Genomic DNA, 72,089 nt, shown 5'->3' on the forward strand with positions numbered 1-72,089 from the left:
TCAGCAAAATGGTGTGGCCGAATGTATGAACAGAACACTCTTGGAGAGAGGAAGGTGTATGATCTCAAATACAGGGTTGACAAAGGACTTTTGGGCAGAGGCAATTAATATGGTCTGTTACATTGTCAACCGCGCTTCTTCTGCGGCACTTAACTTTAAAATTCCGGAGGAAGTTTGGTCAAGTACTCCTGCTGATTACTCTGATTTAAAAAATTTTGGGTGTCTAGCATACATGCAAATAAATGAAGGAAAATTAAATTCTCGAGCTAAAAAATATATTTTCCTTGGGTATGCTTCTGGGGTGAAAGGATACAGATTATGGTGTTCTGATCCCAAATCCCCAAAATTTGTAATCAGTAGAGATGTTACTTTTGATGAATTGTTTATGTTATCTTCTACAGAGGATTCTACTAGTTGTATAAATGATAGTGCGCAGAAGCAGGTGGAGCTTGAGATTGGTAGTTCAGATTCTTTTAAGTTGAACTCTTCTACTCAAAAAATGCCAGTAGATGGTCCCGAGTCTACTAACGCAGATGATCCAGAGGAAGAGCAATATTCCATAGCTAAGGATAGACCACGGAGAAATATTCGACCACCACAAAGATATGCAAATTTAGTTGCATATGCTTTGTCTGTTGCAGAAGAAACAAGTGAAGTTGGTGAGCCTACTTCCTACTCAGATGTAGTTTCTTGTGATAATTCCGCTAAGTGGTTGATCGCGATGAATGAAGAAATTGAATCTCTCCATCGGAATAGAACTTGGGATCTTGTGAAGCCACCTTCGGGTAAGAAAATTGTTGGAGGCAAATGGGATATCATTGCTGAGGGAAAGGTCCTTGGTCAGAAAATTTATACGAAGGACAATCCAACTGATATGCTTATGAAGCCTCTTCCGGTTTACAAGTTCAAGCAGTGCTTGGACTTGGTTGGTATTCATTGTTGGTGATTGGGGGCTTTTGTGAAGAAGGTGGAGCAAGTTTTGTTGGGACATGCCAAGGTGGAGATTTGTTAGTTTGGCAAGTCCCATAATCCCACATCGGAAAAATCAAGCTTATTATCTCCTATTGGAACTATAAATAAGGGTCTGGGCTTTGAAGTCAGAGGCACCACAAGAAAAACCTAAGTGTTTGCTTTGGGTTTAAGTCCACACTCAGTTAAATAGTTTAGGCTTATAGTTTGGGTTTTTTCTTGTTTAGTATTTTTGGGTGTTTTATGGCCTAGGAATATCTTCCTAAGGCATTTGTAATTGTCCCTTTTATAGTAGTGATTTGTTCTTCTTTCGTCCGTGGATGTAGGTCAAGGTTAATTGACCGAACCACTTGGTAAATATGGTGTTCTTGTCGCTTTTATTCTTTTCGCTTTATTATCTTTGTTGGTTGCCAAAATTACCCTTTGGTAAATTTCCTAGGGCTAGCTCTAACATCATAAGATATACGTGCACTCTCACACTGTACGTGATCATAATATATATATACAATCCTACACATGTCATAATATATAGAGACACTCCCATACTACACGTTATAATATATACGTGCACTAACATATCAGACATCATAATATATACGTACACTCTCATATCGCATATTATAAAACATACATATACTCTCACACTGCACATCATAGCATATACATGCATTGCACATCGTAACATATCTGTGCACTCTCACAACGAAAATATGTACACTCTTACATCACTCGTCATCATATATGCACGCGTACAATACATTTTCATCACAATTCATAGATTTTTATTCTTATAATATATATATATATATATATATATATATATATATATATATATATATATATATCTTATATCATTCAAAACATGCTTTCTAAAATATATTATGCATATAATAATTTATATGATCAGTATTTTATAATATATTAAACTTATACTTATCTAATTGAACTCAAAAGTGAAGATACCAAGAAAAGATCATATCCCTTAATGATTGAGTATGCTAGAGAGTGATACACTTATCAAATTGAGAGCGGATGCCTTAATTAAAAACCCTACCTCTTAAATTATCAATTTAAAATAATTTATTACAATAATCCATATAAAAAGTTTGATAAAATCCCACATAAAGTAAATTATACTTAACCTAAAAAATTTATCTAGAATCCACTATCAAATTTTCTAACAATTCACTCTATAATCAAATGAACTAACTATCACCAATCAAACCATCTTACAATTTTACAAAGAAATTGTACTTCAATATTCTAACTGACTAAATGATCCTGAATTATTATAAAATTTTATGGAAAACATATAAAACTAAGTATTGACCAAAATTTAACTTAAGATCGAATCATTTGGAGGCTAAACTACCCTCCTAATTCAACTACCAATATTTATTCTATTCTGCCGAAATTGAGTTGGGATTATCTGAACTTACAAACCTCTTGGTGGATAAAGATAGTATTTACTTAATTCAAAATCTTACCGAATCCTAATAAAACCTTTTAAAATGTATCAAAAGACTAGAACATAATTATATCCCTAAATGGATTAATTCAGCTTAAATAAAACTCCTTAAAAAATAGAGGATTTTGAGTACCTTAGATTAGGACAATCATAACTCTATGCACCGATCTCACATAAAGATAATACTAGAGGCCTTAGAATCATACAAAACATATCCAAAAATCAAAGATAAATTAGAAGCTTAGTTTACGCAAAAGCAACTAAAAAGATCATATTATAATCTATAAAATTAAAACACCAAGTATAGCAAGGGAATAATTGAGTTTTCCTTACCTCAATCTTCCTAGAAATGAGGTTTCCTAATCTCCATAAGAAAAGCTCAAAGAATGGCTAAAGAGGAAGTGAAATGATCAGGTTAGTAAAGAGGATGAGATCAAAATAATAGAGGTACTTAAAAGGTTGCCTTGACGCCTAAGGTTCAATTTAATTAGACCTCATTTCAAAATTTTCATTTCATTTCTTTTATTTTTTGCTTTTATTAATATAATTCTAATGTTCCAACAACTTCTATTGAGTTTAATTTGGTTTGATAAGATTGACATTTTTTATCTAAACTCGTTTTTAATCTCACTTACGTATCTCAACATTTAGTATAATTTTTTTTTAATTTGTATCTCCATTTAATTTTTAATTACTCTATCCATGCCTAAGTAGTTTATTATCCTCCATATACATAAGGTTTAAAACTTAAACTTTCTTACTTTAATCATGTTCATACTAATTCAAACCTTGAGATTCACTTAAGGTCAATTAAGATTCAACTGTTACTTGTAGTTAATATATACATATTTATTACCATAATCTAACATCATATTTAAATTCACTAGCATATTTTAGCTTAGATTAACTTAAACATGAACGCTTATGTATGCTCATTTAAAATTTCGTAAAACATTAAGAATGATATTTTTGAAAAACATATACTTCAATCTAAAAGCTAAAAATGATCATATCATTTATCATATTTATGGAACATAAACATCATAAATCATATCACTAAGTGAGAATAACGTATATATATTATTTATACTTCTATTGGTATGTTAGTTTTAGTTTGTGAAACTCGGATACTATATATTTTACTAGCCAATCACATTCCCAAAGGACATCAAAGTCCTAAAGGCCACACTTTTGTACTTTCTACTTCCAACGTTGAAGCTAAGATTATTCCATCTTGAAAGCTCCCAGATAAAATCCATACTATTCATGGACAATAATTATGACCTTTAATATCAAAGAGTCATTTGGCTTTGGGGGGGAAGAACGACAGAAACGCAAGAAAGGAAGGCAAGTAGACATGCAAAGCATTGCAAGAAACTTAAAACGGTTCCATGTCTCTAATTAATAGGAGAAAGATATGTTTTACTTCCACATTACATATCTCATTGCATTAATCTTATTATAGATGAAGAAAATCTAGGCCAACGGTTCCTCTTTTCTTTTTTCCTCAAAATGTGCACGAAGAAGATGAAACAAGTGATATCAGAACCTGAAGAACAGAAGCATGAAGGTTTCTTCACGCAATCTGAAAACAAAGAACAGAAAAAGACTGTGTAAATATCATATAGCTTTTGAACTGAACTACAACATATGAATCTGAATTCATAGTGAGAAACCATAATAATATTTTACCCCAAAGCGCTTCTTAGTCCTCATCAGCAGCTCCTGAGGATCACGTCGAGTATGTGTGTAGGCATCAATCTTATTCAATTCCTAAAACAACAAATAAATTGTTCAGCATATCTATAAGTAGGTGGTATAAAAGAGTTGGATTATACATACTTGTTTACATCCTAGTATGGGAGTACCAAATATGTTACAAAGCAAGAAGTCATATTCTCATGGGTCTTTTCATATTTCATGGCGCGTTAGACCTTCCTTTATCAAGAAAACCTAATTATCATAGGAGAGGAGACATATACCATCTAGTAGCTCTAATGTTATGATTCTGCATACACTTTTTTTTCTTTCCATGTAAAGATATAGTACATACATAGCAAGACTAGGTCAAATGGTAAAATTAATTCATCCAGGAGCACCAAAGACTACAAGTAGAGTTGGTATGTACTAAGAAAAGGCTTAACAGGGCACACAGTTTAAGGAAGATAGATCTCAAGTGACAAGCTTACCAGACAAGGGTAAGATAGGAATGAGAGGTTATACAAATGAAGAAAAACAAACTTAACTATGTAAAAGGAAACAGAAACCTGAGAATAATTGCTTGCAGATGTAGAATTTTACTGAAGATGGCTATAAATTTAATATTTGCAGTAATACAATTCAGTAAAGCATAGTATTAGTTTCTCTTTTGTACACCAACTAAATAAAAACTCTCAAATGAACATTGCAAACAGATAGTCTTCTAGTTTCATGTTAATTAAATCAGAAGTTTGATTTATTGCATGTAAAAGAATCTTCTTGTTACAGAATTGCAAAATGAACCAAGTAGTTGACCATAGGGAATTGTCACACCACCTCGAACAACTTGGTATGATGAGAAAGATCACACATTATAGAGCATTCAAAGATCAATATGAGCATGGAACTACCTCAATCCACAATGTCAGCTTAGGCCTTCCTTTGGTGATATCATAGTTCTTCACCTCCTCAAAGAAGGTCTGGAATCTTTCAATAAATGGAGCATAAGCAATATCAACCTAAATTACACAATAGGAAAAATATAAGATTAGAATAACAACAAGATCACCATATGAAAATGACAGAACTTAGTCATGACACACTACAAGTCTTGATGCAGAAATATCACCTCTACAATCTCAGAAAAGAAGCAAGCAAATAATGAAAATTTGCTCCCCAAATAAAGTATCACATATTACCAAACATAACAGTTAAAGCACCATGAAATGAATAACATGTTACACATGCCAATTACCGAAACTTGATATTATCACAAGTCTAATTCTCTCCATATGTTTATGTAGAACAATGTTTTGTGTTTTTTAAAGACATCAATCATGAACAGTTTTAGATTCTTAGTAACTAACTTAAAATTTAGCAAGCTGACGAAGTGCCTGAATTTTAGCACTAGTAAGTCAAGGAACCACATAAGAACATGTTTTGGAACTTAATTCTGTGACAATGTCAAGCATGCACACTACAAATTGGAGTTCTCAAAGTATAAAAAAATTATCGCTTTACATATATTTATTAAGATTTCCAGAAAGATAAATCAAACTTAAGTTTTATATGGATTCTTTTGGAACAATGAAATTACTAAACCAAAATTATGGAGGAAGTGAAAATAAAAATCAACAATACTCAAGTACAGATTTCCAAACTCTAGAAAGGTGGAAAATCAACCAAACAAGTAATGAGTTATGGAAAGTATCAACAAAGATAATAATTGACACTGATATTTAAATAGGCAGATTAGGGATTAAGACAGAACAATATGGTAATCAGATAATATTCTTTTACTACTACAATTTTTAGATGTTAGCAACAAATCAAATTGTACATTGTCAGTTATTCACCAAACATGTAGTTCAAAGCACACGGCTGAAAAACTTCAAGCTATGACATAGCCCATAATTGTAAATGGTAAAAGATATCAGCTGAGATATAAAACTCATTTACAGATTTAGCAACATGTAAAACATGCAAATCAGTAAAGATTAATATGTAGTCTGAGATTTTTCTTAACTTTCTTCCATTCTGATGATAAATAAACAACAGCAAGGCAATATAATACATAAAAAAATCGACTACATGCAGTTACTCACCAAACTAAATTGGCCAAGGAAAAATGGTCCATCGTCAAATTTTGATAGGGCATCTTCTAACTTGTCGAGGGCAGCACCTGATACAAAACAGGTCTTGTATAGATCAGTGGTTAAGCATTTAACTTTCTTTGCCCAAGTAGATGATAGAAGTTAGGGGATAGTTTTTATCTAACCAACATCATCATCAGCATCCGTATTAGAAGGCATTGCACTGTACATAGCTTTGTTAAAGGAATCATTGTAAGACAACAGCTCCTCTGCAAACTGCTGTTTTGCAGGGTCCTGTAATTTTCATGATGGAATATGAACAAGTTTGTAACATGATGTGGCATTCCTCTCATGACAAATATCAAGGAATCACTTACATCGGGCAGCAACGCTGGCCCTTCAAAATATTTGTCAATATACTTCACCAGATCAAGACTCTCTCCTTTCACCTTGTTATTATGCTCCAACGATGGCACCTTTTAAGCGACGATTCACCACCTTAATACTACTTCCACAAAACATATCACCAAATAACACCATAAAGTAATCAAACCTTATTTGCGGGATAAACCTTCTCCTTGTACCAAGCGGGCTTATTTTCCAGATCAATAGGAACCAATTTAATCTTTTCCTGTACTCCCTGCTCTTCAAGAACAAAAACTTGTCATGTATTTGGTATAACATCTTCCCAAAAATCTAATATTTATATATAATTAACTGAAAAGAGAGGGTCAAATTGACACTCCTAAGCTTCTCGCATCTATCCAAACAGTGAAAGAAACAGAAGATTACCTTATAATTCCTAGCAATCCAGGTGCGTTGCGCATATGGGCATACATAAGATATATACAACCTTCAAGAACAAATACGAAAAGAAAGCAAATCAAAAGCTTTGATCCGAACAACAACAGTTGCCTCAAATCGAACGGTGGATTGATCGATTGGCTACCTGGTGGTGCCGTCGAAGATCGCAGGTGGCTTCGAGGTCGAGTCGAGACTCGGAGGCAGTACCTCCTTCGCGAAACTGCATCAACATGACTCCATTGTTCAACAAAAACTTAATCGAATCAAGGGCATGAAGGAAATGCATAGGATTTCGATGCTCACCCAGCTGCAGCTGCCGCTGCTGCCGCCATCGGCAAAGGCTCTGAAGTATCAAGAACTTTGGTGGTAAAGCTCAACCTCGACCTCCCTCGATATGAGGACAGAGTGAGGTAAGTAGAGACTAGTAGGGATTAAGATCGAATGGTGAGGGTAATTTAGACTTTCTATCTCCTGTAATTGGAATTAATCGTAAAAATTATTAATATCTTGATTTGTTGATAGAGGAGTAAATAATTTTATTTTATCTGTTTGGGAGATGATTTTACGATTTTATTCTCCGAAGCTTATGGAGTCGTTTAAGAGAGAGCGAAGCGGTGACGAGAGAGATGTGGTGGAATTACCGGATCGGGTTTCTGTGGTGTGCTGCGCTTCCGTCGGCAACGTTTCGAATGAGATCCGCCACTCCCAGCGGCGTAACGGAGGCGAGGAATCTGCCCGATATGTCGTCCTGATTCATTCATAAATTCAAATATTTCAATAGAATCTTGGGCCGTATCAGAGTTTACTTCCGTCAGGAAACAGGCCGGTCTGATCAGAAAAAGGTCAAACTCAACTTAAGTAAAACGGGTTAATTATAGAGTAACTCTTTTCTACTTATTAGATAATTTAATGAGTTCTCGAATATCATTCTAGTTAATCAATTTTAATTTTTCTTTCATTGTATCATATCACTTTTTAGGATTATTATTTTTCATGACTTATGAAAATGATAAGAAATCTCTTTTGATTTCTATGTCATTGTTTTAAATATATCATATAATTATAAAAAATCATAAGTTTTCTTTTCCTTTGAGATCTTCTCAAAATTATCAAAATTATCGGTTGTTGTTATTCTACGAGATCATTAATGATGACATCAACATGTGAAGTTCATCAATATTATTTTATTATTTATCATCATTAATTCTTTTAATAATTTGAGAAACAACAATCTCTCAAATAGGAAATGATAAAGAAATATTAATATGTATATTCTTGATATCAAAATTAATTTTTTTAGATTTTTCACTCCCACTAATTTCATCATTTTTAGAAATCTTATATTATCATATTCAACTATTTTCGTACTATAATTAAGATAATAAAATTTTTATCTCTTGAATTTTTTGGATAATTAATAAAATATTTAAAAATAGTTCTTAGATCTTTTTTTTTTTCATATGAATTGAAGACTCTTATCTCTACAAGACAAACCCAAATATTCCTATTAGTCCATAGCTCAAATAGAGTTGATTGAATCGAAACCCTATTCAAGATATGTATAGTTATTCTAATAGCTTCACCTCACATAAACTCAAGTAAGGAGGAATAGTTCATCATGCTTCTAATATATTCATAAGAGTATGATTTTACTTTTAGTAATAATATTCTACTATGACATACCTGGTAAGACAGATTGAGTACAAATACCTCGCCTTCGCCTTCTTAAAAATCTAATAAAATGATCAATATTCTGATTGAAATTATCATATATATCATAAAATTTATCACCTCTATTAGATCTAATAATTTTGATTTTTTTATCTAATTATTTGTTGATCTCATTTATGCATACCTCAAGAGTACCAATAACTTGATACTTTTCATATATTAGATATATATAATCATATATGGATAAGTCATATATAAATATAATAAAACATCTTTCTCCATAGAAATATGAAATTTAAAGTAGTCAACATATATTATGAATAATCTCAAGGAAATCTTCACTTTTTATGGTATTTTACTTTGTATGTTTAGGCTATTTTCTCTTAATACAATCTATGTAAACATCAAAATCAATAAAATCTAAATTTTCTAAAATATTATCATTTACTAATCTTTCAATTCTTTCATTGGAGATATGCCCTAAACATCTCTGTCATAATATAAAAGATTTTTCGTTATTGAAATAATATTTTAATATAATATTTGATTGTAAGGTCACTAATGATTTTGTAAACTCAAAATTCAAATTAATTCTATACAAATCATCACATAGAATTCCAGAACTAACTTTTATTAAATCATAAAATATATTAACTTTACTATCAAAGATAATATCCTAACTCATCAATTCTAGATAGAGAAATTAAATTTTTAGAAATAGTATGAATATATTATGTCTATCAAATGCCTCGTCTCTAAGTACAGGCTCTAAGTTCTCATTGCTATCCCTTTTGTTTTGAGATAATTTTTTATAATAAAAAATATTTTATATTATTAGTAAAATGAGTTAAAGCAGCAAATTTAATCTATCAAGTATTAGAAGGAACCTCTATAATATTTGATTTAAAATATATAAAAGTCAAGTTTATATTTTTCTTTTTAAGTTAAGTCTTGCGATTAATGCAATCTCTTTTCACATATCCTTTCTTGTTTCAAAACAAGTACTCTACTATCAAGTTTTTCTTTTTATAAGTTTATATAGTAATAAAAAAATTAGTAATTTATACTTCAACTTTATTTTATTATTACTCATTGAGTATTATCCAAAATATCATGAGTCTTTCCTATTTTAATTTTAATTCTTAAAAACATATACTAGTTAGACCATTTAAGTTTTATTTATCTTTAATTTTATTATAGTGAATTTTAAATGAGCTAAACTAAGAATTAAATATATGAGAAAGGACTTAATTACATTTATGTCCAATGTTTGAGTTTATAACTTTATTAGTTATATATATAATCCTGAATTTCTCAAATACTATTATACTAAATTTAGTCGGTTCTTTCATTAATATATCAGATAATGACTTATCAATAAAATAAGATTAATCATTAAATATTCTACTACGCTAGTTATAAACCGTAATGAAGCCTAAATATTATTAATAATTATATAATATTGAGTATTTTAGACTTTTTCAATCATTTATATCAATTATTTATTCCATAGAACTTTTAGTAGTTATGTCTATGATCCTTTTAACTAGTTTGATCAAACTTTAACACATCCAATATAAATTATATATGCTCAGCCTATTTATAATAATTTAATTCAAAAAATATAGGAATATTTATAAGAATACAATGAAGTATCATTTTAATAAAATAATATTAATACTTTGAGTATTTTAGTAAATATTAAATTATTGATACCATCTTTATTTCACCTTTTATTTTATTTCTAGTGTTCATATAAAATTATTTATATAGGACAAGTATCATTCTTATAGAATAGTATTGCTATCTTTGAGTATACAATCCTAAACTATAAGTGTATCTAAAACTATATCATTCCATCCCTATCACACAATTATTGGAAATAGATTCTTTTTAAGTATCTTAATTATATATGTCATTATGAATATTATTTTCTTAATATTGTTAAGAACTAATTCTTTAGTGTAGTTTCATAAGTTATTGATCTATGTCACTTTAATGATTGCAAGACATACAATAATATAAAATAAAATTTAAAATATTATATAAATAATAAAAATATTTATTATAATTTAAATCTTATAAATCTACCATCGTATGCCACTTTCACAACTACCAATTAGATAAAACTTAGAAATATAAGTTACAAATAATATTAACTAAGTACCATTTAATCTAAATTATGTTGAAGTAATTGAATAATAATAAAATAATAATCATAATAATTATTGAATATTAATTAGCATAAAGAAAAATGCATATGATAATTATAATTATGATAAAAATAAATAATATTCTTATATAAAAAATAAATATTATTTCATAATTATAAACATATTTTTATGAATAACCAAAAAAATATCTAAGAATAATAATTATATTTTTAATTATCACATACAAAATTTTATTATTATATCATATTAGAGAACTGTAAAAAAGATATGATTTATATTTTTTAAAAATTCTGTATGGAATCCTAAATTAGACCAATCAATCATATTTAATTGGGCAAGTCTAGAATTAGGCTACCCAAATTAGGTTTATAAATTTAGTCCAACCATCCACCTAATTATGGTCATCAAAATTAAATTTGATTAAAGTAAAAAATTAATCAAAAATTAAATTTTTTGAATTCAATTAAAACTTGATTAATCAAATATAAATCTAGCCAAGCAATTAAAATATAATCATGATCAAGTCTATTCAAAATATTTGATTAAAATAAATCAAATTAGTTAATTTTATAATTGAGGATACAAGTCAAAAAAATTTAATATCTAAGGAGCAAAACTATAATTTTTCTTAGGATATATAATGAAAATATATAGTTTCTAAAGGGTGGCATAAATTGAAATTAAAAGGATTTATAAGGGTAATACTATAATTTTAAAAATAAAACCATAATTCTTTTCTTCCTTTTCCATGGTCATTCCGCAAGGCATGTGGCCATCACAGTGTGCGATTGTTGATTATGGCCACCACTTGTGCGCTACTTGTGACTATTACTTTAAGTGATAACTATTCTTACACTATCTATTGGTGGTCTCACCATCCTTGTGATACCATGCCCACATGTTGTTGTGCACACACATCACTCGATGACTCCTCATAGTCATCGCAGCATGTAGTTATGCCTACGCCTCCGCTTACACAACCGTTAGCCTTTGGTGTCTAGCACAATGGTCGTAGGCGGTGTGCAAGCGACGATTATCCTTACACTATCGATTGATGACCACAACAGTTCTCGTGCTATACTAACCATTGTGCCCATGCACGATTGTGCACACACGCCACCCAACGAACCCTCACGATCATTGTGGCATGCAATTGTGCCCACGCTTTTGCTTGCATAGTCATAGCCAGCAAATGCCACTATAGTGACATTATTATAGTCACCATAGGTAGTGACACTATTGCAGCTACCTATGACCAAGACATGCTACCCGTAGTAAAGTTGTCATGACCAAGACAACCGTGCATATGGTTACTATTAACCTTTGCACCCCAAGACACTTCCACTACATATGCAGCCATTGTTTGTGATTAGGCTAGTGATCATCGAAGGTTATTGCCCTCAATAATACTATCGCTAATAGCAAGCCGTCGATAGTGGTCCATCAAAACCTTACATCCAAGCAACAAAATAGTCAACATAGGAAAGCATATCGACAAGATAGATGGATTGTTCAAGCATCATAAATCAAAATTAGATAATATTTTTTCACAAGCAAAGATGCTAACAAACATATCTAAATACAAAATAGATATGATATATTTTTACGATCTAAAGTATTTGATTTCAAAACATGACTTTGATACCAATTATAAGTATACAAATCATGATTATGCTATTGTTATAGGAAAAACTTTAATGCCAAAAATTAAAATTAAATAATGATAGATCAAATTTATAATGCATATTTTTTGATGTAATTAAGATAATCTTTATTTGATCTATACATGTATTATTTTTGGATCTGAAAACTGTGCTGTTGTATAAAGAGAACTAGACTTTTTTCTCTTCATATTTTTCATATGAATGCTATGAGCGATGAATTAGGAACTAAGAGAGATTAAAAATAAATATATAATTTTAATAACTAATTGGCTTATCTCTAGGAGATCTTAGTTCCTAAGGGAGATTAAAAATAGATATGTAATTTTAATAACTAGTTGGCTTATCTCTAGGAGGTCTTTATCTTTTTATACGTAAGAGTAGGGATATATGATGGTAATTAAAAGATTTTATAATTAAAATTTAATCAAATTTATAATATATTTTATTTAATTAAATAGAACCGTATGCATATTTTTAGCTATCATGCTTTTCTCTTTGGTCATCATATATTTAGCTGAGAATTAACTTTCCAATTATTAACCTTCTTTTAGTGCATAAATTATTTGAGGACCGAATGGCCCGGGCAGAGAGGTGCTTGCTTTTGGTTGACACGTTAGATATTTGTTAGCCTTTCCCTGAGATTAGAAGTCTGTAATTTCTCTTATTTCTTTGTCATTTATTAGGTTTGGACTTAGGGTGCACAATGGAACTGATGAGGAAGCAAAGAAGAAGCAGGCTCGGTCGGAACGATTCGTACTGAGCTCAAAGCTGGATACTGCAGACATGGAGAGGAAAAAGGCAAGAGCAATCAGGTGACTGATCATTTTCTTTTGGTGGTGATATAAGAAAAGCATATCTTTTTAGTGTAATTTATTTTAAAAGAAAAGTTTAGTGGCCACATCTTCGTTTTAATGATGCCCAAGAACTTGAGGTTTATCCTTTGAGGAAGCAATCTGAAGATCTGGAGCTGGATGTTGCGTCTCTCTGGTTTTTGTTCCGGAAACCAATGAAAAATGAAAGTTCATTTCCAGAAACAATCTTATGTTTTCATGAACCAAACACACACACACACACACACACACAACACCATCAAATGTGATCCATTGCTTGGTTTCCAAGATCAAATGTATTATCTGGGATCAGTGGTAGCTAATGTGATTAGGTGTCTTAATGTATTATCTGGATCAATGGTAGGTAATGCGATTAGGAAATTCTACTGGCAGACATGCTACATAATTTATTCCTAATCTCATTATTATTCCAGAGACAGCCTTGGGATGCATGTTTCTTTTGTGCTCTTCACAAAGTTTTAAACAAGTTTTAGTGTTAATGATCTGTGTCTTTAGGGTTGAAATATTTGTTATTCCTAGCAGAAACACAAGTGTTTTGCTAAAATAGAATTTTATACCTGAAAAAAAAATATAGGATCTCAGAGATGAATAAAGATATAGGATAATTCAACATCAGATGTGCCCTGGGTTGGGTTGGATGAGCAGTCCAAGATAGATTGCCATCTTTTTACAATGATCAGAATTTCTACAACAAAAACAATGCTAACCCAACATTGCCAATGAATAAAGAGTTGAGATCAAGCAGACAATAATTGAGGGAAATACTAGTCATATTAAAGGATAGCAAGAAAAAAAATACAAACACTTCATTCTACAAGATTTAAAAGAATACAAACAGTGTAACTTTCTACATTTTAATACCATGTAAACAAAAGAACGGCAAAAAAGTGCATGCTGTTTGCACGTTTACTTGGATACAATGAATCATAATCATATATATCCATAAAAAAGAGAATACATTTTACTAATCGGACAACAATAAGCCAACCAAAAGAGACGCCGATGATGAGCTCTAATCTGTGACAAAGCATATCTACTTCCATCTACTTTTTCAATGGATGGTACATACAACCTTTAGCTCATGAAAGGGTATCAACTGATTTCACTTCAACCTCCTCAACTGATCACTTTCAGATCCCCACCTCAGTTTCTTTTCGCCATCTCTTCTCGCTCGATGAGGAGTGCTGGTTGCTGTAAGCCTATAGGTGTTTGGTCTCTGTTGGTTCTCGGGTTTGTTAGGTTGTGAAGACAGGTAAGAAAGAGCTGTAACAACATCAGCCATCAGAGGCCTCATTGAAGGCTGCTCTTGAACACACATTGCAGCAACAGCAAGTGCCTGGTATAAGCCCCTTGGAGGATACTGGCCCTGAAAAACTGGATCAGCAATCTGTCGAAATTTCATCCTGTCGTTGAGCATTGGTCGCGCCTGTAACCAAACAGCATATTAACTAGCATTACTACATCAAATAATCCAAGCAAAAAAATAACTAGATCAGAAGGAAGAGTTGAGCATTTTTCCCTTGAATAACAACAAGGCTTTTTTTTCCCTTCATCTCTTAAGCCTCAAGCAAAGAACCTAGAAAACAGAAGTTAAAGGAAAAGGCAACACTCAATGATCAGAAATGAGAGTAAACAGAAGACTGACTTCTATTTCAGGAACAAATTTGGTCCGAACTAGATATCTCAAGTCAGCTGTGATCTAGATACCTGACTGGCTCAATATTGCCTAGATCAAGTATGTTTAGAAGCAAACTTCAATCTGTCTCAAAAAGTACTGACAGAAGTTGTGCCTATAGGAATGCTAGTTGGTGTTGGGAGTCTAGTCGAGTCTACATAGGGGAGAATTGGTAGCCCATGAAACGTAACACATTAATAAGATGGAAACAGAAAAGAATGATAGAAATTGATCTGAACTCCCATGATGTTTTCCTCTTCATGGGCACATCAAGGTTGACATGCTCATACTCTGTTTATGAACTTAAAAATTGAATGACTCTAATTGAACTATTTTCCATATGATGATATATATGCAATATTAACGCTAACCAGACAAATGATAGATTGGCACCATTTAAAGAAGCACAAGTAAAGGTGTAAAACAGTTTTAGCGGAGACAAAAGGAAAGATATATCCATTAAAGGACAAGATCCTTACCCATGCAACAAGATTGTGCTCTTCTGCTCCTCTAGAATTGTCAATTGCCCTTCTTCCAGTTATGAGCTCTAAAAGAACCACACCAAAGCTATAAACATCTGATTTTACTGTCAGCTGCCCCGTCATCGCATATTCAGGAGCACAATACCCATATGTACCCATCACCCTAGTGGAGACATGAGTGTTATCACCTACTGGACCAAGCTTTGCCAAGCCAAAATCAGATAACTTGGGATGATATCCTTCATCTAGCAAAATGTTAGAACATTTTAAATCACGGTATATAACAGGAGGGCTGGCCATATCATGCAAATATTCCAATCCTTTCGCTGCCCCAGCAGCTATTTTCATTCTCGTGTTCCAGTCGAGCCTCCTCTTATTTGGAGAAAGGTCTGTCGTAACCACACGAACACATAAATATCAGTTTGAACAAATAAGTGTCTACTAATTTAAAGGAGTATGATACTCAGGCTGCATGAAAGTAGTATACCATGAAGATGGTCCTCCAGGGATCCCAATGGCATGTATTCATAAACCAATAGTCTTTGATCTCCATCAGCACAATAACCAATCAAATTAACAAGGTTGGGGTGGTGCAGTAGGCTCAGCATCAGAACTTCGACAAGAAATTCCCTGTTTCCTTGCAGGCCATTGGGATTGAGCTGCTTTATGGCAACAATCTAGCCCAAAAAACAGCAAAGTGTGTGTCACCAACTTGATACTTACGTACGTTGAGTAAAATCTTCTTCTCAACTTTAAATGGTACCTAAAACCTAGTCCTCCATTTATCATATAGGAGATGCAATGAAATTCTCAAACCAACAGACCAAAAAGAAACCACAACTGTTACTATTAAAGACATCCTTAGGTAAAATCATCAGATTGCCAAATAGAACTATAGGTGGAGAAATACTATATGGTTTATTCAAAAAAGTAGTTACCCAGAGATCAACACACCTTAAAATTCAAGAAAAACATGCACATTTCTAATTTATAAACTTAGATTTGCAACTTGCTAATGTTTGATGAACACAAAATAAGATAAGCAAAAAAGAAATGCTGTCACAAAACATTCGCTGACCTGATTGCCACTTTCCAGCATGCCTTTATATACTCGACCAAATCCTCCCTCCCCTAGGAGGAAATCAGCCCTGAAGAACTTGGTTGCCGCAGCCAGTTCACGATATGAAAATATATGAGCAGCGATTGGTCGTGATCCACTACTGGATGTCTCCCCCTCATTCCATGGGCTATGGTTCTTAACATCCCATGACGCAGTGCATTTCAGTGTATCTGCTAGAAGAAGAACATGAAGTAAAATAGGACAGAATACAAAGAATTCTTATGACTCACTTGTAACTGGATGTTTCCGAAAGGCAATGGATTTAGCCTATAAATTTTGGTAAAACTTTTCATATTTCTTAGCCAATTGACAAATGCTGTGCACAAAATTAGACATGAAAAATCAAATTAACTAAACAAAATCTTCTTTTGCAAAGTGTGGCTTCAAGTTTTGAAGCACACCGATGCGGATTCATCTGTAAATTAGAGAAAAGAGTGCTCTTTTGCTTTTCCAATCCATTAACCCACCGCGAGAGTAGATGGATTTAGACGCAGATTTTGTTCCATGTGAAGTCTAAACAATTCGAAAGGAGGAGCATAATCAATTCGTTTCACGCATTAACAAGTAAACAAGCTCATCGACGAACGAGCCGATCATCTTGAAGACACACAACCAAAGGAGTCTAAAGCTGCCATCTTTTTCGATGGATTCACGTTCCAATACCTATGGCTTGCTGGATCCGATCCTTCTCGTCCACCTTCGGTCCGGTGCAGGCGAAACAGCCGCTCCCCATCTCTTTCTTCCCCACCAATTTCTCCCAACTCTTCCTCTCGCTGTCTCTGCTTTCTTAGTTATTCGCTTAGCTGGGACGAAGCGAACAAGAAAGGACGTCGTTAACTATTTACGGACACCAAACGGAAAGCTTTTTGAGGGAGTATATATTTACAGCGAGCGGAAAACGACCGTCTGCGAGAAATACCAAATTTAATCGGAGGAAACATGAGATCTCCACCGTTCAATCAGTGGATCCAATGGTTTTGATTTCAGCGAATACGTTTCCGTACGCGTCTCCATTTTACTCCCTAAAACACGGTTCCCATTGGCTGACGCTACCCGCCGCCGTACCCGCTTGTAGTTGCAGGCTTTAACGGGTCCCGCAATTGATGGGAATTCAACTCTAAAAGAGATTTCAACCGGTTATTACCGAAGGAATGAATGCCCGAATCCGATACCCGTTAAATTATGCATACTCGTTTCACATCGTATAGATGGAGATTCGAATCCAATTTAAGTGGATCGAATAGGGTCTGATACCAAAAAACCCCGACCCGTTCCCTTACCGTATCGGACAGGTATGCGAGGTGCGTATAGACTGTGGAGAACCGCTTCTTAAACCAATAGAAAGCAGCGCACGGAAGAGGCGATCGCGTCCGGGAAAGCGAGGCGAGGCGAGGCGAGATGAACCCTTCTCCTCCTCCTCCACGCGATCCCGATCTCCTCGAAGAGGCGTTGGGGCTCGGCCGCGGTGGCTCCCCCCGGTGGCGCCTCGCCTTCGTCGAGGACTGCGTCGAGACGAGCGGCGCCTTCGTCCTCCACCACTTCTTGAAGCGCGCTCTCTCCACCGAAGGCGATGGGACCGTTGTCTTCCTCGGTCTCGCGCAGCCTTTCTCACATTACGACCGTGTCCTTCGGAAGATGGTAAGCCGAGTTCTCGGATCCTCATGTGTCGCTCCTTTATGGTATTTTATCGAACACTTGACTCCCTGTGTTTGCCGCCCGCGATGATGTCGAGAAGTGATTGGTTGGATTTCTGCTGTTTTCGTGTACAATAGTACTAAGAAGTGATCGGTTGGGTTTCTGCTTATTTGTTTCGCATGATTGCACTCGTAGAAATTTGATGGACATCTCTCAACCTTGCTGTTGTTGCCCACGATGGTGTCAAGAAATGATTGGTTGAGTTTCTGCTTATTTATTTCTCATAACTGCACTTGCGAGATTTTGTCGATCGCCTTCCGCACTGCTGTTTGTTTCAGCTTCATGAACCCATCTTCATTTTATTCGTCAAAATTATATGGAGAGAATTATGGGAATGATTTAGGTAAAAGATTGTGTCTGTTTAATCCTCTTCTCGTGCCAGTCCAAAGTGAAAGAACGATGAGTTTCATGAACAATATCTGATACACTCGAGGCCTCTCACCTGATATATTGCTTTCGTGCCTTCACGTTTTAGTTTTCCCTGTTTCTGTTTTCCTTGAAGACTTGGAAACCTAGAATTTGGTGATTGAGTTTTTTTTTTTTTCCTTTCTTTTTTTCTCTAAAACATAAACTAAATGTCGATTTTTGGCACAGATAAGAGAGGGAAATATGAGAGAGAGAGAAAAAAGTGGAAGTTGGAATAAAAAAAGCATTCGTTTTATCTAGCTGCCCATTTGTTAACATTTCATATTAACATGAAGCTAGATCTACTATGCATTGTATCTTGTTCTAAGATTTCTTTAATTATAGTTATAAAAAGACGCTTGATCTCTTGTGGCTTTTTTACTTATGTGGCGTATCTTCTGCATGTTGAATCTTAGAAATTATTTTTGAGAAAATTTACCCTAAAATCAATTTAGGTCTAAGGTTGAACTTTACATTATTTGACCAACTAAACTAAATGCAGTTATTCCCAGCTTATGCAATTATAATTCCCTTGACTGTATTTGTGCAACAAAACACACTTGGCTTCGAAATTATCTTGGAAAGTTCTAGTTTAGAGTTCTTATTTACTCTATTTTCATCAACCAAAACAGTATGATGTTTCGTAATCATCATGTTACATGAAACTTAATCTCGGTTATGTATAGTAAAACCATCTTTATTTGTATAAATGGTGAGGATGTGTGATCAATCTTGATGCAACACTATAATAAACAGAATTGACTTTCTCACCTCTTACTATTCTTGAATTTTTAATTGTATTATCATAGCTAATTGCAGGTGCCGATGTTTCCTTTTTTTTTTTCTTTTCTGGAATCTTTTTGTTTTTAAATTTGGTTGATGAGTGAATAACTTCTGCGGTTAAATTTTTTGGCACAAAATTAAGAGTATTTAATAATCATTGTTTTTTTAAAGTTTGTTTAATCACATTTTGAACTTTCATATCATGTCTTATAAATTTATTTTGGTATATTGTATATTATGTTATTTGGAATAGCTCATAAACTTTGTTTTTTCTTTTTTTATATATTTAAATGTTTTCTTCCTTTCATTTGGCACTTTCTATTTTCTTGATATTAAGTGCTAATTGAAAATGCACCTCTACTGCTCAATAGGAATATCTTAATGTCATGCACCTCTAGCTTACTTGCATAAAGCTTGACCACATAACATAAGTTGATGGTGTTTTTTGTTATAGAAATTGTAAGAGAAAAAGAGAAGTAAAGTCGAAGAGTTATAGACTAACTAGAACTATTTGTGGAATTTAAAATGTGAAATATATACTATAATTCTGGAAATACTATATATTTCATGAAATAGCTTTCTCATGAAAATACAAACACAAAAGTATATGTTGTGTGATCAAGCTTTCTCATGAAATAGCTTCAAGATTCTCTGGATGAAATTTTATCAAACACAAAATTAAGAGTTGTTTGTCAATCATTGCTGTTATTTTAAAGGTTTGTTTAATCACATTTTGAACTTTCATATCATATCTTATAAATTTATTTTAATATATTGTATATTATGTTATTTGTAATAGCTTGTAAACTTTGTTTTATTTTTTGTTTAGACAATAAAATGTTTTCTTCCATTCATTTGGAATAGCTCATAACAGTAATTTAAAAAACGCTAAATGCCAAAAGGCACCAAGGTCCCAAAACAACCGAGGCGCTAGGCGCTCGCTCGAGCGAAGTGAGGTGCTTTGAAACATTAAAATATAAAAAAATATAATATAATTAATAAATATGATTATTTAAATAAAAATATGATATTAAATTAAAAATCTACTATTAACAATATATTACTTACTGTTAACAATAGTTAGAGGGAGAGAAAAGAACTGTTAATAATAATAGAGGGGGATAACAGGGTCACTGAGAGTGAAAACCGATAGTGGAAAGTGGTAGCAACAGCGGTGAGAAAGTAGTGGTGAGAAGCTGGCAGCAGCATTGATGGAGGATTAGTTTAAGACAACCGCAGTAGTGCTGCAAACGGTAGCAACGACGGAAGCTGCGGATAGTAGTAGCAGCTGCAGCGGAAGCTCCAAAGGGCGTCCGTCGGTGGCAAAGGAACCTGTGGTCCTCTCCCTCAACAATGGAAGGAACTGCACATGTAGTGACAATGGAAGGAAGCTACGGGCTCTTGCTAGGTCGTCGAACCCGTCCATTGGCAACAGAGGAAGGCTCGATCCGTTGCGTCTTCGGTGGAGGCAGCAACAGAAAGCGTCAGCGGGGTCGTGCGAGTATGAAGGGTGGCTTTTGAGAGTAAGAAATTGTGTTACTAACTACTGTTGAACCGAACCAAACTTAAAAGTCTGGTTCGGTTGCCTTATTTGAACCGGGTGCTCGCTCAAAGTGTCTGACACCTAGGTTCGGGCGAGTGTCCAAGTGGCGCCTCATTGAAGCACGTCGCCTCGTCCACACACGAGGTACTCGAGCCTTGCATCGCCTTGCCCGAGTGCTTAGGCGAGCGCCTGAGCACCTATTTAAATCACTGGCTCATAATCATTTAATAGACCCCAGATACTTCTCGCACATGATCTTCACCATGTGACAGTTAAAGCTTGCCTTATGAGATTAATATTTGTTATTTATTCAATACAAATTTCTTGAAAATGTTTCATACACCAGCTAGATTTTTTGAATAGCGCAAGTGCTTTTGACTAGAGCACAAGCACTTACATGATGAAGATTAAAAATTCATGGCATTATACTTCTCTTATATGGAGAATTGTTTTAGTATTATTTTGTTAATAGTTAACTTTATCTTGACAATATTTTTTTGTGTTTAAATCTCTTTTTATTACTACATTTGTATGTATCCTTTTGTGGTCCAGATGCTGCACACTTTATTTTTTTGTTTTCTTAGATTTTGTTCCTTATTTACTTTGTTTCCTGAAATATTTTGTTTTTATTTTGCTTCTTATTGTGATATCTACTGACTTTAATCCCTTCCATTAAAATGTTTCTGTAATTTTCATGTTAGTCTGATGCTATTGCAATGTTCTTGCCACTTAGCATTATTCTTGAAACTTCTGAGAATATTAGAGATGAAATATGTCACAACTAGGGGGCATTCCCATTGTACTCTCGATAGGATCTGCATTTGTATATGTTTAGAATCATATTTATATGCATTGGGAAAAATAGGACCAAGAATCCCAAAAGCTAAGCATATTTAATATACGCTTCTGTATAGTGTATAATATATTTAGAGTTGAATTGGAGATACTAGTAATTTAATTAGACTAACATCATTAAGGGTTGCTTATGCTGTACAACTTAATTAGGGTCTCATCAAGAATTGGACTGTTATTCAAAATTTTGAATTTCTTAATATGTTTTAGTGTCATTAAAATCCAAGGATTTTATTTGTACTGGAAATTTGAATTCCTATAAGCCATTGATATCCTTCTAGATTTGTCAAAAAGTGACTTCTATGCTCTTTGTTATGTGTATGCTAGTCTTTTATGATCATTTCAGTTGAATATCATATCTCATAAACTTCTGTAACTTCATATGTTATGGTTTGGCATTTCAGAAAAGTGCTAATGTTTATTCCACGGCATCATTTCTATAATGCTAAATAATAGAATTTCTTAATGCTCTTTGTGTTGATTAGCGTTTGGTTTTGGGTATATATGTTTCCTCTAGTTTGTGATGGTCTATGCCTGATCCATCTCACTATTTGTTGTCTTATCCTGCCACACAGCATATTATTATGATGTCAGCAACCTTATTAGCATTTCTTGTTTTATTCAGGGATGCAATCTATCAGTACAAAGGAACAAGAATAAACTTCATTTTATTGACTTGCTTAATTTAGAGTTTCTAGGTGAGCGGAGGCTTTCAAGTATGCTCCTGACTTTCAATCATTTTACCTTTTTTTTTCTTGCTCTGTTTGTTCACTATGATAGTATACTATTGATTATTTGCTTGTTAGAATCTTTGTTGCATAATGCGCTGATCCGGTTTCATCTTTTATCCATTCCATTTATACTTCAATCGCAGATGAAAAGGGTGAAAATGACATAGAAATTGGATTTATGGATTTGTATAATAGAATTTTAAGGTCTATAGAAGCTATTAGGTCAAAGGATTACAATGGAGGCTGGACGACTATTATAATTGATGATCTCTCTCATTTGGAAATAGCTGCTCATGGCTCTGTCAAACATGTGTTGGACTTTCTACAGTACTGCAGAAGCCTTACCTCTGAAATGGTAAAAATAGATGATTTTCTGTGTGTCCAATAATTGATTCTCACTATTGTTGCTAAGTTGCTTTGATTCAATAATTAGGACTGCTCTCTAGTGATTCTGAATCATGAAGATATTCACTCAAGCGATGAAGCTCTGCAGATGCTTTCACATCTTGACTACATCTCTGACATTCTGATAAAAGCAGAAACTTTATCTACTGGTATAGCTGCTGACGTCCATGGACAGGTAAATGCAATTCTTAGTAACATAGGTCTATATATTTGTTTCATCAGTAAATATCAATAGATTTTCTTACCCCTGATGCCTTGTCATGTACATTATTCTGGTGCTAATGTTTTCAATGACCTGTACTTTGTGGTCAAAGTTGTAAACCCTTTAATTTTTTAGGAGATGATGACTGTTGCTTAGTCATTGTGCCAAGCAATAAGTTGATCTGCCTTCTTACCATTTTTCCTACACATGATATGTATGTCATACCTTTTTATTATACTGTTTTGAGAAATCATATTAGACATGGAACAGACTAGCTGGTTGAAGAAGAAATGAATGATATAAAAGTGCGTCGCTTAGTTTGGACATGTAATTTGAAAATCTGAACTAGAGATGCACTGTCAAAATGGCTGAACTAGAATATGAATTGGTGAAATGTTGTAGGAAACATATAGGAAGCTCCTCCAGGAAAACTCTCATAACCTATTGCCTTCAAGTTCTAGTAGTATCCCATTTTCTTTCAACATGATCATGATGCTGAATCATTTTTTTTAATTTACATTTCTTTTAAGTAAAACATATTAATTTAGGGGGTCTTTTGCAAATGTCACAAATTGCCATATGACAATGTATCCTATGATCCTACATTGGTTTCATAGTGTTCCCTTTTGGTTTTTTCAACGAAAAATTTAGAAGACAAGAAGTTATTTTTTTCCTAAGAATCTGGAAAATAACTTTTAAGAATTCTATTGTTCCTAGCAAACAAACCTTGGAAAAGAAGTTTTCTAAGGAATACCATCTTTCTTTTACTTTTCCGTGGAACCAAAATGCACCCTACTCAGAATTTTATAGAAAACCTAGTGACTGAAAATTTTAGAGAACAATTCCAGTAGCATCTGGTCTGACATGGTAATGTAACTTAACTTTTACACGTGTCCATTTTAGTCTTTGTCACTATCATATTTGATCTTCTTAAGTTGACTTTAGTAAAATTCATATTTGTAAATTACCCTTGCATCATCTATATCTTATAATGCAGATGAGCATAAATGAGCCTTTGATTTTCAACCCACTTGTATCTCCATCAAATGCCTTGCAATTACCCATCGAGGTTTCAGGAAAAGTAAAAAATTTCCATTGACTGTTAACGTTGCTTCAGTATGGTATATAATTTCTATAATTACATCGATATGTTCCTGTTGAAACTTATTAGTTGGGTTTGTTAACGTCGCTCTTGAGTAACCTAGGTTTTTTTGGCATATTGTATAGACCATATGATTTCTATAATTACATCAATATGTTCCTGTTGAAATTTATTATCTGGGTTCGTTAATGTCGCCTTCCTCGAGTAACCTAGGTTTTTTTGGCTATACTGTATAGCCGAATCCTACTGCAACATGTTGTGTTCTGTGCTTAAAAAGTGTTTTATTCAAACACATGGTGAGAAATTGCACAGCATTTATCTTTTTTTACCAAAACGGTTTCCCTTTGAAAGAGCAGCGGAGTGCTAAATGAATAATCTTGATTTTTCTCATTTTAATTGATCTACCTGGTAGTAAATGCTAAAGAATTCATATCATTGTAACAGATGACTGTCATAATCAAGGATGCCCCAGGAGGGTTGATCAAGAAACTTCATAGTTTCCAATTCAAAGTGAAGGAGAATGGTGTCGAGTTCTTCTATCCCGGGAGTCGATTCTAAGCATGTTTGCAATAAGTTCCTACTAAAGGTACCTCTCTAGACATTTATCATTTTGGACATAAATGCCATAGGATTATGTAGTATGCTTCTATGTTTGGAAACGTACGTTTGGAATGTAGCAGCGTTCAGCATCCATCGGTTTGAATAGTCTGCTGGTCGACAGAGTGGTGACTAACTGTTATATCGGTGGCCATGGATGATGTTTTGGAGGATGCTTGTCAATCAAATCCCGCAACTTTCTCAGGTCAACATGACATGTGAAACCAGCATTGTAACCAAACGAAATCAATCAGGAAGCCCGAGAACGATCCGAAATAAGAAAAGAATGGTTTCATAAAGGATCAAATGCAAGGCAAAAAAGGATTAACACTTATTTAAGGGTTTGGTGGCTGGGTCAATAAATAAATAGGATAACCACAATATCAAACATTCGATATGCACTATCTAGTGGGATTGACAATCTGAAAGCGTGCTTGAGTGATTGACCTTCGTACGAAGGATTAAATGTTTTTACGCGAGAGTTATCAGTAAATTATTGAGCTAAAAATATTAAGATACATGAAAGAAGAAGAGTGTTAATAGTAAAAATATTGAGATACATAAAAGTGAGAAAAATACTGAGATAACTTCTTAAGCAACATGATAACTTTAATCTCCTTCTTAAGCCATTCTATTAGCTTTTCACCACATCTTTACGAAGGCCAAGAAACCCTAGCTCAAGATTGAGGTAAAAAAAAAAAAAATTCAATTCATCTTTTGTTATACCTACGGGTTTTAGTTTTGCTTTTATTTAGTTACTTTTGAGTACCTTAGACTTTAAATTTATTTTTAATTTTTGATTAAATTTTGTATGAATCTTTTATGATTCTAAAACCTCTAGTATTATTTTAATCTAAGATTAATACATAAAATTATTATGGTCCCAATATGAGGAACTCATAATCTCTTATTTTTTTAGAAGAGATTCTATTCGAGCTAAATTGACCCACTTACCAATATGATTAGGCTATAACATTTTGATATATTTTTAAAAGTTTCCTTAGGGTTACATGAGATTTGGAATTGAGTGAATATTACTTTTGTGCACCAAGATACGAGATTTATAAATTTACATAGTCCCAACCTAATTTTGACAAAACATAATATGTGTTGGTAGTTGAATTAGGAGGGTAGTTTAGCCTTCAAATAATTATATTTTAAGTTAAAATTTGATGTGTATTTAGTTTTTGTATCTCTTAGTTGTTTAAAAACTTTCATAATAATTCAATATCGTTTGGGTAGATAAAACAGTAAAGTAAAATTTCTTCAATGTTGGTTTGACTGATACTAACTAGTTCATTTGGTTTTAAAGTGAATTATTCAAAAATTGGTGACGGATTCAAGATGAATTTTCAGATTGAGTATATTTTATTTTATGATAGATTTTATCAAATTTTTATAGATTATTGCAATGAATTATTATAAATCAATAATTCAATGGGTAGAGTTCTTAATTAAGATATCTTATGACCATATACTCTGAATTTGATAAATGAATTGCTCTCTATCACACTCGATTATTAAGGAACATGGTCTTTCATTGGTATCTTTATTTTTTAGTTCAATCAGGTAAGTGTAAGTTTAATTCACTATAAATAGTTATTGTATAAATTATCTATATAATGTATTTTGGAAAACATGTTTCGAATTACATAATCATCATGAACCATCATGAGCTAAATATGGATGTATATATTTTATAAGTATAAAAATATATGAATTATGATCAAAATATATTATATGCATGTATATATGATGACATGTTGTATGAGAGTGCATGTGTTTTCAATGACATGCGGTATGGGAGTACATAGAGATGTTTCGACTTATATATATATATATATATATATATATATATATATATATATATATATATATATATATATATATATATATATATATATATATATATATATATATATATTATGACATACGGTGAAGGAGTGCATGTATATATTATAACGTGTAGTGTGGGAGTGTACGTATATATTATGACATGCGATATGGGAGTGTATGCATATATATTATGATATAGGGCATTAAAGTCGATGAATTTGCTATGTTTCATATATTATGTATATAAGTATCTTAATCATTTCGATGTAAAATTTTATCTTTTTATTTTGTATATGCTATATTGTCGGGTTATGCTTACTAAAGAAGTTATAAGATGAGAGATTTATTGTTAAATATCTTATGCTAATAAATTTAAAATATGATATCCTACTTTTGTCATGCATGTAAGGTATGGGTGGAAGTTGGACTAGGATATTACAAGTTTTGGTATTAGAGCCCAAGTTATAAGTCCGTAGATTATCTATATCTGCAAATGTATAGGGTATACTACTCAACTATAATGTAAGTTTTAATAATTGAGTTGCATTGATTTTCTTATTATTATTTGATGCTCGGCAGCTAAGGTGTAAATAACTTGAAATTAATCAAGAAGATATCATGAGAAACAAAGGGTAAGCTAGTAGCTCTAGTAATATTTAAGAGGAGACTTTCGATAGTAGAGAGACATCGGAGATCAAAGAGATGATAATTAATAGGCTAGTAGAGTTAGTGGAGAAACAATCTCTACAATAAGAGGAGCTATTGGCCTGAGTACAAGAGGCGGCGGTGTTGGTAGCAACTCGAGGATATGATGTTGTATAATCAGTAAGTGAGAGATTTAGAAAGAATGATCCACCATCTTTGAAGGTGATACAAATCCACTAATGGCTAAGTGGAGAAAAATTATTAAGGGAATCTTTAAGTATCTAAGGATTCCAAATTCAAATAAAATTATTTGTGCAACTTAAATGTTGATGCACGTCACTGGTGGGATATAAGAAGGGGGACTGTAGATGCTAAACAAATGACCCGGGAAAGATTCAATAAAATCTTTTATCAAAAATATTTTAATGGATCCCACATATCAACTAAAATGGGTTAACATTAAATAAAAAGGCCAATCGATTATGTATTACATTAGAAAGTTTGAGGAGTTATCCTGATCTGCACCCTACATGGTTAGAACTAATACCATGAGGGTGGATAAATTTCTATAGGGGTTCAAATAAAAAATTTATCGGGGCATGAAGATGATAATGAATACCTCAGATATTCCCTATTCCCTAGTAATGGAAAAAGCTTCAGAGGCAAAGGAGCTCGAGCAAAGAATTTTTCAAACCCAACAGATGCGTCGTAGCCATGATATGTCAAGAAAGAGTATTATTTTTGGTAATAGGCCTTCACATTTGAGTAGTAAAATAAAATGATATTTAGCAAGGAACTGCATAACAATCTCATTAGAACAGAAAATAGTATCGGACAAAGTTTTTGTGATGACCAAGACAGAAGCAAAAGCTAGCCTATTAGTAATCTCATGTTATATCCACTCCCTAAAATTGATAACTTGTTTGATCAATTATAAGATGCATTAGTAGATTTTAAAATTGATTTATGAGCAGAGTATCACCAACTAAACATAAAGAATGAGGACATTCTTAAGACCACTTTATATGAAAATTTTAAATTTTTAATGATATCACTTGATCTAATAAATACAATAATAACCTTTATGGACTTAATGAATAAGATATTTAAGGAGTATTTAGATAAATTTGTGATAGTAATAATATTTTGATATACTCACACTTTAAGAAGATACATGTAAAATATTTAAAACAACCTTTAGTATGTTAAAGGAAAAATAATTATATGTAAAATTTATGAAGTATGAATTTTGGCTATAGAAGATAACATTTCTTGGGCATAATGTATCTAAGGAAGGGATCTCCATGGATCCAACTAAGGTGGAAGCTCTTAGTGACTAGCCCAAGCTGACTATTGTAATGGAGATAAGGAGTTTTTCTAGGATGACAGATTATTACAAATGCTTTACGGAAGGATTCTCCAAGATAAGATCACCTCTCACCCAATTAAAATAAAATAATATTAAATTTGAATGGACTAATCATTCTGAAAATAGTTTCCTAGAATTGAAAAGGTGGTTGATTTCAGGTCCAACTCTTGTAATACCATTTAGGTCAAGAGGATTTGTAGTGTATAGTGATACATCCAAAAATGATTTATGATGTGCTTTGATATTGAATGATGAGTTATAGCTTATGCCTCGTAACAACTAAAACATTATGAGAAAAACTATCCAATCCATGATTTAGAATCGACAACAATGATGTTTGCCCTAAAAAATTAGTGGTATTATCTTTATAGGGAGATGTGAAATATACATTGATCACAAGAATTTAAAATATTTTATTTACGAAAAAAGAGTTAAATATAAGACAAAGAAGATGGCTTGAGTTAGTAAAATATTATGATTGTGTGATCAATTACCATTATGGGAAAGTGAATATAGTTGCTGATGTATTAAATTGAAAGTTAGCTGATTTAGTTACTTTATGAATAATTCAAAAACCTCTCCATAAAGAAATATAAAAATTTGAATATGAGATGATCCTTAAAGGTTTAATTGGGAGATTAGCAATAGCAGCCAACCCTTTTGAAAAAAATTAAAGAGTTATAGATTGACGACCCTTATTTGAACCGATTAAAGTCTAAGATTGTGGTTCAAAAAATAAAAGATTTTCACATTAATGAAGGGGTAATCAGATTTCAGGATAGATTATATATACTAAAGGAGCTTGACATAAAGTAAGAAATTGTAACAAAGACACTCATTTTAACAAAGACACTCACCTATATATTTAGTATAGAGATATGAAAAAGTACTATTAGTGATTATAAATGAAGAGATATATGATTCAATTTGTTGAGAAGTATCTCACATGTTAACAAATTAAAATCGAACATCAGAGATCAAAGTCGTATCGAAAAAATGTTTAACTTAAAAACGTACGAAAACGTAATGAACGTGGTGAGAGTAAGAAATCAATTTTCAATATAAATGAAAAGTATAAAATAAATATAAACCAGATTTTATAATGGTTTGGTCATCCCAACCTTCGTCTATTCCTGATTCCTCTTCACTCGAGGCCACTGGCTTTCACTATCGATTTTCTTTCCAATGAGCAAATGTTATATTTTAAGTACCAAAATAAGATAGAAAGGTAATAACCAAAAAAAACTTTATATGACCTACGCCAAATGACTTATTATCAAATCATTCGAAAGTGGAGGACTTAGGGTTGATATAATAATGATCAACCATAAATTGGAATAGGAAATAGTAGGTGTTGTTGTATCCTTTTTTATTTATAGGAATATGTGACAAAAAATGATGAAGAATGTAGCACAACCCTACAGGGATAACTAGCAACTTGCTTTAGTCGAGGGAAAATTATGCTCTTTCAAGACAATAATTCAAGTGCTCTAAAAGTTCGATGTTGAAGAGGCAACCAATTTCATACATGGAATATAACCTATTAATATTTCAAAAGGATAAGCAAAGAGTAAGCGAATACCGACTTGATGTGTGAAGTACAATCCTTAAAAAGGTGGGTGAAGATAAATAACCTTATTTCTTAAACCTTATCTCTTAAATGTTAGCGAGTTAAAGTAACATTGGCGGATCAATGTTTGACTAATCAATGGTAATATTAATAGACTATATTTGAGAGCTAGGTGGTATGTTGTGGCCAAGAAGAAATAAAGATGTAACAAAAAAAGAGTTATACCATCAGTATAAACTTAGAATGAGGATCTCCAAAGAATAATTGGAGAAGGATTATCACAAAGCAATTAAATCAAGTGCATGTCTATGACCTTTTGTTGGTATTGTTTTTCGGTATTTTCTTATAGACAACTTATAAGGGGTATGAAGTAATATTGTGAGCCCCATTTTGCTATTGCCAATGTTTTTTTTTTTTTGTGTTTTGTGTTTTTTGTTATGTAATAACATAAGCATTATAGGTAGGTAGAGCTACAATGCAAACATAAAAAAAAATACCAAAATAATCTTGCTTTTATGTGCCACGAGCTAATTTTTAACTATTGATGATGTTTGTAAAACATCGACTCTTCAGCACCTTTAGACTATCGAGTAACAGCAGCACATCAGATGAAAACTTGATTATATGTTTAAGGATGAAATGTTTAAGTATTCAAATGTATCAACATAATTATTATTTGATCTATTCAATTAATAATTTTTATTAAAATTAACTCATCGGACATAACAATTAGGTTTGTCCTATTTGGAAATTTCATGCACCTGATGATTGCTTCACATCAACATGATCACTTGGCTAATATTGGATGATCAATCAAGTCTATCAACACCATCTCTTTAACCTGTACAATAAGCAAGAAAGAAGTTTAGGTTGGGTAAATCCATTATTCATCAAGTAGTCAGCTTACACCTACAATAATATCTGCAAGGGTGAAAGAATCCATTGTTACCAAAACAAACCAAAATTATAAGGCTGTGGGGATATGAACAAATCTTTTCATCCGCTTCTGATGAGGCATTAAGTCTCAAGTCCTACTTATTCTCAACTCACAAAACAAAAAACAACAATAAAAAAAGAGAAAAGGGATCAATCTCAAACTTCCAAGCATTCACCTCAATGCCAATTCCAAATCAAAACCCAAGAAGAGCCTAACACCTATATTAAATACATAGATGCAAAAGCTGCAACACGGCCGTTAGAAAGATCATCTTTAGCTTTTGGAGTAGCAACTAGATATGGCTGGTGGGTGGAAATGGAGATGGCCATGAGGAATGAGGCTTCAGGGGAGGAATGGCAGCTGTAGTGGTGCTGGCAGTCGAGAATCCTGATGATGCTGCAGAAGAGAACAGCGGCAAAGGAGTTGGGCAATGCATCTGCCATGTCCAGCTTGGGAGAGCTTGCACTCCCATCATGGGCTTCTTTTCTCTGGCTCTTTCCTGCACTTGTATTTAGCAGTTATAAATCAGGCAAGTGTGGAATTGAGAACAGCATGTAAGAGAATCTCCAGGCAAACAAATTGAGCAATTACTTGCAAGTGGTGAGCCACAGCCTCTAATTTAACTAAGCTAAATGTTTGATGCTGTTCAACAATATATAATAGGTGAAATTTTTCATAATTCCAACAGAAAAAGAAAACTAAGCTTCAAATATCTCTATACACTCTATGCATGTATGATAGTAAAAATAATTCCAACTCCAGAGAGTAAATGCGATTGCTTAGGATTTTTTTTTTCTTCTTGTTTTTAGGAGAAATCGAGGGAATCATCCACACTAATTGTAGTCACTAGGAAGAGTAGTTGGGTGAAGTCTCTACAAGTTTCAGTACCTAAAACCTCATCAAGATGAAGAAGTAGAACCAACTATTCAATTGAGTTGAATCAATTGTAAGAGTTACATGAAATTATTCTATTGAGTTAAGCTAGATATACCTTTCAGACTATGTCTAATTAGATGGCTTAATTTTGATCATGCTCTCCATGTCCAGTATTTGGACTGCAGCGGTACATCAAGAATGGAACAAATGTATCCTACATGAGGGGGGCCCATGCAAGCTTCACAATGGCATCATCAATCAAAAGTTTGTCCACTTTTGAGAGGTGTATTTCTGGTAACCTCAGATGCAAAGCCTTTTCAGAGGTTGTCTGAAAGTAATTTCTGATGTACCGCAAGCAAAAATAGGCACATAGCTTAACAGGTTTACCCAAATCAATAATCTAGACACACTATAAGCAGCTACACAAATGCTCTACAAGACAGACCTTTGCATTCAGAATAAAATTTTAGCCCCCTAACAAATATATGAAATTAATGACTGGTTCAAAATTGACAGGTATTCTTGTGTTTCCTTCTGACATACATAATTACATATTCTATGCAACTACATACATTATTGAGATATATATATACAAAATATGTTTCTAGAATGCATTGGCAAGAGCCTCGTTCACTAGGTTCACCCATTCTTTCATATTCCATGTGACTAGATCTAGATGCATGTGCATGCATCAAAATCCAAGAAAGAAATAAGAGAACCTGATACATTTTGAACCCTATGTCTCTGAGTTTTAAGCAGTAGCCAACCATACAGCAAGGTAACTACAATCTGGAAAGAAGAGAATCCACTTTTGCAACATTACCTCATTGGTGGAATAGAAAGACAGTCTTCGAGTAGTCCACGCATGAGAACTCTCATTGGGCATATCAATGTCATGACGAACAAGAATTGGTTGCGGAGGGGGGTTGTTAACCTGTAGCAAAAAAAGATAAACTGCTAATCAGCAATTCAAGCAACTATTTACTATTTTAAATGATCCATCAGCTCCTACAGTTCCAAAAAAATAAAAATAGTTGCAATTTTTCATCAGATAATACTAGTGAGGAAACAGAAAGAAAAGAAAAAGGATCGAGACATATTATAACTCAAGAATTCTCCAGGGGCATATCTATGTGAGAAGGATTAGCAGAAGAAGATGGTTTACTATCAACAGTACAGACAACTATTTGATATAAGATCCCTTAGCACTTACAGTTAAACAAATATAAAATAGTTGCAATTTTTCATCAAACACCACTAGCGGTGGGGCAAGAACAGGATCAAGAATGTTTAAAATGACAAAATCACTAAATTTCTTGAGCATAATTTCAAACAAGAAAATGTTAAGCTAGGTAGAGCATTTTCTTTGCAAAGAAAATTACCATAATGAAAAATGGTTAGTTGGCATCCCAAGAAAGCAAGAATTTTGCTAAGGGAATCATTACTGGAAGAGGAAGCAATCTATTAAAAAGTCTTGGGACTTATATTCTTCAGACTATGACTGTTGTAACAGCTAAAGGTACTAGCAACTGCAGTGGAAAGAATTCACCCATCTGTACCTTTACTAGGGCAGAAGATTCAAATGAGCCAAAGGGGAACAAGATGCCTGGCAGATTTTGATCCTTCTTTGGGCTATGTACAACAGGTTGACAAATCCTCAAGTTCAAATCTACATTGTGCCCTGAAAGAATGACAAAAATCGTTCAAGAAATAAACAAAGCACACCTAGGAATTTATAGAACTTCATGTGGTCTTTTCTACACCTCTTATATCGTTGAGAGTGACAAGGAAACAAACTGCAATTTGAGAGTATACCTTCAGAATCAGCACCAGTAAATAGCTGTCCCTCGTAGGTACTCGGGTCAAAATTGGTGACAGCCTCCCTCCCATTGCATTTTATAGCTGCCTTGTCGTAAGCTCTGATGTCAAACAACAACAAAGATAGAAAACAAAATATTGGTATCAGAATGGGACTCTGACAAAATTCAGATTTTAAGAAAATTATCATGAGCAATGAGAAAATCCATGCTCAGGAGGACCTTGCAGCTTCTATTTCACTGTCGAATAGCCCAAGATATATGTACCTGCACATTCAAGCATTGCGTTCTCATAGCTAAAGAGTGGGTTTTCATGATCTTCTTTACTTCTCAAAATGCTAGGACTACGAATATCATAGATTTTGTCGTGGTTTGGCCAAAAAGATAGAACTGTGAACCTAAAGTGGCAAGATCCATGGTAGGAGACTCAAAACCCTTACTGATTCAAAGCAAGAATCCAAATAATAAGAAATGGGCACAATTTGCTTACTTCTTGCCAAGCAACTGCCCCATGCGAGCTTCCCAGCGACCACACTTGTGAAGGGTCACCCCTCTATATTTGGAGCTACCCCTTGAAAATCCAGTGCTTTGTCGGCGAAGTATGTGCACAAATTCTTCTTTCGTCAAATTGCTCATCTGACAAGAAGTGAGCTGATGAATTAATTCTACTTGTTCGTCAACCAGAACCACCGACCAATGTATTCCGGTGCATTATCCCATTACCTGTTTCAGATCTTCCTCGTAGTCGCTAAGATTGAAATTGATGTCAGCATCAACTCCCCTGAACTTTATTGCGGCTCGATCGTATGCTCTGCGATTAGAATGAAAAACCAGTAAAGATTTCCCAAATCATGCAACGGAAAGAGGCAAGAAAAAGATGCATCTGAGAGAGGATGATTTAGACCTTGCGGCAGCATGAGCAGTGTCAAAGCCTCCTATTAGCGTCCGGCACAATCAGTAAAGATTAATTTTAGAGGATAACATATTATCTAATTACCAGCAAGCAAGAGGAATTCTTACCCAAATAGACCTGCTTCCCACAGTCCCTGTGGATACGAAAGTTATGGTCGATCGATTGGAGGGCTAAGTAAAAGAGCAAGTTTTTAAGGAGCAAGATGCGAACCAGATGTGGGATTCCCATCTTCCTGTCCTCCGGTAGAACGTGACTCCCCTGTACTGGGAGCTGCGGGATCGAGGCCCCCTTCTACTCTTCTTCGCCTGCTGTTGCTGTGGCTGCGGCTGTTGTTGCTGCTGCTGCTGCTGCTGTTGAGGATGGAGAACTCTCCCACTCGATGAAATATCGGCCTGGCGGAAGCTAAAATCCGTCCACTGTGATCTCGATGAGGACGGCAAAGAGGAAGCCGCCACGAATGGTTGTGGCACCGGCTGGGGCGGAAACAGCTGCCGGGTAATTAACCCGGACTCTTGCGAGACATCATTCCCGTCCTCCTCGATCTCTTCATCCACATCATTCTCGCCCTCGGCTGACGCAGATCTCTTCAATATGCCGAACTCGAAGGCGGGAGCGGTGACCGGCAGTGTGGAACACGAGTCCTCATCGGCCGCCGCACTCGTGGAGGTCTCCACGTTGAGGACAGACGACTCAGACGTCTCCGAGCCAACGACACCGGTATACTCGCCAATAGCCTTCTCGGCGACAGCCGTCGACTCGGCCGAGGATGCCACGTTGAGGTCCAACATCCTTCCTCCTCTCCGATGGATACAGTAAAAGCCAAAGCTTTTTTGTCCGATTTAATCGACGCTCGATCTCCAACGACTCTCCCACACTTGGGAATCGAGCTACTACTTATCTCCGGAAGAAGAGCCACAGCAAGTAGAGGTAGAAGCAGGACAAGGCGGAATCGTTGTCACGGAACATCTGTCTCCAGGCCTCGACGGTTGCAGCAACCGCGATGGATTTCCCGAAGCATTTACCTCGACAACTTCACTCTATCTAGCCCGATTCCTCCTTTATAAGATCGAAATCCGAAGAAAAGGAAGACGATAAGATCCTCGATTATCAGATCCGATCGGGAGTTCAACAAGGGAGATCAAAAGAACGGAAACCCACGAAGACGAGAACAACAACAAGAAGCAACAAACCGAAAAGACCCGATCGGCCTGGAAGAACGGCGGTGGCGTACGGATTTCCGGCTGTCGTCGGCGCCGGCGGCGAAGGGTGAGGAGATGAGACGTGGAGAGACGGAGGGCGCAGCGAATAAGATATATAGCGGAGGCCGAAGCAAATAATACGGTCTGCCGGGGGGGCGACCGGGAGAAGCCGGTGTCCCGGTTTCCATGGGGGCGGGCGTTTTGCGGGAGGTCCAAAGGACGAGATATCCGCGGTGGACAGATCGTAACCGTCGGACGAGATCGGACGGATGGGATCGCGTCTGTTGACCACAGAGTGATTAAAGGTCGTCGCCTCGTAACCACTAAGGGATAAGAGCCGTACACGTACCGAAACAAGATTCTTAGTACGAGAATACTTTTCCAGCCCGGTTCGGATCTACGCGCTCGCTCACCTGCGTTGCAGTTCTACGAATTGCCGACTCCGGAAGTGGGTCCCAAAACCGCAATGGAAGGTGGACGAGGCGGGTAGGAGGTGACTACGTCGATGTTGTTAGTAATGTGTCTTATGTTGATTAATTAGTGATAAGTCAGATGATTAGGTGGTATGCATTTCCTTTTTTGGAAGAGTATGGGAAAAGGACATGATGGGGGGCTGACATTGATATTTTGTGTCGAAAGAAAGAGCATAGTGGAAGTTAAAACATGTAGTTGATATAAATAAACTATCGGATATATAGATATCTTGTTATGTAAAAATAAAAAATAAAAAAGGGTTAAAATTCATGTTCATAAAATTCTATTTTACTTAGTACTGTTTGGATGAATTAATTATGGTTTGTCATTATTATTCAAGTACTACTAGATCCATATTGATCGTGGACTATGAGCATAGCTCGGATAGATTCAATGAATAGCGGATGTACACAGTGAATCCCAACGAGGTTAATAATAACATGACAAGCTTGAACTTTTGGAAGGTCAAAGTCTTAGTGCGACTTCACAACAAGAATTGATATGACAATTAAGTGTCGCCTCATCAACATGATGTATTTAGGTACCAAATCAGATTGAAGTAATTAAAAAGAAGATTAACTATAATAACCCATTTTTTTAATTTGTTAAGGTACCAAAGAGTATGATAAATTAAATTTGACAATTCCATATGGTCAATCAAAGGTAGTATTGTTTCATACTTAAATGACAATTTTTCCAAATAAATATATACGGAAAATTGTGTCAATTTTCATGGTTCCAATTCCCATCACGATTGAATGATCGATGTCAATCGGTGACCTTCCAACCAACTTGAAAAGGCCAATATGAATGATTTAATTGCTCCCCTTTTATCAATGGAGACTCCTTTTTTGTTTGACGGTTCGGTTCAAAAAATAATTATTTAATTAAAAATTAATATTTTAATAATAATAATATTTTATTAGATCAGTGCAATATGAAAATATCAAGTGGTTTAGTCTCACGTTCGTTCGTTCAAGGATTATATTATATAATTAATAATTCAAAATAGGTTAAAAGTTATTTTTTGCTAAGAGACTCTTTTAAGATCAATCCTAAAAGTATAACACCTTTTGAATCGAGATATGTGATGGATCTCATCACATGATACCGATCGTGAGGCTTGAAAAGTCGTTTGCTCTCCATTTATGTGAGACTGATGAGATAATATATTGGTTGGAGATTTGGAGAGTCGATGCATCATGAAGTCTATCCCGAAAAGTTAAACAATTACTCGTGAATCTCAAATGACATCCATCATAGTGCCTAAGAACATTATAATTTAGAGTTCAATCCGAAATAATAAAATTATATAGCATATAATCAAAGTGGATAGTTAGTCCTCGCACCAAATAATAGTAAGAATTAATGATGGAATTAATAGTCGATATTAATAAAATAAATAAATATTAGTATCATAACTAAATAAATAATTAATTAAAATAAAATAATAAATAATAAGAATTAACAATAAAAAAAATTAGTATCAACCATGCGACGTCTATTAGGAAAGATATTATTGAGAAAAATAAATCATGATAAAATTATAATAACATATTATCATGATTCTATCAATAATGATGATCATCATCTGAATGTAATCTCTTATGTTATGAAATAATTTAAATGAGTATTTTATATTTATTATTGATTGAGAAAATTATATAATTATCATTTTTTATAATATCTTTGTGTATATAAGCTCATACACACTATTAATAAAAATTCGAGCTAGTCATTTCTTTCATGGTATCAAAGAAATAGTTGTTCTAACGAGTCTTTTTTTTTTTCTTTGATCCTCTCTCTTAGTATTGTTGATTTATACCTCCTTCTTTATCGTAGTTGAAGGTAGCTTTATAACTTCTATTAAGCTTTATGTTATAATAAGTCTATCTTTCTTGCAAGCTGCTTTGGATCTTTTCTTTTCCACATTTTAACATGGCTAGTAATATCTTTTTAACAAGACACTCATCTTATATCATTCTCAACTCTTATACTCCTAAAAATACTTTTATCTCCATTAACGTTGTAGTTTAAGCTCCTCTCAAACTCACACCAACAAATTATACCTCTTGATATACTCAATTTTATTCTCTTTTAATTGGTTATGATATTATGGGTTATGGAGATGGCACTATCAAGAATAATCATAAATATACTTTTTGGATCCATTAAAATCATTTTCTTAGAAGCATTTTCATTATATCTCTTTCTCCTCAAATCATTCCTTACGTAATCTTTATAAAATCCTCTTATGAGATGTGGTCTAAGATTATAACAATGAATATGAATCAATCTTGTGATCATTTCATGCAACTCTCAAAAACTCTCTTTAAGCTTTCTAAAGGCACAAAATATATTTTTGACTATATGTTAGCTATTAAAACTCAAGCAAATGAACTTATTATGGTTGATGCACCTCTTGAAGATGAAGAGATTATTTTTTATATATTAAATGATTTTGGTTTATATTACAAGGAGATCTTAGTTGTGATTCATACTCATGATAATCTTATATCTTTTAAAGAACTTCATAATAAGTTTTTTAACTATAAAACTTATCTTAAGTGAGAGTCACTATCTTTTAATATTACTTTTATTATCATCAAGTTTAGTAATAAAGCTAATTTTAACAACAAAGGCAAGATCTATAACCAGTAAGGCAATTATTGAAACAATCATTTTAGAGGCAACGTACAATAACACCACAACAAAAGTATCAATAAATTCGAGCAATAATTTAACAATAAATTCACCTATCAAATTTATGATATGCAAGGCCATGCTACTAAGAAATATCGTCGCTTAATTTGTTGCTTAATCCTTTGAACCTTCATCAAATTGGTTTATTGATTTTGAGGCTTTTCATCATGTTATATCTAACTTAAATAATCTATCTTTATTCAAATTTTGATGATTCAGATAATATCATGATAAGTGACGATAAAGGTTTCAAAAGAAGTCATATTGTTCTATAATCCTTCCCTCTTCCTCAACATCCTTTTACTCTATGATATTCTTTATTCTTGATATAAAGAATAACCTAATATCTATCTCTAAATTATATTCTTCTAATATTATTTTTATTAAATTCTTACCCTTTTTAACATACATATCATGAAGGGGCTGAATACAGATGGAGTTTATAAGTAGCTAACTATTGCACTATCCAAATTCATCTATATTTTAGCCATCATGAAGGCTCCATATCAAGAATAACATAATTGCTTAGAGTATCCTTATTTTAATATTCTAAATAATATTGTTCGTTCATATCATTTATCTTTTTCATCATTATCTTGTCATCCCTTTTCATATAATTCATACAAATACAATAAAATACACAAACTTTAATTTTCTACATCATCTTTCACAAGTAATTCATCTTGTTTGGGATCCTTCACCAATATAATCTTATGATAGATTTAACTAATATTTTATTTTTATTGATTATTTCATAAAGTATATATAGTTATTAAAGCAAAAATTTGAAGTATTTATTATTTTTCCTAAGTTCAAACTTATTATTAAAAAATTCTTTCAATAATTCATTATTTCATTATACTTTAATAATTGTAGTAAATTTCAAGCTTCGTAACTTTTTTGAAACCAATAAAATCTCTCATCTTATCACCCCTCCACATATTCCTGAACATAATAGAATCACAGAACATCATTACATCATCCTAACTAGTCTAACACTCTTTACTTAAGCTTCTTTTCCTCTTTAGTTTTAATCTCGTGCATTTGTTACATCAACTTATCTTATTAATTGTATACCTAATTCAGTTCTTAACATAATTTCACCATCTAAAAGACTATTTGGATCAACTCCTAATTATAGAAAATTACATATTTTTGGGTGTCTATGTTATCCATGATTAAAATCTTATACTCATAATAAATTGGAAGCTTGATCAAAATCATTTATTTTTCTTAAATATTCTACTGATTAAAGTACCTTTAAGTATTTTTATCTATTAACTAAAAAAAATTTTATTTCTTGTCATGTTGATTTTGTGAAATCTGTTTTTTTTTATAAATCACTTAGACTCTCTCTTACCTCCCATGACAAATTGGAAGCTTAATCAAAATTATATATTTTTCTTAAATATTCTACTAATCAAAGTGTCTTTAAATATTTTAATACATTAATGAAAATAATTTTTATTTCTCGTTATGTTAATTTTGTGAAATCTGTTTTTCTTTATAAATCACTTGACTCTCTATTACGTAGACTAACTTCCAATAATTTTATTAATTAGGTCTTTCAAATTCATGAGCCAACTCATATTATCATTTTCGTTCAAGTTGAAATATCAACCTCATTCATCAATCGAAACACTTTATTCACTCGGACCCTACTAGATCCTTCCTTAAAGGTGCATAATAAATAATATGTACCTTATCCATCAAGTTACCTCATGAGAGTATCGCGCATCAAGAGAATTCATAGCAAAGCTTGGTTTCAACATCCTTTATTTTAAATTCTCTTATCCAACATATTCTAAAGATATCATTAACCCTATACCAATTCATTTGATGGTTACTAGTGCTAGTTACAAGTGCCTTGTAAGCAAATCATGTGAGTGATGACACGTGTAATCTACTGCACAATCTCTTTTGGTTAATATTAATAATGATATTTTCTCACTTTAGATTATGATAATAAGACCAATTCATATTTAAACATAAATTCTAAATATTCCTGGTTATATGTTACTCAAGGACATCGAGGTAACTAGATAGACTAGTGTACTATATACTTGTCCATATGATGGAGGCAACTGGTCTCATAGCTACTAGTGTGGGGATACTATGAATATAGTGTAGGTGCTCATTGGAGAATGAGTTCATTGAATGATCTGCTTACCGAATGCTGAATGGTTAATAATATCTAATCGTTAGATAGTAATTCTGTAGTCTTAGTTATGCATATGGTCCTTACACTTAAGACACCAAGGATGTCTTATTTAAGTACTTCATTCTTTGATACCGAACTTATAGGACTGGAAGTTCTAAATCTAGTACAAATAGACATTAGGTATAATAGCCAATCTTATGAAGGCAATTGAGTGTCAATAAAGGATCACCTACTCTCGATATTATGAGAAGAATATCCCATATATTCTTACTCAAACAAATCCTTGGCCATGATCACTTGAATTGAGAGAGAATGAGTTCTCCGAGAAAATTTGATAAGAGTGAGACTCAAATAGATTCTATATGGGCCTGATAGCACCATGACCGATATATGATCTTTAATATATTTGTTGGATGAGGGATTATATATACATGATAATTGAGAGCCGATATGTCCAATGGATTAGATCCTATTGTACCGTTTGAGAACTATGGGGTAATCACCTAGTACGTCCATAGTCAATAAATTGAGTGAATTATTATTAGGATAATAATTCACTAAATTGGAAAGGGTTCTAACGAGTGCAACTCACAACCAACTTGGTATTGAGCCTAGAGGGTCACGCATATATGATGGACGACTAGACGAATAGAGGATTGGATATGGAATATCTAATAAACCTCCTTTACCCTTGTTTTAATGGATCCGTTAGGTGAGACCCAATAGAGTATGGAATTTAGAGGGGTTATTAGATGGGAATCCAATATCTATTAAACCAACGATTATTGGATAAGGATCCAATACCCATTAAGAAGGATCCATTATGGTTTTCATGAAGGGGTTTTCTATAAATAGGAGTGGGTCTTAAAGGATTCTAGGCTAGACCCCTAAAGCCGCCAGCCTCCTTTTCTCTTCCTCCCATCTCTCCCTTGTTGTGAGCCTCCTCCCCAATGTGAGAGGATAGCAAGAGGGCCAGCTTTTTCTTACTACTAGTGGTGCGCTATCACGAGGAGAGAACCCGCAACAAGGAGGAGGTGCATCATCGATGTCGCCCAACATATGAATCATTGCTAAAGAGGATTTTACAAGAACTCCTTCATCTGATGGACCAAGATCTAAATTCTCTCCCCTATGTGAGAACATCTCACTCCTTGATGCGGCTTTGTTATTTTAAGTTTTATAATTCCAATCATCTCTCGGCGATTCGATACTTTTGTTTGGGAAATAGTTTTTGTTTTAATTTTTTTTGCTACACATGTGATGCTCCTCATTTTCCTAACAACTAAATCTAAAAATTAAATCTTTAAACAAAATAAATATTTTTTTATTTTTATAAAATAATCTCAATAATTTATTTTTGAGCCTTGTACTATCAACTAAGTCTTAAAAATTCTCAAGCAGCAATAGCTAAAGAATATAATGCTTTATTATGAAATACTATATAAGACTTAGTCCCATCCCATCTAAGTTCTAACCTTGTAGGGTATAAATAAGTTTTTTATACCAAATGAAATCCTGATGGGTCATTAATAAATATAAAGTAAGACTTAGTTATAAAGAGATTTCATCAACGTCCAAGCCATGAGTACCATGACACCTTTAGCCTAGCTATGAAGCTAATAGTAATTCATATCATTTTATGTCTTGTCTTGTCTAACTAGGGACTTCGATAATTAGACATGAATAATGCATTTCTTCGTGATTATACTTTCAATGATGCATTTATGAGATAACCTCTAAGTTTTATTGATCAAATCTTCCTCAATATGTATGTAAGTTGTGCAAGATTCTTTATAGTCTAGAGCCCCTTATATTTGGTATCATGAACTTCGAAAACATCTAGTCTTAGTTGAATTTCATAATTCTCAGTCTGATAATTTTTTATTCATTTATTCTCATGAGGTCATAATCATATTTTTACTAGTTTATGTGGATGATTTAATTATTACTACTAATAAATCTTTATTTATTTAGTAGTTGTGAAATAAATTTTCTATCAAAGATCTTGGGTCCCTCACTTATTTCCTTGGTGTTAATCATCCACACAATAAATGGTATATTTCTTTCTCAACAAAGCTATATTCATGATTGTCTTGATCCTATCAAAAATGCTTGAAGCAAACATTATTACTATGTCAATCTCCATAAGTGTTCCTCTTGCTAATCTCATTGATGTCATTGAGTATTGTCAAGTTGTTGGTAGTTTATAATATTTGGCATCCACTTGTTCGGACATTACATATGCAGAAATAAACATAACTTATTTCTATGAAAGGATTCCCTTCTATTGCTTCATGCATTTTTAGATGCCAATTAGATAGATAATAAGGATGATAGGACATCTACTAGTGCTTATTTTGTATTCATTGATCATAATCCAATCTCTTAGAGTTCTAAGAAATAACTCTCTATTGCAGGATCAGAGATTGAATATCAAGAGATTGCTTATATAACTATTGAACTTTATTAGATTCGATAATTATCATTTAAAACTATTTATCATATTTTATAATCCTCTATCTGTATATTGTGATAATACTGGGACAATATATGAATGTGCTAATCTTATATTTCACTCTCGAAGCACATAACTAATGATTTTTTACTTTATTTATGATAAATTTTAAAATGATAAATTATATATCTCTCATGTGTTATCTTGACCAAATTAAAAATGCTCTTAGCAAGTATTTATCTTGAACAATTTCTTCTACTTTAGTTTAAGATCAATGTCTTTGATGAGAGCACCATCTTACGAGAGCTAATAATATTAGGAAGGATATTATAAAAGAAAATAAATCATGATCCTCTCAATATTTTATAATGATTCTAGATAATAAAAATTATGATAATATATTATTATGATTCTATCAATAATAAGGATCATGATCTCAACATGATCTCCAGCATTATGAAATGATTTAAATGAATATTTTTTATGTTTATTATTGATTAAAAATTATATAATTATCATATTTTATAATCTCTCCTTATGTATATAAGCTCATACATACTATCAATTAAAAATTAAGCTAATTACTTCTTTCAACGTCGTGTGTAAAAACTGACGCCTCATCCTCACTCTTAAACTTTTAAACTGATGCCTCCACGAGAAGATATTTTTCTATCATCATTTTTATTTTTATTTTCGGTAATGAATTTTGAGGTGTGAGTCTCATGATTTTTTTTTGTTACGTGATATTTTTTTAATGCACCAAGGTTTGTCCGAATTAAATAACACATTACATATTTGATAAGATATATTTTGGATCTCGGTCATGTTATGATCCATGTCACGATCCACCTCTAACGTCAACACAAACACAGGCCCTCGGGACATGGACCAGGCACCATGTCAGATACACCCCTACAGATTACGCACAAGGGTCGCCTTCCTCTCGCATCGAGCTGAATCTCGTATAGGGAGGCATCCTCTTGGCAAGTCTCGATTTGGAAAGTTTGGGATAGCGTTGCATGGCACCATTCCGTGCATACTGGGCGGCGGCCGCACGAAGGTACAAACTCGCTACTCGGGCACCAATATAAAAGCCCCTTACCGGCAACTGGCCAAGGGATGAGAAAAACAAGTGACAAACCATTGATTTAATCTACGAGGAGCCCAAGTCAAGAATCCCTTGACATGGGTCTATGTACAAGAACGTGACCACTCCCAAGCTAGCTTGATCCTGCGTTGGAGACGCGACCATCTCGACCTTTGATCCAGCCCGACCTCGGCACCGCCTCTGATCGACCGAGAGATACACTCCCTAACGTCGACGACTCTGGATATCAACCTGTGAACCAAGCCGTGTTGACTCCTCGGTCACGACGTGTGAGTTTACCAATAATATTGTAGTGGTGAATAAAAATATTATACTTCCAAATAGAGCAAGAATATATCTTTCCAAAGAATCTTTGATAATTATTATATTATATTATATTATATTATATTATATTATATTATATTATATTATATTATTGAAATGTAGACATGAACCCTCGTTTACACATTTGAAGAACGATCAAAAGAGTTAAAAATAATCGATCACATAAACAAATCATGAGAACAAATAATTTATAGTACAGGGGATATCGAATCCCTCTTATGTAGAAAGTCTAACGTCTTTGACATTGTACATACACTAATAAATAAATACGAGTGAGTTCATGACAAATGAGGAGAGATTATGGACAGCTTTCGTGGACTTTTTCTTTTTGTGATTTTATTTTAATTTGCTGGTTAAAATTGGCAATCCGATTCGACAACAATTCGAGGAGCTAAATGATTCTGCTTGGAGGATTGTTAGGTGCGTGACTCACACCACAGGAAAGCGAAAGGAAAACTCCTTCCTGTGCTTCGTGGAGCCCATCGTGGGCGGAGGCCGACCGGTGATCGCTCCGCTTTTGGTCGTATAGTCTCACCCAAATTGCCACCAAATCCATTCCCAATAAATAAATATATAAATGAGTCGTGTCCCGATCAGATGCTTAGTTTTCATGGGACCCAGCCTTGCTGGCAAACCAGAGATCGACAACCCATCAGCACATGATCAAGGTTAAGCTGACTCGGCGGCAATAACATATTACGTCTCGAGTCAGAGGGGAAGAGAAGGTTGCCTATCGATCAGTAAACAATGGAAGGAGGTTTTTATAGTGTTAATGTGTGGTAAGAAAGGGAGAGTCTCATGTCATGTGCATTAAATAAAGAAGAGTTGGCATTTAAGTCGTAGGCAAAACCTCGGAAAGCCGGTGGATTTATATGGCCGAGTTGAGTGAGTCACTTTGGAGAAGCTTTTACCCTTTCTGTGCTCCTAAGGGCAAGAACTTGGTCTACAACGCCTGCACCAAGAAATCACAGGGTGGTGGTGGTGGTGGTGGAGCCACCACCATCGGTGTCATCGACACCATATCCCATTGTCACGTGGGTTTTGACCGCTGTATTTGTCACGGAATTTGTCAAAGATTTGATCGGATCAAAATTGAGATAAAAGAGAATATCAATTTTCCCCATCAATTTTAGTCCATGATGTTATATTTTATGATATTTTATAATTGATAAGATATATATAATATAACTAATTAGATTTTGATGAAATATATTATTCAATAACAAAAAAGTCTACTTAAAGTAGGATTTTTAACGGATGAACTCTCATAGTTATTTATCTTAAAGTTACTGTTTTCGTTTGTAAATAGACATGACCTTTAGGAACTAAAAATTAACAGGTTATAGTTGAGGGATTACAAAGGTTACAAGGACGCTAAATGTTACGAATTTAAATATTAAATATATGTCAAGAATAAAAAAAAAATTTTAAAAAAATTATGACAAAGATGATATCTACTATCCAATTTTGTATAATATAATAATGACATAGGAGTAAAGTCTCAACTAATAAACTATACATGATTTTGTTGTTGTAAATGTCACATCCTTAGTTATGTTATAAATAATTAAATTATTATTTATAGTTTATAGATATTATGTTTAAAAAAATTAATTTTATCATCCATCAAATAGACGCATTTTGTCAACTTGACCTATTAAGAACAACTCATGCAATAAATACAAATCAATTTTATTCTGGATTTGACTAAGCTATTATGATTTCTGCACTGTTGTTGGATGAAGCATGTCAAAGAACAAATAAATGGATGGCCCTAAGATGGGTACGAGGTTTGGGTAGAGAGCATCGGTGCTACATGTCCGTCCATTCATGGAGAGAAGAAGATATCACCGACGACATACCACTTCGTTTCCCTATTTACTAAATCTCATCATTGCTTTTGTTTTTCTGTTCTTCCTTCCTTCCCAACTAGCCAACTTACTTACTACTTCAAAACCATGGGAGATCAGATTTTAAATGGAATGAAGTTTATTATATTTTCGATAGAAAGCTAACCAAATCCTCATATGTCCTAAAGATCTTAATCCAAATGTTGTTCTAAGCTCTAACAACTATGAAGGTGTTATTATATTTCCTCCTTTTGTAGCCAAGAAATAAGAAATTTAATGTTGACTTATCGAATGGCTACGCAGATTAACATGCAGCAACTCAGGTGAAACAACTTCCTTCCTAAGCCTTATTTTAGTTATCATAAAAGTCATTGTGGACAGCCCTTAACCCTTTAAACAAAACACTATGTCCTATCTAATGGTTTCTCCTCTCCAAACGAAACCCTATTTTATTGCCCAAGAAAAAGAAGTACAGTGACAGACTGCTATAGGGGTGATGACAAATCTTTTTTTGGGTCCAAGCTACAACTCTATATGTTATTTTATGTGATTTGAGGTGCTAAAGCCCAGCATGACAGCTAACGGATGAGGATGCGTCGAACGTTCCTCCCCACATTGATTATTCTGACCATGAACGATCTAATCCACCATGGGAAGCCTTTTGCCTTATCCTCAACTTGTCAATCAGATACCATTAATAAACCAACACACGAATCATTACGGGATAAAGAATTCTTTATCTAAGAGGCGGTAAGCGAGTAACCTGGAGTTGCGGTATAGTAGAATGAATAGCTGATGAAGTTTCAAGACATAAAAGCTTGCCAATTGAGCAAAGCAAGGCCATGTATTTATTATGTGCACATCGAGCAAAGTTCAGCAAAAATTAAATGTATTTACATTATTATTATGATGCTCTTAGGAGTCTTTCCGAATAGTTTAACAATGATAACTAGATAATATAACTCAAAAAACATATATTTTTTTAGATTTTTTCAATGTTATCGTTAGTAAATATTTTAAGATTCTTGAAGGATAAGGAATCCTAATTGAAAAAAAAACAATTATGAATGAAGAAAACTTTGGTAATTAAGGTTTGATTATTCTATAAATATTTCATGTATATTTAGATTTTGATAGGGAGAGACTAAGATATGAAGAATACTTTGTATGCTTTTGAATTTCTCTCTATATAGGATACTCTCTATAGTTTTAGAGATGATGAGAAAAAAAAGAGTATAAATTCTTTGAAATTTATATGAGAGGGTTTGCAAGGAAGTCATGCTTTCAAAGTGTTGTAGTTGATCTTACATAGTGAAGAATTTAATTTTCTTCATGGATGCATACGAGATTAGTCAAGCCATGTTGATTTTGCATTAACTTTCTAGTATGCTTTCGATTGTTAATCTTTATTTTTTAATATTTTTTCTCCCTCTACAATAAGTGGTATTAGAGTTTAAAAGATTCAATGATAAGAGATTCAACAAGGATGAGCAACAAAGATTAAAATGAGCATGAAGTAAAAGTATTTTATCTTTAAAATATATAAAAATAGATAAATACTTATTAAGAGAGTGATTATTACGAATGATAAATATTTTGAGATTCGTAAAGCTAATATCTCAATGAGATAAGAAATTATAATATAAGGAGTTCTCATGAAAAAGAAATCATGATAATCAGGGTTTGATTCTTCTACAAATATCTTATGTATCTTTAAGTTTTAATGGAAAAAAAGCAAGATGTGAAGAATAACTTTTGGTGCTTCTAAGTTCTCTCTATGGTGTCTAGAGAGAGTACCTTTTATAGTTTTAGAGAGGATAAGAGAAAATAATATAATTTTTTTAAAATTTATGTGAAAAGAATCTACAATGAAATATGCTTGAGTGGGGATAACTCAAGATCTTTTAATTAAACTTATATTATGAAAATTTTGATTTTCTCCATAGACATATGTGAGATTTGTAAGTATTTTATCCTAATGAGATAAGGAATCCTAAGATATATGTGAGATTTGTAAGTATTTTATCTTAATGGGATAAGGAATCCTAATACAAGAAATTCTTGTCAAGGAAAAAAATCATAACAATTAGAGTTTTGTTTATCTATAAATATCACATGCATTTTTAGGTTTTGATGGGAGGAGATCAAGATAAAGGAATACTTTTTATGCTCCTAAGTTTCTCTAGGGTGTTTAGAGAGGATAGTCCCTAAGATTTCTAGAGAAAGTAAAAGAAAATGATATAAATTCTTAAAAATTTATATAAGAGGGTCTACCAGCAAATCATTTTCGAGTGGAGATAACTTAGTCTTTTTAATTGATCTTAAATAGTAAAGAATTTAATTTCCTCTATGAATGTAGATGAAATTTATTGAACTATGTTAGTTTTATATTAACTTTTAATATATATTTAATTATTAATTTAAAATATTTTTAATTTAAAAAATTTTCTCTCTCTTCCACACTCAAGAAATTTTCAAATGGAAATTATGTTAGGATCGAGAGCACTAAGAGGGGGGGGTGAATTAGTGCAGCGGAAATTTTACAGCGATTAAAACCGAAAGCTGCGTTCGTTCGATAGAAACTATTATGATGCAAAAGCCGATTCACAGTTTGTATCTAAGTGCAGTTTGCGTCTAAGCGCAGATTGCGTCTAAGCGCAGTTTGCGTCTAAACACAGTTTGCGTCTAAGCGCAGTTTGCGTCTAAACACAGTTTGCGTCTAAGCGCAGTTTACGTCTAAACGCAGTTTGCGTCTAAACGCAGTTTGCGTCTAAGCGCAGTTTACGTCTAAATGCAGTTTGCGTCTAAATGAAATCAAGACGTAAACGTAAACTGCACAGAACCTTGTTCGTAAAAGCGCAGAAGACAGTTTGCAGTTGTAAATGAAATCAAAAGACGTAAACGTAAACTGCACAGAACCTTGTTCGTAAAAAAGCGCAGAAGACAGTTTGCAGTTGTAAGTGAAATCAAGATGTAAACGTAAACTGCACAGAACTCATTCGTAAAAGCACAGAGAGACAGTTTGCAGTTTGTAGATGGAATCAAGACGTGAACGTAAACTGCACAGAACTCGTTCGTAAAAGCGCAGAGAGCAATAGCTATGTAGGAGGTTTGCAGTAATGATAAAGTGCTCAAAATAAACGCAAACCAGAGATTTAGAGTGGTTCGGTCAGTCTTGACCTACTCCACTTTTGGCTTCCTCCACCGATGAGGTTACCGACGTCAACTAGAGGCCTTCCTTCAATAGGCGAAGGCCAACTACCCTCTTACAGATTCACTCCTTTTGATGGGCTTAGGAGACAACCCTTACAGATGTTTTCTCTCCTCTCTTCACAACTCAAACTTGAAGAACAGAAGGAGGAGGAAAACTAGCAGTTTTGAGCTCTAAGAACCACTGAAAAGATCAAGATTTCGGGTAAGTTCTTGCTATCTCAGTGCTGAATGTGTGGGGTATTTATAGGCCCCAACCCAATTCAAATTTGGAGCTCAAAACGATCAAATCCCGGAATTCCGGGATCAGGCGGTTGCACCTCCTGACTGGAGAGGTTGCACCGCCTGGCAGAGCTCGAAGATTGAGCCCAGGTGGTGCCACCTCTTGATTGAGGCAGTTGCACCTCTCTGCCAGAGCTCGAAGACCGAGCTCAGGCGGTGCCACCTCTCTGTCAGGGAGGTTGCACCCCCAGTCTTGCTCGAAGACTGAGCTCAAGCGGTGCCACCTCCTGGCTAGGGAGGTTGCACCGCCCAGTCTTGCTGGGAGGCTTAGCCCAGGCGGTGCCACCTCCTAGCCTAGGCGGTTGCACCTCCTGGTGCAATCAGGGTCCGAATGGTTAGCTCCATTCGGCCCAATTCCAGTCTTTCAGGGGCCCAATTGCCCCAAGATTAAGCTAATGGGATCACCTCCCATTTTCCAACTTAATCAACGTGCTAACTACGATTAGATCTAAGATAATTTCTGCAGCTTTGCTTCGGTGCGTCAATCGCTTCTTCCGGCGAGTTTCCGGCGAACTTCCGTCGATCATCCGATGAACCCTCGGTGATGCTTCTGCGGACTTCCGGCAAACTCCTGGACTTTGCGACGATCCACTTGGCGAGTTCCAACGAGCTTCGCTTGGCAAGCTTCTGGACTTCTCGGATCTGTTCTCGCAGAACCTCCGACGACCGTCCGAACTTCCGTCGAACTCTCGAACTCCCAACGTGATCATGATCTTGACTCCGGCGCAACTCCTGCTGCTTGTCTAACTTTCATCGTAGTTAATCCTGCACAATTAAAGCAAAACTTCGATCGAGACAATTAATCCTAAGCAATTAACCAAGTTGTCCGGCATGTCATTGGTCCCTCGACGCTTCGTCCGATTCTTCGGCGCATCGTCCTTTCCTGCAGCCTATTGCCCAATCGGCCAGTTGACTCTGCAACTCCGATATCCTTGGCACAATACCCGCTCTTCTTGGCCCGATGCCCGAGTCCATGGCCCGAAGCCTACTGTCGATACGTCGACCGATCCACCGGCCCGACGTCCAATCTTCTGACATGTTCCTCCGGCACAACATGATGTTCTTGCTTTAATTGTCTCATCCTGATCAAAGCATCCTGCGTCACTCAAAACGCAGATTAAATCATAAACATATATCAAGTAGTTTCATCATCAAAATACGAGATTCAACAATCTCCCCCTTTTTGATGATGACAACCACTTGATGACGGAGGTAAACTTAACTCCCGGAGTTTAAACAAACTCCCCCTATCAATATGGCATATTGATAGAAACTCTTAGATTCAAAAATCTAAGCAACATGTCATCATAAACGGAGTTAACCTTAACTCCTAGAGTTTAAACAAACTCCCCCTATCAATATGCCATATTGATAGAACCTTGAATTCAAACTGAATTCAAGTCATTGCAATATTCATCATGAATACTTGCAACACGTCAACATGAACATATGCATAAACTTATGCATCACATGTCATGTCATCAAATACTTCTCCCCCTTTGTCATCAACAAAAAGGAGAAATACCACAATCAAGTGTTTATGATATTGGTTTAACTTATTGCATGAAAAACATAATATCAAGTTTTATCATCATGCAGTTTTGAAGCCGAAAAATTTAGCAAATGTTACATCATGCTTAGAACATTCAAGCTATCAAGTTTTAGATATGCAAGTTTTACAGCATACAAGATAGCACTTTTATAACATGCAAGCTAGCAATGTTGCAACATTTTAGAACTTGCAAGCTAGCAATTTAGAGATGTTCAAGAAGGCAACTCTTGCTTCTTGAGATATGCAAATTTGTCAAGTTTTGCTAGATGTGCAAGTTAGCATTTTTGCCTCTTGAGATAGGCAAGATAGCACATATGCTTCTTTTGAGATAGCAACTTTTCGCTTCTCTTTAGACTACAAGCTAGCAATTTTTACGATATACAAGTTTCGCAATATACAAGCTAGCAAAAACTTCGAAAGCAAATGCAAGATAACTTTCTTGTGTAGGCTCATGATTATTGCTTCCTATTGTAATGTGCAGGTTGCAAGTCTTGCTTCTTGAGATATTCAAGATAGTGATTTTCAAGAAGACAATTTTTGCTTCTTGAAATAAGCAAGTTAGCAATCAAGTTTTTGCATCTTCTTGACTTGTGCAAGCTAGTTATCTTCCCCTTTGTCATTGTCAAAAAGAAAGGAAGAATACAGTTTTGTAGTTCTTTTTTCTTTTACAACGATTTCAAAATCATGACAAAGGATGAATAATCAAGTTATGAATGTCAAGACAATTTTTCATCATGAATATTTTATCATTGCATGCATCGTTATCATAGGTTGAAGTATTACATGCATAATTTCATATCACCATTCATAATTACATTAATGTTTCAATATAGCAATTTCTTCATAAGTGTGTAACTTAGCACTCATAGCATTTTAAATCATGATTTACATCATATGCAACACATCACATCATAATTAGAAAGCACAAGTATTTCATGCATAATTGCACATCATAAATGTTTCATATCATGATGGTATCAATTTTGTCAAATTATATCCTACCATGCATGATCAAAACTTCTCCCCATTTTATCATTGAAAACAAGAAGAAAGTAGGGGGTAGAGCATAAAAGTGTTAAATATTTCAATCATTTCAAGGCATCATAGATCAAGTTATGATTCGTGATTCATCATAAAGCAAGTTAGTTTTCAATCATCACATAAGGCATTTAAGGAATTTTTGAAACATAGGAGAATGATTAATTTAAGCATACAATGTTTCAATCCAATTCAAGTCATGAATATCAATGCTTTCATATTGTGAGTATCAATTCATGAATATCACAGGATATTATTTGTGACTTCAATTTTGCAAGATCAAGATTATGATTTAGATAAAACTTATTCAAATCAAATCATTAACTTGAAATTCATAATCAAGTCATTAAAATTAATTTTGAGATTCACAAAATATAATGAAATCATTAATCTCGATCAGATGGGAAAAGCATTTTTTAAGAGATTCTTTTTCAACTAATCATGCCTTAGTCTTTATATGCCAAATTAAGATAAGCATGAAAGTTCAAGACAAAAGGCAAAGAAATCTTGTTATTTCTATATTATGAAATATATGATATCAAGGCTCATGATTCATTTGAAAAGATATAGTACAAAGAGCAACTTGAAACATTATTATCAAGATCACATTTTAAAATATTCCAAGTTTTAAGATATTAATATGACACTTCATTGAATTCTAAGAAATCAAAAGACAAGTTGCATTTCATTTGAAGAACTCCTTTTTGATAAGCATAATGAACGATTTTGATTTATAACGAGCTTCATGTTATAATTATCAAGATCATGATTTTAATAATTATTCTCTTTAGCAATGAATCACAAAAGCACTTTATTTTTGCATAAGAAATCTCATTGTATTATGATTTATAAATTCTTTTTCTGCACATGAATCATAGGAGATATGTATGTGAAACAAATCTTTGCAAGCAAAAATACTATCATTCATATTTCAAGATGGAATTTATAAGCAGGAATCATTTCATCAAATCTATTTTAGAAAATTATTTTTCATAAGTGTATGAGTAAATCCGATTGTTAGGATACCACTTGTTAAGTGAATCCGAAAATGAAATTAACACTTTCATATATTCAGACATGATTTTTGCTATAGATTTTGAATTTAAATCATGAAGATCAAACAAGCTCATGATCATGAATAACTTAAAATCTCATGCATAAAATTGTTAATCATTGTATCATAACCATTTAATATTATTATGCATTACTTTAAATCAAACGTGATTTCATTCAACAATGTTAATCAAACATGATACACATTATTACTTCTTAACCATGATTTCATATTTTCAATCAAAATAATTTTGTTTGTTTATCATAAAATATGCAATATTATCATTTTCGAAATTACTAGCATGATCATAATTTTGTAATTTTTTTTTAACATGTAATTTTCAAGAAAATTAATTCTAAACTAAAAAAGAAAACTACATCATGAAAGCATTAAGTAATTTCAAAATAAACCAAAGGCATTACCTCAACGTTGTAGGCTGTTAAGGCGTAGTTTGCCGCCTCGCTTTTGTTGATTTTTTTTTCGTCTTCGGATGAGCTCGATTCATCCCAATTTTTGTTCTTCTTCTTGCGTTTAAAGCAAGTAGTTCCATTCTTTTTGCTTTTTAATTTTCGTTTCATTTGTAGTTTAAGTTCACTATCACTTGAGCTTATGCTCGAGTGGTCTTCAAATGTTCTATGTCCCAAATCCTTCCTGTTCTTTGGAAAGTTGTTTTGTTCATCATTGTCCTCATCACTTGAGTCATTGCTCAAGTGGCATTCATTTGTCCAGAGTTTCAAATCCTTCATGTTCTTTGGAAGGTGATTGTATTCAACATGTTCATCATGTTCATTGTGCACCATTTCATATGTCATTAACGAACCAATTAGTTCTTCAAGTGGTAAGTTGTTTAGGTTTTTAGCTTCTTGTATTGCAGTTACTTTTGAATCCCACTTCTTAGAAAGAGAACGCAAAATCTTGTTCACAAGTTCAGAATTAAAAAAACATTTGCCAAGAGCTCTTAAACCATTGACGACATCTATAAAACGGGTGTACATGTCACTAATGGTTTCGCTTGGCTTCATTTGAAAAAGCTCGAAATCATGCAGTAAAATATTAACTTTCGAGTCTTTGACTCTACTAGTTCCTTCGTGCGTGATTTCAAGAGTGCGCCAAATATCGAAAGCCGTTTCGCACAAAGAAACCCGATTGAACTCATTTTTGTCCAAAGCGCAAAATAAGGCATTCATAGCCTTTGCGTTTAAAGAAAAATGCTTCTTCTCCAAATCCGACCATTCGTTCATCGGTTTGGAGGGAAGTTGAAAACTGTTTTCAATAATATTCCATAAATCCAGATTCAGAGAAATCAAGAAAACTCTCATTCGAGTTTTCCAATAAGTGTAGTCCAATCCGTTAAAGAACGGTGGACGAACAACCGATAAGCCCTCTTGAAGAGCCATTTCTCTCGGGTGTAAATCCGAAATGAGAAATACCCCGCTCTGATACCAATTGTTAGGATCGAGAGCACTAAGAGGGGGGGGTGAATTAGTGCAGCGGAAATTTTACAGCGATTAAAACCGAAAGCTGCGTTCGTTCGATAGAAACTATTATGATGCAAAAGGTGATTCACAGTTTGTATCTAAGTGCAGTTTGCGTCTAAGCGCAGATTGCGTCTAAGCGTAGTTTGCGTCTAAACACAGTTTGCGTCTAAACACAGTTTGCGTCTAAGCGCAGTTTGCGTCTAAACACAGTTTGCGTCTAAGCGCAGTTTACGTCTAAACGCAGTTTGCGTCTAAACGCAGTTTGCGTCTAAGCGCAGTTTACGTCTAAACGCAGTTTGCGTCTAAATGAAATCAAGACGTAAACGTAAACTGCATAGAACCTTGTTCGTAAAAGCGCAGAAGACAGTTTGCTGTTGTAAATGAAATCAAAAGACGTAAACGTAAACTGCACAGAACCTTGTTCGTAAAAAAGTGCAGAAGACAGTTTGCAGTTGTAAGTGAAATCAAGACGTAAACGTAAACTGCATAGAACTCATTCGTAAAAGCACAGAGAGACAGTTTGTAGTTTGTAGATGGAATCAAGACGTGAACGTAAACTGCACAGAACTCGTTCGTAAAAGCGCAGAGAGCAGTAGCTATGTAGGAGGTTTGCAGTAATGATAAAGTGCTCAAAATAAACGCAAACCAGAGATTTAGAGTGGTTCGGTCAGTCTTGACCTACTCCACTTTTGGCTTCCTCCACCGATGAGGTTACCGACGTCAACTAGAGGCCTTCCTTCAATAGGCGAAGGCCAACTACCCTCTTACAGATTCACTCCTTTTGACGGCTTAGGAGACAACCCTTACAGATGTTTTCTCTCCTCTCTTCACAACTCAAACTTGAAGAACAGAAGGAGGAGGAAAACTAGCAGTTTTGAGCTCTAAGAACCACTGAAAAGATCAAGATTTCGGGTAAGTTCTTGCTATCTCAGTGCTGAATGGGTGGGGTATTTATAGGCCCCAACCCAATTCAAATTTGGAGCTCAAAACGATCAAATCCCGGAATTCCGGGATCAGGCGGTTGCACCTCCTGACTGGAGAGGTTGCACCGCCTAGCAGAGCTCGAAGACTGAGCCCAGGCGGTGCCACCTCTTGATTGAGGCAGTTGCACCTCTCTGCCAGAGCTCGAAGACCGAGCTCAGGCGGTGCCACCTCTCTGTCAGGGAGGTTGCACCGCCCAGTCTTGCTCGAAGACTGAGCTCAAGCGGTGCCACCTCCTGGCTGGGGAGGTTGCACCGCCCAGTCTCGCTGGGAGGCTTAGCCCAGGCGGTGCCACCTCCTGGCCTAGGCGGTTGCACCTCCTGGTGCAATCAGGGTCCGAATGGTTAGCTCCATTCGGCCCAATTCCAGTCTTTCAGGGGCCCAATTGCCCCAAGATTAAGCTAATGGGATCACCTCCCATTTTCCAACTTAATCAATGTGCTAACTACGATTAGATCTAAGACAATTTCTGCAGCTTTGCTTCGGTGCGTCAATCGCTTCTTCCGGCGAGTTTCCGGCGAACTTCCGTCGATCATCCGATGAACCCTCGGTGATGCTTCTGCGGACTTCCGGCAAACTCCTGGACTTTGCGACGATCCACTTGGCGAGTTCCAATGAGCTTCGCTTGGCAAGCTTCTGGACTTCTCGGATCTGTTCTCGCAGAACCTCCGACGACCGTCCGAACTTCCGTCGAACTCTCGAACTCCCAACGTGATCATGATCTTGACTCCGGCGCAACTCCTGCTGCTTGTCTAACTTTCATCGTAGTTAATCCTGCACAATTAAAGCAAAACTTCGATCGAGACAATTAATCCTAAGCATTAACCATGTTGTCCGGCATGTCATTGGTCCCTCGACGCTTCGTCCGATTCTTCGGCGCATCATCCTTTCCTGCAGCCTATTGCCCAATCGGCCAGTTGACTCTGCAACTCCGATATCCTTGGCACAATACCCGCTCTTATTGGCCCGATGCCCGAGTCCATGGCCCGAAGCCTACTGTCGATACGTCGACCGATCCACCGGCCCGACGTCCAATCTTCTGACATGTTCCTCCGGCACAACATGATGTTCCTGCTTTAATTGTCTCATCCTGATCAAAGCATCCTGCGTCACTCAAAACGCAGATTAAATCATAAACATATATCAAGTAGTTTCATCATCAAAATACGAGATTCAACAAATTATTGCTTTCCCCTCCTCTCACATGGAGTAACTTCTTGGGGAACTGTAATATATCTCTTTTTTTAATTTTTATAATGACTTATTTGTAATGTAAGAATCTATTTTGAATTGTTTATAAGATATAGTAATAATCTGAGGATCTATTTGTAAACCCTGAGGACCTAATTATAAATATAAATAATATAAGAACTAAATTATAAAATATATAAAAATATAAATTCTACCACCTCAACACCTCTGCCTTCATTCTTAAGGAATTTCAGAAGGCAACATCATTAGAGAAGAACGGAAAAGAGGAAGAAGAGAAAAAAAGAAGGAAGAGGAGAAGAAAATTTGGGGCTTAGGGTTTATACCACTTCTGTCGTACCCCCCGAATTATCACATTTGAGAGGTATGAACTTATCTTAAATCAATAATATTATAATTCATCAATAATTCATAATTCAGGATCTAAACTAACATTTAAGGACATTGAAAAATATTCAAACATAATTCCCATCTATAAAGCCTATACAGTTTATAATTATACACCACTACACTCAATAATTCACGAAACCAAAAGCCAACTTAACAAAATATTAACCACACTTACAAATCCATGAGATTTGTAAGTATTTTATCTTAATGGGATAAGGAATCCTAATACAAGAAATTCTCGTCAAGGAAAAAAATCATAACAATTAGAGTTTTGTTTATCTATAAATATCACATGCATTTTTAGGTTTTGATGGGAGGAGATCAAGATAGAGGAATACTTTTTATGCTCCTAGGTTTCTCTAGGGTGTTTAGAGAGGATAGTCCCTAAGATTTCTAGAGAAGTAAAAGAAAATGATATAAATTCTTAAAAATTTATATAAGAGGGTCTACAAGCAAATCATTTTTGAGTGGAGATAACTTAGTCTTTTTAATTGATCTTAAATAGTAAAGAATTTAATTTCCTCTATGAATGTAGATGAAATTTATTGAACTATGTTAGTTTTATATTAACTTTTAATATATATTTAATTATTAATTTAAAATATTTTTTAATTTTAAAAAATTTCTCTCTCTTCCCACACTCAAGAAATTTTCAAATGGAAATTATTGCTTTCCCCTCCTCTCACATGGAGTAACTTCTTTGGGAACTGTAATATATCTTATTTTTTAATTTTTATAATGACTTATTTGTAATGTAAGAATCTATTTTGAATTGTTTATAAGACAGTAATAATTTGAGGATTTATTTGTAAACCCTGAGGACCTAATCATAAATATGAATAATATAAGGACTAAATTATAAAATATATAAAAATACAAATTCCAGCACCTCAACACCTCTGCCTTCGTTCTTAAGGAATTTGAGAAGGCAGTATCATTAGAGAAGAAAGGAAAAGAGGAAGAGAAAAAAAAGAAGGAAGAGGAGAAGAAAATTTGGGGCTTAGGGTTTATACCACCTCTATCATACCCCCCGAATCATCACATTTGAGAGGTATGAACTTATCTTAAATCAATAATATTATAATTCATTAATAATTCATAATTCAGGATCTAAACTAAGACATTGAAAAACATTCAAACATAATTCCCATATATAAAGCCTATACAGTTTATAATCATACACCACCACACTCGATAATTCAGGAAACCAAAAGCCAACTTAACAAAATATTAACCACACTTACAAATCCATAAGTGTGAAAATTTATGAGTTCACAAAATCAATCATTTATCATAAGTTCATATCATCGTAAAACTAAACATTCTAAAATCCCAAACCTAAGAGGTATTTTAAGGCTTTTACATGATACATCAATCCAAATTTATCAATAACATTTCATTACATACAAAATATACTTATACCATAACCACGTATCAACCAACAAGACTTACCTACAATCTGAATAACTTTCCACTACCTCAGCCCAAGTCTAACTTTTCAGTGAGTGACAAGTTAACTTTAAAAATTTATATAGCAATGGAGTGAGTATACATAGCTCAGTAAGCGACTAACATATTTATAGTAAAAGAAGATAATTTTAAATAAATTTGATATCAAAATGCAAGGTAGGATATAAGAATTTATAGATATCCACTCATTGAATATAGAATCACAAATGTCATTTCATTTGAAATATATTTGGTTCATAATAAATTGAATAAAGAGTAATTGGAGCATATCAATGACATAAGAAATATTTCAGAATATATCAATGACATATAAAATATTTTAGAGTATATCAAAAGAGAAAATATAAAATAGAAACTTAAATATCATATTTGACATCCTATTCATTTCATTTTTATCCAAAGTGTATATAGAAACACATAACCAAATATTTGAATATTATATCAAACATATAGGAGGTGAAGTAGGATCTCAAATATAATATCTCATGTCTGGGAGCACCATCCATCCACGCTTAGATGAAGCCAAAGGGGGCCAGTAAAGCATCGTGGGCTCTAGGCATAACACCCTTTATCATTTTTGGCAAAGGTCCAAATAATTCCTTTATTATTTCTGACAAATGTCCAAATAATTTCACAAACACTAGAGTACAAAAGGATATTATGAATAATAAAATTGGCAAATATCAGAAGCACATACAGAATGACGAAACGTATATGTGACTATATGAGTCAATACGATTCAAACATAATCTTTCACATAATGCATTGAAATATGAAAGGAATTAAAGACAAGAGCATACAAGTACTCTAAGCAATCACATATAGCTCAATTGAAGAAAGAATGCTAGATGAATTCAATGTCTAAAGACATGAAACAAGAATAGACACAATTGACAAAAGTTCTATTTTGGAAAATTTTGTGAGGGACATTATACAAATAATTTGAATAATAAATTATACTCCAATTTACTCAAAAATGATATCATTGGAAATATATATCAATGCACTTTCAGATAAAATAATTTTATATGAATTGAAGTTTCCATACACTTTCAGATAAAATAATTTTATATGAATTGAAGTTTCCATGCACTTTTAGATAAAATAATTTTATATGAATTGAAGTTTCCAATAAAGAGTTACAAATAATTTGGTAACCAAAGGTCAAAGAATAAAATCTCTATTTTGTAGAATCTATAGGGCAATATCAATAGATAACTAGGTCAGGAATTATAAGTAGTTTAATATCGAAAGGTCAGAAATTACGATCCATATTTTACAAAATACATAGAGTTAATTAAAACAAAAGTTTGGGTAGGCATTTGAACTCCAAATCTTTTAATCCAGATATTAAAAGAAATATCTATGAGTTTATTTTCAGATAAAGTATGTTTTACTCAACTTAGAATTCAGTACAAATAGTTATAATAAGAACAAGACACATAGGCTATAAATCTAAAAAAATTCTAGATTCAAAGTTTTATATCTAAATAGGATTGATATCAGATACAAGGCCAAAACTCTTTAAATTTCTCATAATCAAGACAAAAACATAGATAAGAGTTATAATAGAAAGGGGTTAGAATATTTGCCTTTGAAAATTTTTTATTCCAAATGAGAGGATTTGAACAAGAAAACCCTAAGCCCCAAATTTTCTTATATTCTTCTTTTTTTTACTATTTTCTTCCTGTTTTCCTTTCTTCTCCATCGATGCTGCCTTAGATTCCTTAAGAACGAAGGAAGAGGTGTAAAGGCAATGAAATATATTGTTTTATATATTTTATAGTTTAGCCCTTGTATTATTCATATTTATGATTAGGTAATCAAGGTTTACAAATAGGTCCTCAGATCATCACTCGATAATTTAGAAACCCAAAGCCAACTTAACAAAATATTAACCACACTTATAAATCCACCAGTGTGAGAATCTATGCAACCACAAAACTAAACATTTACTATAAGTTCATATTATCGTAAACTAAACATAACATTCCAAAATTCCAAACATGAGAGGTCTTTTAAAAATTTTACACAATATATCAATCCAAATTTGTTAGTAACATTTCATTACACACAAAATTATACTTATACAATAATATAATCAACCCATAAAGACTTTCTCACTATCTGAATAGCATTTCACTACATCAGCCTAATTCAGACATTTTAGCAAGCGATAAACTATCTTAAAAAGTTTATATAGCAACAGAGTGAGCTACAAAGCTCAGCAAGTGATAAACATATCCATGGTAAAAGAGGATAGTTTCAAACAAATTTGGTATCAAAATACAAGCTAGAATACAAAAATTTATAGATATCCACTCATTGAATATAAAATTACAAATGTCATTTCATTCAAAACACATTTGGTTTATAACAAATGGAGTAAAGAGTAGTTAAAGCATATCAATGGCATATGAAATATTTCAGAGCATATCAATGGTATATGAAATATTTCGAAGCATATCAATAACCCCCTGAAAAGAAAATTTAGTCATTTAAATTCGTCATACCTCAATCGATGAAAAGATGAGAATAAGCTTTTATTTCATTTCCTCCTCTAGCTCCCAAATAGATTCATCAATAGAAGAATGCTTCCAAATCACTTTAACTAAAGAAATGATCCTATTTCTTAGGATCTTTTGTTTCTTCTCGATGATTTGAGTGTGTGCTTCCATGTAAGACAAATATTTATCAATCACAATCGATTCATACTTAATGATATGAGAGTGATCTAATATATATACTTTCTAAGTATTAAAACATTATGGATATATAAATCCACAAGTCTATCAGAAGAATAACTCATATTGATGGGTAAGAAATATACAAATTTGGTTAACCTATTAACGATGACCCAAATAACATCATGCTTTCTAGAGGTTCTAGGTAGACTTGAAATAAAGTCCATGGTAGCTCATTCCCATTTCCATTTAGGAATATCTAAAAGTTACAATAAACCTCTAGGTCTCTAGTATTCTACTTTAATTTCCTGACAAGTTGAATACTTTAAAACATATATTGCAATCTCTTTTGAAACAAAAAAATTTGGCTTCAATCTCTTTTCTGCTTCTTTCCTCAAATAAACTAAATATGGATCTTATAGCTGTCCTTCTTTATTTGTTGAATGAGATCATATTGAATCTGGATGGAGGCCATTAATATCATTGAGTCTTGCATTTTTCTTATAACATTCAAATCACAATTTTCTTCCAATAACTTTCATTGCTTCACAACCATACTAACCATAAAACTTGTAGATTTTCTACTAAGTGCATCGGCTATAAAATTAGCTTTACCTAGGATGATAACGAATGATGTAATTATAATCCTTTAGATATTCTATCTATCTCCACTATCTCATATTTAACTCTTTCCGGGTAAAAATATACTTTAAACTCTTGTGATGGATAAAGATTTCAAATATTTATCCATATAAATAATGTCTCCAAATCTTTAGAGCAAAAATAATTATTACTAATTCCAAATCATGAGTTAGATAATTTTATTCATAGTTTTTCAATTGTCTAGAATCATAAGCAATCACTTGTCTATCTTGTTAGTCTCTTGCTGAGCTTTGTATGCTCACTTTGTTACTATATAAAATTTTCATGTTAGCTTGTCACTCACTAAAAAGTTAGAATTAGGCTGAGGCAGTGGAAAGCTATTCAGATTATGGGCAAGTCTTGTTGGTTGATTTGTGATTGTGGTATAAGTATATTTTGTATATAATGAAATGTTATCAATAAATTTGGATTGATGTATCTGTAAAAGCCTAAAAAAACCTCTCAGGTTTAAGATTTTTAGAATGTTAAGTTAGTTTTATGATGATATAAATTTATGATATCGTTAATTTCTTCCCAATGTATAGGCGTTCTACACTTTCACCTATATAAAGCTTCATAAGGAGCTATCTAAATACTCGAATGATAATTATTATTGTAAATGAACTCAATAAGAGAAATATCTTTATTTCATTCACCTTTCCAATCCATAACATACGCTCTAAGCAAATCCTCAAGTATTTGAATTGTTCTTTCTGACTGACCATCGGTTTGAGGGTGATAAATAGTGTTAAACTTGACTTTAATGCTAATAGATTCCTTTAATCTTCTTCATAATCTAGAAAGAAATATGAAGTCCTCTCATATAATTAAGTATGAGCCGATTATGATTGATAAAGACTTGTCTTATATAGAAGAGCTCACTCGGATCATTGATAAGAAAGAGAAGATATTAAGAAATAAAATTATTTCTCTAATTAAAATGATTTAGAAGCATCATTCTATGACGAAACAACTTGGGAGCTATAAGAGGAAATGAAAAGAACTTATCCTCATCTTTTTATCGATGGAGGTATAACAAATTTATAGGACTAAAATTTTCTTTTAAGGGGGGAGAGTATAATATCCTTCATTTTTAAATTTTTAAAAAAACTTATTTGTAATGTAAGAAACTGTTTTGAATTGTTTATAAGACTTAGTAGTAAAAATCTGATGACCTATTTGTAAACCCTAAGGACCTAATTGTAAATATGAATAATACAAGGACTAAAGTATAAAAAAAATTTCACCACCTCTACACCTTTGCCTTCATTCTTATGGAATCAGAGAAGGCAGAATCCATGGAGAAGAAAGGAAAAAAGGAAGAAGAAGAGAAAAAAAAGAAGGAAGAGGAGAAGAAAATTCGAGGCTTAGGGTTTTCTTCCTCAAATCCTCTCGTTTAGGATCAAAAAATTTCAAAGGTAAATTTCTAACCTCATTCTATAATAATCTTAATCTCTGTTTTCATCTTAATTTTAGATAATTTGAAAGATTTTGCCTTAGCACCAGATATTTCTCTCGTTTAGATACAAAACCATGAATCTAATATTTTTTGATAATTTGACCTCTATGCATTGTTTTAGCCCTAACTTTTAGCACTAAATCTGATTTATGAAAAATCTAATTTATGTTAAAGTAGATTCATAGATATTTCTTTTGATATCTAGACTAAAATATTTGGAGTTCAAATGTCTGCCAAAACTTCTATTTTAATTAACCATATAGATTTTACAAAATAGGGACTATAATTTCTGACCTTTCGATACTAGACTACTTATAACTCTCTATTAGAAATTCTGATTTGTATAAAATATACTTTATTAGGGACTAGATCTATAATCTTTCTATGCATATCTGATTTAAAAGATTTGGAACATAAACACCTACTAAAATATCTATTTAATCGATTTTATAGATTCAATAAAATAGAGATGATGTTTTCTAACTATTTGTCACTAAATTATTCGTAACTCTACATTGCAAACTCTAATTCATATAAAAATTAATTAATTTGAAAGTTGATTGATATATCTTTTAAATACAACTATTTTGGATAATTTATAGTATAATTGGTTATCTAAAAAATTTATATAACATGCCCCTCACTGTCTGAATGAAACTTTTATCAATTTTGCCTATTTTTGTTTTCTCTATTTGAAATTGAATTCATCTAGAATTCTTTATTTTAATTAAGCCTTGGTGACCATTTTAAACTCTTATATGCTCTTGTCCTTAATTTCTTTCATATTTGAATGCATTATATGAAAGATTATGTTTGCATCGTATTGACTCATATAGGCACATGTATGTTTCATCATTCTATATAAGCTTCCAATATATGCCAATTTTATTATTCACAATGTCCTTTTGTACTATGGTGTTTATAGAATTATTTAGACTTTTTCTAGAAATGGTAAAGGGGTTATTTAGGCTTTTGTTAGAAATGGTAAAGGGTGTTATGCTTAGAGCCTGCGAGGCTTTGCCAGCCCCCTTTAGCTTCATCCAAATATGGATGAATGGCGCTCCTAGACGTGGGAGATTATATTTAGGATCCCACTTTACATTCTATATGTTTGATATGATATCCAAAGCTTCAGTTATATATTTCTATATGCGTTTTGGATGAGAATGAAATGAATGCAATATCAAATATGACATTTGAGCTTCTATCTCATATTTGCTCTTTTGATATGTTTTGAAATATTCCATATGTCATTGATATATTCTGAAATATTTTTTATACTATTGATATGTTTTAATTACTCTTTACTCCATTATTATAAATAAAATATACTTCGAATGAAATGATATTACAATTCTATATTCAATGAGTTGATATCTATAAATTCTTGTATTCTACCTTGTATTTTGATACCAAATTTGTTTGAAACTGTCATATTTTGTCATAGATATGTTAGTCACTTGCTAAGCTTTATATGCTCACTCCATTGTTATATAAATTTTTAAAGATAGCTTGTCGCTCACTAAAATGTTAGAATTGGACCGAGGTAATGGAAAACTATTCAAATTTTGGGTAAATCTTTACTAGTTGATAGGTTGTTGTTATATATGTACATTTTGTGTGTAATGAAATATTAACGAAAAATCAGGATTGATGTACTCTTATAAATATTTAAAAATACCTCTCATGGGATGTTGGAATATTAAGTTTAGTTTTACGATGATATGAATCGATGGTATATGGTTGGTTTTGTGATGCTCATAAATTCTCACACTTGTGAATTTATAAGTGTAGTTAAAGTTTTGTTAAGTCAGTCTTAGATTTTATAAATTATCTAGTGATATGATGTATAATTATATTATTGATATTTGAATGTTTGAGTGTTTTCTTTTAGTGTCTTGATGTTAGTTTGAATCTTGAATTAGATTATTGATAAAATTTAATATTATTAATTTAAAATAAATTTATATTTAGGGGGTGTGACAGGAACCTTGTCATAGCTCGTATAATAATGATTCCACACCATATTTATTAAACAACGATAGCATAAAGCTCCATCGGAAAAGTTCATTTGTCTCAAATGACTAATTAATTATGGCTTCTGTCAGAACCCCGAAATGACGGACCAGTAATGTCAAGATCAAGGCATTATATGTAGACATGCCCATGAATCAGCACTCTGTACAATAAAATTGACAGAAACACCTCTCTCGACACTGAGAACTTAGCTCTTCATGATCCTAAAAGTCGAGTCATCCAGTGACGAACAGTTTGGTTGATCATATCTTATCCATGACTAATCAAAACATTCCCTAGTTTTGCCATAAAATTCATGCTTGCCATGCAACTCCAAGAAATCTGAATGCTAGCACCTGAAGAAACATTTTTTTTAGATCCAAGGCTTACGACTTAAGGTTAGATTCCTAGATATTATTTCTTAGTTTGTCTCTGCTCAAGTTCAACAAAAAATAGCATGTAAAAATATCCATATATAAATGCAGCACACTCTAACCCTCCTGGTTATCTTCAAGAATTAATGTGCCCACTGAAAATGATATGCACAATTTAGATCACAATGAAAAGCCATATTATGAATTAAGGTTAAAGAAGAATACATTTTGTTCAACATAACTGAAATAAGGGTTCTGTGACTGATGAATGATATTAATCTCTACAACCGGACGACAGCATAATCCAATATAATCCTATCTGTATTTTTGAATGCGTTAGTGTTAAGATCAAGAGCGGCACTAAGAGGGGGGGAGGGGTGAATTAGTGTAGTGAAAAATCGTTAATTTCATAAAATATTCGTTTTGATTCAAACCATTTCGGAAAGATGTTCAACTTGAGAGCTTTCGTAAAAATGTAAAGAGAAGCTTAAAGAGATTTGTGGTAATGTAAATTACATAAAAGGAAAAATAAATTAGAATTTAGAGTGATTCGATCGATGTGACCTACATCCACTTCGGATTCCTCCTCCATCGAGGTCATCGACGTCCACTAAAGGTCTTTTTTCAATAGGCGAAGACCAACTACCTTTTACAGTTCTTTCTCCTTTTTGCCAAGTTTAGGAGATAACTCTTACAAGCCTCACTCCTCTTTCTTGGATGTTTACAAAGCTAAGAGAGGGAGGAGAGGACTCTTTCTCACTTTTACAATACTTAACATCCCAGAGATTCAAGAATATGTTAAACATTTTTGTGACATTTCATGCAGAAAATGGTGGGGTTTTTATAGGTCCCAATGACTTTAAAATTGAAGCAAAAAAGTATCACATCCTCAAATTTCGAGGTACTGGTAGTACCACCGCCATTATTGGACGGTACTACCACCTATGGTCTAATACTAGGTGGTACCACCACCTGACAGAGCTTGGAGATCAAGTTCTAGTGGTACCACCACTTAATAGGGGCGGTACCACTGCTTAACAAGGGTGGTACCGGTAGCATTAACTGCCAGCGATACCACCGTTGACAACATTAACTACCAATGGTACCACCACCTAGTCTGGGTGGTACCACCGCCCAGACCACTTGAGAGAGTGGATCTCCCAGGCGATGCCACCGCAAGCCATGATTTCAGGGGCTGCATGGGCTATTCAATCCAGCCCAATTTAGCCCTATTAAGGGCCCAATTGGCCCCTAATTAAGTTAGTGGGATTACCTCCCAATCCTAACTCAATTTTTTATCTAACTACAATAACTAAGACATAATTAAAGCACTCTTGTCCCAGTACATCAATTGCTCTTCCAACAAGGTTCCGGCGAGGTTCCGGTGATCTTCCGGCGAACTTCCGATGAACTCCCAGTAATGTTCCGACGGACTCCCGGCAAGCTCCTAGATTTTACCATGATCTTCTTTGCGAGTTCCAACGGACTTCTTGGTTAGTTCCGATAGAACTTTCGATGACCGTCCAAACTTCCGACGAACTCTTGAACTCCCAACGAGATCTCGATTTTGACTCTAGCACAACACTTGCTTTATGTCTTACTGCTATCGTAGTTAATCCTGCATACTTTTCTCCACATATAGATTAGATCAAACAATTTACAATTGATTTCATCATCAAAATTCGAGATTCAACTATCTCCCCTTTTTTTATGATGATAATCAGTTGATGACGGAGTTAACCTTAACTCCCCTATCTATAACCTTAACTCCCCTATCTATATGCCATATTTGAGAAAAGACATTCTTGAATTTAAGGCCTTTGAATTCAAGTATCAAACCGATAAGTTAAGTTAATTTAAACTTATCAACATGCACATCATGATTCCTATCCTAATTTAACATTCTCAAAATACGATGCCACGTATTTATCAATAAAAATGATGTCAAGGCATGATATTCATTTTTGAGTCTAATGATAAACAATCATCATTTTCAAGCATAATACATATTTCAAATATGAAACATAGCAAGATGACAAAGATAGCAATCCATCATTCTATGGCAAGATATCAATTGTAAAATAGCAAGCTAAGCTCAAGATATCTTATCATAATGAAAGACATTTATATATTTTGATATGTTTCAAGCATTTACGATGTGTTGCAATGTATATGACGATTCCAATTATATTTCAAGCATACCACAAAGTATATAAGTGTTTATAATAAGCATTTACGATAAGATACAATCCAATCGATATTGCATTTACGATACAATCCAAGTGTTTATAATAAGCATTTACGATAAGATACCACAAAGTATCAAACTCCCCAACAAAGTCACCATCCAATCGATATTGCATCGTTGCATGGTAACATTCACAAATTCATAACATCAAAATTTATCAACATTAAAGTGATAGATTCCATCAACTTCTCTCCCTTTATCATCAAGATATTTGCATGAAGGAGAGGAAGGAAAGTAAGGAGGAAATCCATTAAGAACCAAATTTGTGAAGTCAAAAATACTAAATAAGTTTTCATTAAAACATACTTTAATCAAATAGAAGGGATTCATGAAAAGGATCATACGAAATCAAATCCCCATTCTTGTATGTGATTATCACATACTAAAATTTATCTTTCAAGGATCAAGATATCCAATGGAATTTATAAAATTCATATTTCATGAGAAGAATAAGGAGAGGAGCGTCATATGAAAAAGAAATTCATAAGTCAAATCCATTTCTCATTAAAAATTCATAAGAGATAAACCCATGAGAGATGTATTTGTAATGAAATCCATGAAGTGATCAAGTGTATCAAAAATCATTAAGTGATGGAGCAAGAGTATGAAGTAAACTTGATACCAAGGAAAATAAAAATGAAATAGATTCATGAAAGCCTCATTCATGAAATGCATTAAGAGAAGGATAATCTAGAAAAGAAATACAACAAACTCATGCATTTGAACAATTTAGCATTTCTAACTCCCTTCTAATAAAATTAAATTATTCTTCACTTAAAGGTTTTATAAAGATGTCAGCGAATTGATGTTTCGTATCAATAAACTCTGGGATTACATCATGATTATTGACATGATCTCATATAAAGTGATGCCTAATGTCAATGTGTTTAGTTCTAGAGTGTTGAATTGGATTTTTTGTTAAACATATTATACTTGTATTATCACATTTTATAGAAATATTCTTAAGGTAAATTTTATAATCTTCTAATGCATTTTTAATCCATACAACTTGTGCACAACATGCACTAGTTGCAATGTATTCGGCTTTCGTTGTGGATAATGCAACCGAGTTTTGTTTCTTAGAAGACCAAGAGATAAGTGTGTGTCCTAAAAATTGACATGTTCCGGATGTGCTTTTTCTATCTAATCTATATCCAGCAAAATCCACATCGTAATTAATTTAAAGTTTTCGGATTTTGGATATCATAGTCCTAGATTAATGGTTCCTTTAAGATATCTAAGAATTCTTTTTAACTGCTTTAAGATGAGATATCTTAGGATTAAATTGAAACATAGCATAAATTCCTATGCTAGATATGATGTCCAGTCTAGTTACGATGTGGTATAGTAAAGTATCTATCATGCTCCTATAAGCTTTTTGATCAAAGCTTTCTCCACTTTCATCAATGTCTAATTTAGTGGAGGTACTCATAGGAGTATTGATAGCCTTTGAATTATCCATATCAAACTGTTTTAATAAGTTTAATACATATTTTATTTGACTAAGAAAAGTGCCATCATTAAGTTATTTGATTTGTAAACCTAAAAAGAAGGTTAGTTCCCCCATCAAACTCATTTCAAATTCTAGACTCATACTCTTTACAAACGATTCGCATAAAGATTCATTAGTAGACCCAAAAATGATATCATCAACATAAATTTAAATAATAAAAAAATTATTTTTAAAATTTTTAATAAATAATATGGTATCAACCTTGCCTTTAGAAAAATTATTTTGTATAAGAAAGGAGCTAAGTCTCTCATACCATGCCCTTGGGGCTTATTTCAATCCATAGAAAGCTTTGGTTAATTTAAACACATGATTAGGAAAATTATCATTCTCAAATCTAGGAGGTTGCTCAACATAAACTTCTTCGAAAATAAAGCCATTAAGAAAAGTACTTTTAACATCTATTTGAAATAACTTAAAATTATTACTACTAGCATAGGCAAGGAGCATCCTTATGGCTTCTAATCGTGCCACAGGAACGAAGGTTTCTTTATAATCGATACCTTCTTCTTGTTTGAAACACTTGGCCACTAATCTAGCCTTGTTTCTTACCACGATGCCAAATTCATCTTGCTTATTTTTAAAGACTCGTTTAGTACCAATAACTAAATGGTCATTTGGCCTTGGAACAAACTTCCACACCTTATTTCTCTCAAATTGATTCAACTCTTCTTGTATTGTGATAACCCATGAATCATCTTTCAAGGCCTTGTCAATGCATTAAGGTTTAATTTAGGAGAGAAAAGCGACGTTGGCACAAAAATTCTTAAGAGAAGAATGAGTTTGAACCTCTTTTGATGTGTCTCCTATGATTAGCTCCTTAGGATGAGCATCTACATACTTCTATTCCTTGGGTAAAGAAGGTTCGGAAGAAGATATATCCAAGTTGCTAGATGGAGAAGGGGTTTCATTTAAATTTAAAACATCAAAGTTAATATCATCATCAAAATCATTTTTCTTAGTTTTAGAAACTTTATTAAAAACCACATGAATAGGCTCTTCTATAACCAAAGTTCTTTTGTTAAAGATACGAAAAGCCTTAGAAATAGAAGAATAACCAAGAAAAATTGCTTCATCAGATTTTGCATCAAACTTTCCTAAGGTATCTTTTTCATTCAAAATAAAATATTTACACTTGAAGACTTTAAAATATGAAATATTGGGTTTTTTGTTATTCCACAACTCATAAGGAGTTTTCGAAAGTAATGGTCTTACTAGAACCCTATTCATGACATAGCATACCATATTTATGGCTTCGGCCTAAAAATATT

The 72,089-nt window shown here is 33.5% G+C and overlaps 4 protein-coding genes across 10 annotated transcripts; 1 reads left to right on the top strand and 3 right to left on the bottom strand.

Annotated features, from left to right (window-relative positions):
* Window positions 1-3,804: 3,804 nt before the first annotated feature.
* GSTL1 (protein IN2-1 homolog B) lies at window positions 3,805-7,492 on the bottom strand. Of its 2 annotated transcripts, XM_009421749.3 has the most exons (10): window positions 7,336-7,492; window positions 7,178-7,252; window positions 7,021-7,081; window positions 6,782-6,868; window positions 6,606-6,704; window positions 6,414-6,522; window positions 6,241-6,317; window positions 5,047-5,154; window positions 4,130-4,210; window positions 3,805-4,022 (listed from the first exon to the last, which is right to left on the bottom strand). In XM_009421749.3, the coding sequence occupies exons 1-10, from the start codon at window positions 7,362-7,364 to the stop codon at window positions 4,014-4,016; spliced, it is 735 nt and encodes a 244-aa protein (XP_009420024.2). In that variant the 5' UTR covers window positions 7,365-7,492; the 3' UTR covers window positions 3,805-4,013. The 2 variants fall into 2 exon arrangements, with proteins under 2 accessions (XP_009420024.2, XP_065035269.1); XM_065179197.1 differs by lacking the exon at window positions 3,805-4,022 and having other exon boundaries at window positions 4,100-4,210.
* A 6,688-nt stretch (window positions 7,493-14,180) lies between these two features.
* Window positions 14,181-17,502, bottom strand: LOC103999864 (probable serine/threonine-protein kinase PBL7). Of its 2 annotated transcripts, none has more exons than XM_009421751.3 (5): window positions 17,333-17,502; window positions 16,628-16,839; window positions 16,037-16,226; window positions 15,547-15,938; window positions 14,181-14,818 (listed from the first exon to the last, which is right to left on the bottom strand). In XM_009421751.3, the coding sequence occupies exons 1-5, from the start codon at window positions 17,400-17,402 to the stop codon at window positions 14,495-14,497; spliced, it is 1,188 nt and encodes a 395-aa protein (XP_009420026.1). In that variant the 5' UTR covers window positions 17,403-17,502; the 3' UTR covers window positions 14,181-14,494. The 2 variants fall into 2 exon arrangements, with proteins under 2 accessions (XP_009420026.1, XP_009420025.1); XM_009421750.3 differs by having other exon boundaries at window positions 16,628-16,842.
* Window positions 17,503-17,991: 489 nt separating this feature from the next.
* On the top strand, window positions 17,992-32,634 carry LOC103999865 (elongator complex protein 6). Of its 4 annotated transcripts, none has more exons than XM_018819861.2 (6): window positions 18,000-18,307; window positions 22,573-22,663; window positions 22,822-23,033; window positions 23,112-23,258; window positions 24,832-24,973; window positions 32,389-32,634. In XM_018819861.2, exons 1-5 carry the CDS (start codon window positions 18,068-18,070, stop codon window positions 24,943-24,945), a joined length of 804 nt encoding a protein of 267 aa, XP_018675406.2. In that variant the 5' UTR covers window positions 18,000-18,067; the 3' UTR covers window positions 24,946-24,973; window positions 32,389-32,634. The 4 variants fall into 4 exon arrangements, with proteins under 4 accessions (XP_009420028.2, XP_018675406.2, XP_018675407.2 ...); XM_018819862.2 differs by lacking the exon at window positions 32,389-32,634 and adding an exon at window positions 25,109-25,194; XM_009421753.3 differs by lacking the exon at window positions 32,389-32,634 and having other exon boundaries at window positions 17,992-18,307; window positions 22,573-22,645; window positions 24,832-25,194.
* Window positions 31,386-36,263, bottom strand: LOC135671241 (APETALA2-like protein 1). 2 transcript variants are annotated; one of them, XM_065179245.1, is made up of 11 exons: window positions 36,138-36,263; window positions 35,158-36,003; window positions 35,055-35,080; window positions 34,939-34,969; window positions 34,758-34,845; window positions 34,525-34,670; window positions 34,257-34,301; window positions 34,033-34,136; window positions 33,777-33,898; window positions 33,041-33,151; window positions 31,386-31,840 (listed from the first exon to the last, which is right to left on the bottom strand). In XM_065179245.1, exons 2-11 carry the CDS (start codon window positions 35,733-35,735, stop codon window positions 31,634-31,636), a joined length of 1,458 nt encoding a protein of 485 aa, XP_065035317.1. In that variant the 5' UTR covers window positions 35,736-36,003; window positions 36,138-36,263; the 3' UTR covers window positions 31,386-31,633. The 2 variants fall into 2 exon arrangements, with proteins under 2 accessions (XP_065035317.1, XP_065035318.1); XM_065179246.1 differs by lacking the exon at window positions 34,257-34,301 and having other exon boundaries at window positions 35,158-36,234.
* Between the last annotated feature and the right edge of the window lie 35,826 nt (window positions 36,264-72,089).

This window comes from Musa acuminata, unplaced genomic scaffold (genome assembly GCF_036884655.1).
Source record: "Musa acuminata AAA Group cultivar baxijiao unplaced genomic scaffold, Cavendish_Baxijiao_AAA HiC_scaffold_1138, whole genome shotgun sequence".
Taxonomy (NCBI): Eukaryota; Viridiplantae; Streptophyta; class Magnoliopsida; order Zingiberales; family Musaceae; genus Musa; species Musa acuminata.

Coding starts and splice junctions, on each gene's coding strand:
- GSTL1 (XM_065179197.1), bottom strand. CDS start 7,364: ATGGCGGCAGCAGCGGCAGCTGCAGCTGG. Junction 6,523..6,605: donor GGCCAGCGTTGCTGCCCGAT/GTAAGTGATTCC, acceptor TGAAAATTACAG/GACCCTGCAAAACAGCAGTT. Junction 5,155..6,240: donor TCCTTGGCCAATTTAGTTTG/GTGAGTAACTGC, acceptor TGTGTAATTTAG/GTTGATATTGCTTATGCTCC.
- LOC103999864 (XM_009421750.3), bottom strand. CDS start 17,402: ATGGGGAGCGGCTGTTTCGCCTGCACCGGACCGAAGGTGGACGAGAAG. Junction 16,227..16,627: donor TGCTGGAAAGTGGCAATCAG/GTCAGCGAATGT, acceptor TTTTTGGGCTAG/ATTGTTGCCATAAAGCAGCT. Junction 14,819..15,546: donor AGCACAATCTTGTTGCATGG/GTAAGGATCTTG, acceptor GTTTGGTTACAG/GCGCGACCAATGCTCAACGA.
- LOC103999865 (XM_018819861.2), top strand. CDS start 18,068: ATGAACCCTTCTCCTCCTCCTCCACGCGATCCCGATCTCCTCGAAGAG. Junction 22,664..22,821: donor AGGTGAGCGGAGGCTTTCAA/GTATGCTCCTGA, acceptor CTTCAATCGCAG/ATGAAAAGGGTGAAAATGAC. Junction 23,034..23,111: donor GAAGCCTTACCTCTGAAATG/GTAAAAATAGAT, acceptor TTCAATAATTAG/GACTGCTCTCTAGTGATTCT.
- LOC135671241 (XM_065179245.1), bottom strand. CDS start 35,735: ATGTTGGACCTCAACGTGGCATCCTCGGCCGAGTCGACGGCTGTCGCC. Junction 34,970..35,054: donor TGGGAAGCAGGTCTATTTGG/GTAAGAATTCCT, acceptor GGACGCTAATAG/GAGGCTTTGACACTGCTCAT. Junction 34,302..34,524: donor GGGCAGTTGCTTGGCAAGAA/GTAAGCAAATTG, acceptor TTGAATGTGCAG/GTACATATATCTTGGGCTAT.